This window comes from Chelonia mydas, chromosome 4 (assembly GCF_015237465.2).
Source record: "Chelonia mydas isolate rCheMyd1 chromosome 4, rCheMyd1.pri.v2, whole genome shotgun sequence".
NCBI classification, from domain to species: Eukaryota; Metazoa; Chordata; order Testudines; family Cheloniidae; genus Chelonia; species Chelonia mydas.
Window position 1 is genome coordinate 130,922,312 of NC_057852.1, and position 72,089 is coordinate 130,994,400.

At 41.6% G+C, this 72,089-nt stretch overlaps 1 long non-coding RNA gene across 2 annotated transcripts; it reads left to right on the top strand.

The window, feature by feature from the left end:
- Positions 1-8,708: 8,708 nt before the first annotated feature.
- LOC122465652 lies at positions 8,709-33,765 on the top strand. 2 transcript variants are annotated; one of them, XR_006290646.1, is made up of 6 exons: positions 8,709-8,839; positions 12,191-12,471; positions 18,515-18,750; positions 19,277-19,416; positions 32,098-32,264; positions 33,315-33,765. It is a non-coding gene; the product is annotated as an uncharacterized LOC122465652 (long non-coding RNA). The 2 variants fall into 2 exon arrangements; XR_006290645.1 differs by having other exon boundaries at positions 18,515-19,416.
- The last annotated feature ends 38,324 nt before the right edge of the window (positions 33,766-72,089 follow it).

A 72,089-nucleotide genomic window follows, 5' to 3' on the forward strand; every position in this document is an offset into this window, starting at 1 on the left:
AAGTAATACGTCCCCAGGGCTCTGAGGATTGCTGTGGGGCTTGAGACACTGCTGAGCTTCAGAGTGGGACAGATCTCTCTGTCCTGTTCTCCAGTAAGATAAAGTAACATTTTTATTTTCCCGCTGCTGTTCCCCTCCTGCATGGCCAGGTCTGTGGACAGCTCCAATTCCTCCTTCCATTGGGTCCATCACTGGGCTGGATTTGTGTCTGCACAATCCAGGGCTCTGGGCAGCTATAGAGTCCCATGTCTCACACTGCCAGTGGCTGCACTTCAGAGCACTCACAGCTCAAACGATACAACCATCTTTCCTGAGCAAAGAGTGAATGCAGGGTAAACTGAACAAGTGGAACTTTATGAAACCCTATGCACTGCTCTGTCCATGGGGCTGTGTTGTTTCCCACCCAACTGCCTGCAAACCCAGTTCCACAGGTGTCCCCTCAATAACAGTCCCTCCGGGGAACATTGACCCTCTGGTTCCAGTTCCACTGATCATGACACAGGAAGGAGGCTTACCTGGAGTAGGATTCAAAGGTAGGACCGAAACTGACACGGTTTAGCCACAGCACTGAATAGAATCCTCAGTCAGTTTGAGGACAGCTCTTGGGAACACCATTTGGGTCCAATAAATGAGACGTATCAAAGAACCTTGAAGGTTAATGGTCCAGGATGAACCCTCCCATCGCTTGTATCCCTCTAGCAGCTAAACTTAAACCGGTGTAGCCATTTGCACCGCTGGCCCATAGAGCGGGTTCAAAAATGTGTTTTTATAACTTTTTGCAAACAAATTTTGAAGCAGTCTTTTTTTATGTTGAAATCTTTTATGGAATTTTTCCACTTGTCACTGGCTAGACAAACATTGACTAAAATACAAATTAATTTTTCAACCAACTCTACTTGTGGGACTAAAGCATCACCACAGGCAACAGAGGTTCCTTACTGAAGGCAGAATACGCTTTGTCATTCCTCTTTTGAGGAGACAGTATCTGATTTATTTATGTATTTATTTTGCTTCTGTCCATTGTCTACCCACTTGGAGCACACACCAGCCTCCACTAACCCGGAGGACGTGACAATAAGAACAACCCTCTTAGTAGATCCACTATTCATCAGCGATGCCCTTACTTATCCATCATTTCAAATGGCTGCAAACAATAGAGCTGGACCTCTGGGAGAACTAAGACCACACAAGCTTTGCTTATCACCAGGATGCCTTGGTGAAATTACACCTTTGTCATGTATATTTTGGAGTTATATTATTCCCTAAGTCTGTGTCCCATGCTCAGTTCTGATGGGCTTGACATAGGTATTCAGTGTGAAAACTATAGTTCTCTCCTCCCCCATCAGGATTCATTTTCTTCTTTTTACCCTGGGCACATCTGAACTTGTTCTTATTGACTCAGCCCCAAAGCATAGGCTAAATAAGACTAAGAGTATGGTCTCACTGAGGTTATACAGTTAGGTTGTTCCTGCTCTCCGGAAAACCAGTAATTAGTCAGAAGCAGAAATAAAAGAAAACAATGAGCCAGGTCCTCGGCTGGTATAAATCAATGTAACTTCACTGAAGACAAAAGAACTATGGAGATTTAGACCCACTGAGGATTTGGCTCTGAACTGCATCAGCACTGATTAGGTCAGAAAAAGTAACCTCCATGTATCTCCCACCGTGAATGTACTGATTTATTAAGAAAAGACCTGGAGTAGCAAAATGCCCTCCCAAGCTCTTATCAGTTACAAAAGGTGAGGTGTTGAGTACACATAAATCTGGTCCTTCTTATGTATACAGTAATATTCCTTTTGCTCTGCTACTCCTGGAGATGAAAAGGCAAGGATGGATTGTGCCTGCTTTATATAAACCAATAACAGAGCAAGAAAGGTATGCAGGAAACCTGAAAACAGGATAGTGAATCAGCTTCAAATGGTCAGACTCTATATATCAGCCACGTCCCTGAATCAGGAATAAGAGATTGTAACCAATGAAGGGGGTGGTCTTGGACTATGGAACATTGAGTGGCAGGTGTGGGATTGTTGCAGGTCACCAAACAACCCAGTATAGTAGCACAAATTTTCAGAGGGTAAAGACCACAGAGGCAAACTAGCTACCTACTCTTAGTGGGAAACATACTGTTTACAATATATGTATATCTAAGAGGTCTGTTTTCACTTGGTGATCTTATCTACCCTGGACTATTTTCAGAGGTAACTGTATTACAGCAACTCTGTGATCTAATGATAATGTTTACCAGCAATATAGTTTGTCTATTTATACGGCATACTGAACACTTTAAGTTTTCGAAGTTCAGCAAAACATTAAAGGCTAGATTGGAGCAGTTATGCCCTACCCTGCCTAAGGGGTGGTATGTAGCCACAACAGAAGGATTTTGCCTCAGCCAGGCATAATGTCTCTCCATGTGGATCTTTGCCCAGGAGGGGTGTGCAATCTGCTCCATTTGTAGCCGCCTTTTTGATAATTGCAACATTTTGTACCCTCTGGTCCTCTGATTTTAATGAGAAGTGTGGCATACTTTTGCAAGCAGCTCCGCCACTTCATTTTTTTTAGATCCTTTGGAACTCCCAGATGTACACCATCTGGTCCTGGTGACTTGTTGTTTAACTTATCAATTTGTTCTACCACTATCTCCTTTGACACTCAGTTCCTGACTGCATCTCATTTCTGTTTCCTAAAAAAGAGTTGCGTTGATGTAAGTATCTCCCTTACACACGCTGTGGTTTGCTGATGCAAAGAAATAATTTCTCTTCTTTGCTATCTCCTTATTGGCCTCGATATATTCCTTTACAACCTGTATATTCAGCAGGCCCACTAGTTCTCTCACAGACTTCCTGCTTCTGACAGATTCATGAATGTCAGGGTCAGAGAGGACCAATGACAATATAGTTTGATTTCTTGCATAACAGAGACCAGAGACTTTCACAAGTGATTCCTAAATCTACTCCCACAACTTGAGGTTAAACTCGAGCACGTTTATTTAAAAGGCATCTTAAAAAGACTGTAAGTTTTAAAATTTAGCACATCCCTTAGTAATCTGTTCCAATACTTAATTACCCTTTGTTCCGGTTTGAACTTGGCTGATTTCAACTTCTAGCCATTGGATCTTCTTATGCCTCTGTCTGCTAGATTGAAGACTAATATACTTACATTTTTCTTTTTGTTTCTGTATATCTTTGGCTAAAATGTCAGTTAACTAAAATCTTTGGCTAAGATTCAGGGCCAGTGCAGAATAAGGAGGGAAGTGGGAAACTGATGGATTCAAAGTAATAATTCTGTGTCACTTCTGTCCTTACTATAAGTGTTAGTTCTTTCTGTCCGTATCCCAGGTGACTGCTAGTGAGTGAGACATACTTGCACGCATTGACTGAGCCGGGGTTATGGCTTGCTGGTCTTGTTTTATTAAATCTGCAGTGAAGGGCAGACATTGGGTATTGAATGTCGAATTCCTAGGCATATTGGTGGAAAAAGGTGGTTCCCCCTGAGAACAGGATTTACGTGCTGAAAATATATTACAGGAAGCAATGTTTTGTGAGAGATTGCTGTCAGCCCTGCTTGCTCCCTGGACAGAAGCAACCCACTAGATTGAATCCAGATGGAAGTTCAACAGTGGGGGCAAGAAAACATCTGCCACCTTCGGGATGCAGCAGGTCAGCTTATCTCGGATGAAATGCCAATCTGCTGTGCAAGGCCGAATGGAGAAATAACCTCCCATTGAACAATGGAGGGCTGTACAGGTGAGGAAAGAAAGCAGAGCTCCTATGAATATAGTACAGAACCTGATTCTGAAGAGCCACTCCCTCTATCTAGATAGCCTCAGGAACTAGGGCTGGAATAACTCCACAGCAAGGAACCCTTAAAACATTGCACTTGCCTGAGGAATGGGGGGAATGGGCAGTGGTGGTGTTAGGCATGTGCAGCCCATGCAATCTGGGAGGGCCTCGAGGCAGCAAAGGGGTCCCTTAACATGGTGGCTAAGTCACTTGTCCTTGGTGACAAAGTGAAATGCAAACCCCACCCAGCGTGATGATGCAGGGGAGCAAACTCTGCCCAGCATGGTCGGAGGGCAACACAGATAGGGGCCCCAAAACTGAGCTTCGCAGGGCACCACCATGGGACAAACACTATCCCTGTGAATGGGGGTTAATCTTCTCCCTGATGAATGGTCTGTTACTTCAGATTTGGAATCCCCTAATTGGTGATATGTGGATGGGGACGTCACTGTTCTCCCCAGTTTTGGGGGAAGGGATAGGACTCTTTCCTTTCTCCGTGATCCTGGGTCAAAGCACACTGAAGTAAATGGGAGCTTTTCCACTGACTTCAATGGGCTTTGGATCGGGTCTTATGTGAACTGCACATCAGAGCTGTTAGCCAGAGATAGATGTTCCTTTCACCTTTGTGCCTATAAAAGCCCCTTTAGTCCCACTACCTACAGACACTGGGTATGGGGTAGGATATAGTCAGGGCTGTAGCTGAATGCCACAACCTAGCCCTGAATCGTCCATTACCACCCACAAACATACATTGGGCATAACAGCTAGGGGTATATTTCCCCCTACTATAGGCTGGGCTGGTAGAGAAAATGTGTTGGTGGAGGACTGGGAGCCAGTAGCTGAGGGGAAGACTGAGATTGGTTGGGGAACTGGTGCAGGAGACTGGGGCTAGCAATGGTTTGGCAAGGAGATTAGAACTGGGCATTTGGGGACTCTGGAGAGTTTGGACTGGGGTTGCTGAACAAGGACATTGAGACCGAAGTGAGAAGCATGAGACTTGGAGACTGGGATTAGCTCAGTGAGGAGAACAGGACTGGGATGAGGAGTCAACGGTGAATGAGAGACCAGTCAGAGACAAGGACAGGATGGAGCTGATGGGGCAGAAGGGGTCAAGCTTTGAGGAATAGGCAGAAGATTCTGTGCCCACTAGACACCGTCTCCTTCAGAGCCTGGAATGGAACCCAAGGTTCCTAACTCTCACCATTCCTCTGCAGCCAGCAAATATCTGTGAAACCTCCTTTTCCCCTCCAGTGCTTGTCCTTATTGAGGATGGCAACCTACTACTGCTCTCAGTTACTGCAAATAGTAGAGGTCTAGGAGATGGATCTAAAGGTTCCAAGATTGCTGATGACCCATCTGGGTGGCAATATGATGTCACATGACAGAATTTTTGTTTTTCAGTTTACTTTTTTTTAAAAGCTAGAAACTTACATTTACCTCCCCAAGTTAGTGGTACATTATTAAGGTTGAAAAGTTAAGCACTAAAAAGTTAAGCAACAACTAGGATTCAGGTTGACTGTGCAAATTAAGGCCAAATGAAAGTTGCACAGTCATATGCTAATTTATGAGTGCTTGACTTTTGCAACCTGAATAATGTTCTTTTGTGCGTTTGTGCACAACTCCCATTGATAATAAATAAGAATCACTCTTCTGTATTATGGAGATAATAGGCCCTTTCACTAGTGGTTATATATTGTAACTGATTTTATGTTTTGTTTTGTTTTTTTTTTATTGTCATTTTTCTTCACAGCTATTGCAATAGCAAATTGTTCTGTCATTAGGTTCTCCTTAGTAATCTACTATGCTTTTATTAAAAGGGAAAAGTAGCTATGCCCCAAGAGTCTAAAGAGATTTTTTTCATGCAGTTAACTAATTTCTGCTTTATTTGAAAATTGTTCTTTCATTATTAACACTGCCTCTCCCACCTAAAATCATTTGTGTAATGTCTATTGCCATCTCCGTATTCCCAGCTATAGAATGGGTCTGTTGACTTGTCAGATTTAATAAGCAAAAAGCAGCAAAGTCATTCAAATCTGTCAAAAATGTGTGTGTGTTAACATTCAATTTAGCCCAGGAAAGGGAGGAATGGAGTGTGAAGAATATGGCTGAATAGACTAATTCAATTTTAATGGAACTTCAGTTCTGTTTACTGGCTTTCTGTTTGTCAAATGGTTTATTTCTTTTGTTGTTTCAACGATTTTTCAAAAAGAAAAGGAGTACTTGTGGCACCTTAGAGACTAACCAATTTATTTGAGCATAAGCTTTCGTGAGCTACAGCTCACATCACTGCATCCGATGAAGTGAGCTGTAGCTCACGAAAGCTTATGCTCAAATAAATTGGTTAGTCTCTAAGGTGCCACAAGTACTCCTTTTCTTTTTGCAAATACAGACTAACACGGCTGTTACTCTGAAAGATTTTTCAAAGTCCTTAACAAAACACTGATCATCTGCCATGCTACCCAAAGCAAGCTGACCACCACTCACCAAGGAAATGAAACCCAGTCATACACAGGGTTAGGAATTCATTAGTGAGGACAAATGTGAGGTGGAATGGTAAATTCATCCTTTATTTTTATTTATTTGTATGACTATAGTTCTTAGCAGCCCTCCTCAGGAGATAGGTCAAACACAGAACAAAGAGAGCCCTCCCCCAAGGCCTTACAATCTAAGGAGAAGACAAGATGCAACAGATGGATACAGACAGAAGGAAGGGTGTACAAGGGAAAAATGAGACATGACAGGCAGTGATCTAAGCACATAAGCAGTAGCAGCTAAAGGCTTCAGCAGAACTCAGGGTCCCATTGCACTAGTTGTTGTACATTTGCATAGTAGAGAGAATACCTGCCCTGAGATAGGGAACCGAGCACAGAGAGAGTAAGTGAACTTCCTGCCCAAGATCCTACTGGCTACGTCCGTGGCAGAATTGGGAACTGAAGTCAGATCCTCTGAGTCCCAATCCAGTGTCTTACTCATACTTCATACTCCAGCAGAAATAGATGTCAGGGAGAGCAAAGAGTGAACACTGCTAGCTCTGTGCTAAAGCATAATTATACTGTATCTCTGATTCTCTGCCTTTTCATTAGAGATGAGTTCATCTCATTTCAACCTTATATGGTCCTTATCACCACAGTATCTGAGCACCTCACAATCTTATCCTGACCAGACCCCTGTGAGATAGGGCAGTGCTATTATCCCCATTTTACAGAGGGGAAACTGAGGCACGGAGCAGTCAAGAGACCTGCACAAGGTCACAAATGAGGTCTGTAACAAAGCAGGGACTTGAGCCCCTCATCTCTTAGGCTAGATCCCAACCACTGGCCCATCATTCTTCTCCTGTCCTGGTATCCTCACTCCACACATAGAAACCTCCGTATCGAAACTTTCTATACCTCACCCTGTTTATTTATTAAAGATTATGTTAATACCAGAGGAGATGGCATTTAAGTATGATGTAATTTCAGAATTTCAGTTCTGTGTTAGATTTTGGTGCTAGAGTTTCTGTGGTGTGGGTGTTAACCCTGGTATTTCATTGTAGATTACCCATTTTATGAGCCAGACAGTGGAGGGGTGGAAGGAGCTATCTGGGTGCTGTAAAATGAACAAACTGGCTGTAACTCTTTTTTTATACTTAGTATGGCATAAAGTAGATGTGTTTTATAGATTAAACTACAAATAGGTACTTCTGCCATGACCGGGGTATTCTGTGTTTGTAATTAATTACCTATGTACTAGACAACGAATATTCATAGATACTGCTGGTGTGTTTAGAGTTAATAAAATCTCTCACTAAAATGTTCTGGGCAGTTGACTTAACTCTTTCATCACTGGTCAGCTTCTGCTGCTGAAATGTATCTCATGTTATCATGTCCCTGAAACTGGATTCAGAAGTGTATCAGGTGCCTTCTATCTGGGAGTACTGGGAATGTTCAGCAGCAATTGATTATCATGAAATTCATTGAAATAACATGAATGCACTGATTACTCTGAAACTCAGGGGTTTTAGCAGGTCTTAGAGGGTTGTTCACCTTCTGCTAAAGAAGACAATTCTTTGAATTGGGAGAGCGGCATGGAAGATGCACCAGAAGATGCCAGAAGAAGGATCTGAGCCAGAAGATAACAGGTGGGGAGTGAGAGAATGTGAGAATGCATCTCTATCACAGATTTTGTTAGGAGAAGGGAGATTGTATGTAGACAGAAGGTCATGGGGCTTCACAGAGGCTTCCAGTAATTTCATATATTTTGGACAAGCTTTGGCTAAGTATCTGCATACTTAGCAGTGAAATTCGTCTAGGCTTGTGCTCATAAGTTCCTTAGGTGTTTTTGAAAATCTTCCCATCTTCATTTGTTTTCCCTTTTGGTTGCAACTAGTGGGATTAGTACAGAATAAATGGCTATGCTAGCCCAATGGCTAAATGCTGATTTAAAGGACTCTATAAGTACTATGGTGTGAATACTTGGAATGGAATAGGAATTGTTGGTGGTAAAAGAGGGTTTGACTAGTCTGCTGAATGGTGAGAACAGTCTGACTGACCAACAGTCTCTCAAGGGAGTCATGGAAAAACCCAGACCTGAAGTCATTTAAAATTAGACAGGACAAAGCATTAGAAAGCATATCTTAAGGCACAAATCTGCATTGGCAAGGAGATAAACTAGCATGGTTCTGAGGTTGCTTCATAGTGTGTAGACCTTATTATAACAATTAGGCTGTCTAAAGAGCCACCTTCTTCCCCCCCTCCCCCCCCATTAACCACTGTGAACAACCTCCCTTCCCTTTGCCATTATATAACAGCTGTGACACCTACAGAAACTGTTTAGCTAGAAAAGCAGATTTAGGGGAGTACACCCCTTGCCAAATAAGCTGCTTTACACACTGTGTGTGTAACTCACTCCTTTCTGGTTGCATCTGTGCCAGATAGGGCTAATGGTTGGGTTGCCCTTTTAAAGGATTAGTTTCCCAGCATGCCTTGTGGGGACTGGCCCTTTAAATATGGTAGAGGCAAGCCCTAGCAGGCCTAAAGTAGTGGTTTTGGAACAGTTTGCTGCTTGTTGTCTTCTACCTGGTAAGTGTTTTTTAATTCCTCTGTATTTTTTTCACTGCTGATTCCTGAGAAGATGGTATATTGGCAGATCAAGCAGAGGCCAGCTAGCCATCCTTCAAGTGCAAAGAGTTAGTTCCTAGGGATGAAAGTCACTGCAGAAGAGGCAAGGAGGAAGCAGATTTACACACACACACGCCCCACCATTTTCTCCATACCAGCAATCAGAGTTGTCTGAATAGGATGAGGGGACAGAGAGACCCCACTTCTAAGACAATCCAGTGTCTCCCGGTGTCCTTCAGAAGTTCTCAGAGCTACAGCAGAGTGGTACTGCACTGTTCTCTACACAGTGTTGTGCCTGCATGGCCAAAAGAAGACAGGGACACAGCATAGAAGTGGGACCATGGGGAACTTATTTGCCCAGGACCTCTGATTGCCTTAATCTGGCCACACCACCAGAGCTGCTTGGAAAAGGCACTGAATCAGTGCCTTGCCCTGGGAGCTCTTGCCCCCTTTTGGGGCTGCACCAATTTGTTCCTACCCTGCAGAGTGAAATTCATAAGCTGCTTGTTTCTGCTGAGTTGATTTACTGCTCCTGTGGGTCCCCTGCAGCCTGGGTTAGAAGCAGGGAGGGAATCCAGCCCAAAGAGTTCATTGTAGTAAAACTTGAATGAGAGTAGTACTTTGCACATTGATAGCACCTTCTACTGCAAAATACCAGTGTGCTTCATAACATTAATGAATTAAGTCCCATAATACCATTGTGAGGGTATTATCCCAATTTTACAGAAGGAGAAACTGAGGTATGGGGAACCTAGACTTAACTTCAGTCCCAAAATGAATCGGTGGCAGAGATGAAAATAGTAACATCTCCAACAAACCATGTTGCTATGCTATTGTGTGTATGCAAAGTTTACATACATCATTTACCAGTTTTGAATGCACAATGGCTGCTACATACACACATCCTGCAGGTGTAATTAGGGGACCAGGTTTCAAAATGTGGCCCACACAGACTAGAAAAGTAAAGACTTACCTGAATGCATTTAAACATTTGGTTATAGAACTCCTATTGATTTCAGTGGGCATGTAGGTGCCTACATACCTTTACAAATCTGGCCCTATTAGTACCTTAGGGCTTGTCTGGATTGCATTGTTCGCTCAAAGTATGAGTTTTGCCCCTAACTGCACTCCTGTCCACATATAAAAATTGATAGCAGGAGTTAAGTGGGGCTGTAAACTCAAGCAGGCGGACACATTGGGGATACAAGTTTAAGTGCTACTGGAGCTAGGAATGCAGTAGCTCCAGGTACAATAGCTCATCCGCTGCTAATCACTCTACCTTCTCACCAGCTTTAGCAGCAGGGGACCTTAGGCTGGATGGCAGGTGTGATAAACGAAGGTGGGCAGGGGTGGGGGGAAGCTCCCTTTTATGGACAGCCAGCCAGTAGCTATAAAATTTCTTTTAGTAGCTCTTCTCTGCTCTACCTATGAAGGTTTAACGCACCTACAGGTAAAAGGAAAGGAGTAGACACCTGCCCAAAAGATCCAATGGGAGGGTTAGAACTTTTTAAAATTGGGGGGGAAAAACTTCCCTTTGTCTGTGTGTTGTGTTCGCCGGGAAAGAGGGGAACAGGGAGTAGTTATGCTATGGGAAGCTTTAAGCCAGATATGGTCATAAATCATTAGCTCATACCTAGAACTACTTATCTGGAACTCCCAAATGTGTAAGTAGAGCAGGAATGTTTAGAAAGACTCAAGTAGGTTTATTTCTGTTTATTTCTTGGCTTGTGGACTCCTCTGTGCTAACTCCAAATGCTTTTTTGGTTTGCTTGTAACCTTTAAGCTGGACCTCAAGAAGGTTATTCTTCATGTTTAAATTTTGTAAGTGGGTTTTTTTAAATCTAGCAAAAGCCTAAATTCCAGATGTTTTTTTTTAAATAAAATTTACCTTAAAAAAAAAAAACACCTTTACCTGTGAAGGTTTAACAAGCCCACAGGTAAAAGAAAAGGAGAGAACAGCTACTAAGTGGAATTTTATAGCTAGCTGGCTGGCTGGGTGTCCATAAAAAGGAGCTCCTCCCGCCCTTCATTTATCACAGCAGGAAATGAGAGTAGCCCCAAAATGCATGTGTTAGGAAGAGGCTATCTTCCCCTACTCTCCCATCTTGTTTTTGTGCTTAGCTGTTGGTTGAGCATAGGGGGAGGAGGCTAGCTGATTGGTTGATGGGTCCCCCCACGTAACCTCTTTAAACTAAGCCTCGGCTTTTCAAAAACCTCTGCTCCCCCACTTATCTAGCCAACCTTCCCTTCCCTTACTTGTAGATTGGGAGCTGTACCCCTTATGGTGCTCAGGATCTGATTATTGGCCTGATTTTGGGGTTCAGGAAGGAATTTTTCCCATTGTGCCCAACTGGCATGTTGTCCAGGGGCTTTTTCCATTTGCCCTGCAGCCTCCCAGTGACACCAATGGGGTAGAAATGACAGGATTTGAGGATGATACAATTCTGTTAATATTACTGCCTTGTTGCAACTTGTTGCTGATGTCCCAGGCTCGTAAAGATCAAAGGGCCAGCTCCCAGAGGTTAATAAGACCTGGGACTTCACAGCTGTACCTTACGCTCATGGGAGGGGCATGGGGAAGGAGCCTGAAGTCTCACAGATTGTGTCCCCCTCACAACCTTGTGGCTTCTGTCACTCTACCCTGCTGTACCCAGGATGGTTGGGAGAGGTTTTGCAACTGAGCTGAGTCTGTGGAGTGGACTGGGAAAGATCTACCCTGAGTTACTGTTTGGTTTGTGGTTAAAGCCCCGGAACCCCTATTGGAACCAATGAAATGCTTGGTGTGTGAGAGCAGGAAGTGGGCAGCATAGTGTCCCTCACCAGGGTATAATTAATAAAGTTGCAGCCTTCTGCTTAAACTCATGCCATGTGTCTGTTGTTCATGGTGCCTGCTTGTCCTGGTCAATGCACTGCTAATCCGATCCCTGTATAGCTCAAGCGTTGTTTTGTCATGTGGTCCCTCTCCCTCAAGCAAGGCTAGTGGAGTAACTTGACTGTACTCAGTGGAGCTAGTCTCACACCCTTAACACAGAACAGAGAATACTGTTGATTCTGGGAATGGAAACCTTTGGCTTTAGGGGCTTCTTGCAGACAGAGACCTCCTCACTGCCCAGCTATAGACAAGTCTCCCCTTGTATCAGCAGCATATACACATTCTGCAGTCTGTAGCCCCTGCAATTGCTTGCACCCCTACCCTATTCCCATTTTTCTGATTGTCGTTTTTATATCCCCATTAACAAATATATACAATAATATTCAGAATTATTACTAACTATAAGCAACATGGATCTATTTCTGGAATCTCTATTCTAGAGACCTCATGCTAACACAGCAGTGAAGACAGCCCTCTGTTCAACAAGTAGATCCATGCCGGCAGACGCTTGTACTTGTGCACAGCCCCATTGACTTGCGTGATGTTCCTCCTGAGCACAAGCCATTGCCTGCTTGCATCCATTTTCAGGAAGCGGTCCTTAAGACTGACACAGGAATAGCGTCTAGACATCTAGAAGAAAGCATTGTGAATGAAGATGCCACTTACCGTTTCTGAAGGTTGCAGGAGGTGGGCCAATGCTCTTAAGGAAGGCGAAGTGCAGGTAGCTTGGGGAGGACAAATCACAATGAGATGGTGGAGGCACCATCAGTGCAGATATTCAAGAATAAATTGGATGTGATAATGTAGGACTGATGTAGTGAAGTCCTGCAAATTACTTGGATAAGACTGCGTGACCCAAATGATTTCCTGCTATTTTGTATTTCAGTGATTATGGGGAATGTTTAGGGGGCAGAGAGACTGTTTTGGTTATAGAATTTGACATGGTCACTTGAAATGAAACATTGAATTAGCATGATTTTTAACTGAAGCCTGAAACAATGCCAGGCCATTATGTCCAACATATTGAAACATTTTTCAGTAACACACATTAAATTAATTTCTTGTGATTGTTTCCTATTTTTACTGTCCTTTTGGCTCCTAGTCATGGTTTTCAATTTTTTCCTGCTAATTGAAATCTTTTCTAGTTTGGAAATTAACCTCTCCAATTGAATTTAATGCGACTCCGAAATTGTCATTCAGTTCAGTGCAAAAGTCATTTATAATTTACATTAGATAGAATAGGTTCAAAGAGGTTAGCAGTAATAGGTTTGGAACTTGATATGTCATACTAAATCTTTTTTCCTGCTGTGACTACTTCTAACAATTTGCCCCTTGAGCTTCTGTGTTTAGGGAAGGTTCACATTGGTGCTAGGTCATGTAACATACTCAGTAATCATAACACTGTTGTATTGTGTTATCTTTATTAGGTCATTGGAAAGCCACTTTCTACCAACAAATGAAGCATTAAGACTCAGACCATGGCATGCTGGGGGAAGTTACTTTAGTCAAATATTCACTTCTGATTTTAGCATTCTAAATGTAAAACATAATCTTTTTTAAAAAGTTGGATTCCTATTTAAGTTTTAGTCCCATCTTTATTCATTTGCTTTCAATATCTCTTTGAAAAGTTGCAAGAAATAACTAGTTCATGTGAGGGTTGCAAAATTGAATTTGGAAAAAAATAAAAGGAAAGAAAATTAACCTTTTTTAAAAAAATTCAAATTTCTGCTTTCTCGCTGAGATTGGACATAAGAAAACCCACAAGTTCCATATTAAAATCTATTCTGAGGTTTCATTACCAGCCCAATTTTTCAGACTCAAAAGATGACAATGACCTTTAGCATATGAACACTTTTAAAAATTCTGGTAATACTTTATATCAATTTCTCGTTTCCAGTAGGGACCAAAGCTGAAAGTGGCAAATACCATGTCTAAAGCAGTTCTTGTAATATTTCTAGCTATCACTGGAAGACGTCACATATCTCCTGAGAGAACCTGTTTTTCTGAAACTTCCAGGAGGTTTTACAAAGATGGGATACTCACATGTGTTGAACAATCATCCAGACTTAGAGAACTGAACTGTACTCTGAAACTTTTGTGGTTTTCCCCTATTACTAATCATTACTTTCTATTTCATTTTATGGCTATAAAAATAATTGAACCTCAAAATAGAGACAAATAGACAATATGTTCAAAAAGAAAAGGAGGACTTGTGGCACCTTAGAGACCAACACATTTATTTGAGCATAAGCTTTCGTGAGCTACAGCTCACTTCATCGGATGCATGCAGTAGAAAATACAGTGTATATAAATCTCCCCACTGTATTTTCCACTGAATGCATCCGATGAAGTGAGCTGTAGCTCACGAAAGTTTATGCTCAAATAAATGTGTTAGTCTCTAAGGTGCCACAAGTCCTCCTTTTCTTTTTGCAGATACAGACTAACAGGGCTGCTACTCTGAGACAATATCTTGTATTTGTAGAAACACAGGAAACCTACAAACTCACAAGATCTCAGGAGGGCAGTGAAGAAAATGCTCAGTCATCCAAGCTGCTAGTAAAGTAATTGTAGAGACACAGCACATCTTTCTCCAGTTGACCTCCTGGATGAGGAAGGGGCACTCTATTCATTAAAATGTGTTTCTTAGTCTACTTAATTCAAACTGATGTCAGTATGTGGACTACAAATACGTAACCCTCACAATTTTGTCACCGCCACCCACTGCTTTATGCCTGGGGGCAACATTAGAAACAATCTAGAGGATAAAAGTTGCAATGGGACCTCTGGTTCCTGCAGCGGCTGCTTGAATTTTATGGCCAATCTGGAGCCTAATGTTTTAAACCAATTTAATAGGCAGGTAACTTTGCATGGGCTGTACATAAATGGCTTCCTTATTGCTAAAAGTGATGTGCAGCAGGCTGCTGAGTTAATCAATAAATAGCTCTCCAAGATCACCTTAAGACAGAGGATAAAGGGCTCCCTTCTATGGATGTCAAAGTTTTATGAAGCGGTAGTAGCACATTTCCAAACCCTTGGCTGGGAAAGGACAATGTTTCAGGGTGGTCTATGTTGTTCAGCTCTTCACAGTCCACGTCCACCTGAAAAGTTGCAATAATTTAAGCTGTCATTCCTGTTACCGATTAATAAGAAAATACCCTGTTCTCAACGGTGGCAGTTGGGCATGTAGCCTTATTGGGGGTCAGTGAACCGGCCACTTTTGGGAGTGTGTATTACATGGGTTCTTCTGTGCCTGAGTTTTCAGCAGCTCCCAACTAGGGGATGTAGATCTACGGCTCAATCTGTAGAGACTCCTCCTTTTAGCTGTGGAGTCCAGGGCTCAGTCACCCGGTGATGACCAAGATGATGGCAGTTACATATGCGTAATGCTAATTGGAGCTCTGAGGACCCTAATAGGAACCTGGCACTGCACCGCCTGGGGAAAAGAGTGCATCATCTGTTGATGCTTATGCTACTGGTTTCCTGTCCCTCTAGAGAAGCGGAGGCCAGCAATTGCACTAGCCTTGCCGAGGAAATAAGGACTTCCATTGTGCTTGATCTTTTGTGCAGACCTAGTCAAGGAGACAGGGTCTTTGTGTACTGCACAAGGGGCTGGAAGTGTCAAGCCCCATGTTTGCAGCTCTGGAGGAGATCTCCTCTAAATTGGGAATTGGCAAACCCGAAAAGCTTGAATGTGGGTTCAGCCTGAATAAACATTCAAATCTTTGAAGTTCTAAGTCCAGATATTCAGAACAGTGAACACTTTGGGTTTGATTGTCCAACACTTACCCGCATCGGTGAGCACTTACTCAAGTCTAGAGAAATGCCCTGGAAATCCCAATCAGGATAGGCTTCCTCCCTTGTCTTGTAAATATTGCAAGAAGAGCCATTCTAATGGTACTGGGGCATTCTGTTTCCAGTCCCAGCTGGAACCCAGAAGAGAGAACCTATCCAAATATTTTAGAACTTTGCACAGTCAATTTAGATTTAATTCTCGCAATTTTGATTTGTCTTTGGGGAAAACAAAGTTCCTGGTTTTTTGTTTTTGTTTTTTTTTTTCTCCAAATCAATTCATGCATCCCTACTCCAAACTAGTAACAGGTCTGAATTAAACCCCACATCAAAACACTGCTGAACTCAGACCTAGATTTTCCACATGCCTTTGTAGCAGTCAAACCTCAATTTTGATGCAAAAAGGGTTAATGACATTTATTTTTATAACATTAGATCATTACAAATTTCTGTGCTTTTCCTGAGTATTAAGCTAATCCTACAGTTATAGTATTCAATTGTGCCTGGAGAATATAACAAGAAATATTTATATTTTTGGTTGCTTATGTTATGCTATCTCAGGCTAATTCCAAGAAGTTTTCTGCTTTCTGTTACACAAGGACAAACCAAGTGGCAGGGAAAATAACTCTCTGTGGCCATAAAACCATGTTTACCACACGTAAATGTTTATGCAATCTCTAAAATGCAGCTTTTATAACTCCTACTTAGTTTTAATTCTATACTCTTTTCTTTATGCCGTGTTTCAAATGATGTATTGACTATTGCAATTTGTGCTTTATACAACATATTTAATAGATATTTTACATGGCAGCTGTAAATGCTATAAAGGGCAGGTCATAAAGCCAAGGATCATTTTGGACAAAAGGCAAAAGAGCATCTTCTCAAAGTACAGGACTCCTCACCTTGTACAAGACACCAGTCTGTTACTGACTTGATCTTTCTCCCAAGAAAACAAATTTGTACCAGATTTATGTTTTAAAAAAAAGGACTGGTTGTATAAAAGTATGTCAGGATGGTCTGAATTCCAGACATTACAAATAAGAATGTAGGGATGTGTTATCAGACCTATAAAAATAAGTTATAAAACTGGACTTTTTCTCCGCTCAGCCTCCTCCCCCAGAGGGGAAAAAAAGTGAGTTTAAACCTTCAGAAATTCCAAAGCTGACTGTGAATAGTTAAGAAGGAATCTCACAAAACTGGGTGCCTGGTCAACAAAAGGGCGGATGAAATTCAGTGTTGATAAACGCAAAGTAATGCACCTTGGAAAACATAATCCCAACTATACATACAAAATGATGGGGTCTAAATTAGCTGTTACCACTCAAGAAAGAGATCTTGGAGTCATTGTGGAAAGTTCTCTGAAAACAAAGGCTCAATGTGCAGCAGTGGTTAAGAAAGCTAATGGAATATTAGGAGCCATTAGGAAAGGGCTAGATAATAAGACAGTAATTATTGTAATGCCACAATATAAATCCATTGAACACCCCGACTTTGAATACTGCATGAAGTTCCGGTCATGCCATCTCAAAAAAGATATATTAGAATTGGAAAATGTACAGGGAAGGGCAACAAAAATGAATAGGGGGATGGGACAGCTTCTGTAGGAGGAGCGATTAAAAAGACTAGGGCTGTTCATCTTGGAAGAGAGATGACAATGGGAGGATAGGATAGAAATCTATAAAAGCATGACTGGTAGGGAAAAAGTGAATAAGGAAGTGATATTTACTCTTTCACATAACACAAGAACCAGGGTTTTACCCAATAAAATTAATAGGCAGCAGGTTTCAAGCCAACATCAGGAAGTAGTTCTTTACAGAATGCATTCAACCTGCAGAACTTGTTGCCAAGGGATGTTGAGAGACCAAACGTATAACTGGGTTAAAAATAGAATTAGATACATTAATAAAGGATAGGTCCAACAGTGGCTACTAGCCAAGATGGTCAGGGACTCAACCCTATGCTATCGGTGTCTCTAAGCCTCTGATTGCCAGAAGCCGGGACTGGACAACAGGGGAAGGATCACTGAAAAATTGCCCCATTCTGTTCATTCTCTCTGAAGCATCTGGCACCAGCCACTGTCAGAAGACAGGATAGTGTGCTAGATGGACCACTGGCTGACCCAATATGGCCACTCTTATGTTTACAAGATTTTTATTGAAAGATAACTTTACAGTGCTCAGTTGTAAAAGACTTCATTCTTCAAACTCTAAGAAAGCATTGATTGTTTACCTCATTGTAGCGTAGATGTCTCCTACATCAACGGAAGGGAGTTTTTGTTCAATGTTGGTAATCCACATTTCAGAGGCACTCGGTAGGTCAATGGAAGAATTCTTCCATTGACCTTGATGCATCTACAGTGTGGGCTAGGTTGACCTAACTATATCTCACAGGGTGTAAAATTTTCCCCAGCCCTGAGTGATGTGGCTAGGTTGACCTAATTTTCAGATGTAGGCAAGTTGTCAGCTAGCACTGAAGTGGCTTCTGAGTAAGCTCTTTCCCCAATGACATCCTCTCCCTGGCTTACAGATGGCCTGTGATACTGATGCAAGAAAAAAAGAGGGCTAGAGTGCTGGTGGCTGAACTCTCGTGCCAAAATTGGACAGATTACATCATAAAGATTTTTTTTTTTTAGATCAGTGTGGCTGGGTGAGCAGCAAATAGGAGGTCTGTAGTCACAACTAAGCCACAGTCAGTGAACTTGTAGTGTGTGGTGGACAACCTGGCTAATCCTGGCTGCCTTCACTCAGGTGTTATCGGCCCCTTTTTACTGTGTGTGTCCATTTAAGCCAGGCATAACCTAATGGCACAGTTACACATAATCTTACAATTTCTTTTTCCAGCAAGCTTTTAGTCTTGAAAGAAAATGTTTTGGTGGTGTTGGTTTTGTGTAGGTGTTTCTTTGAGGAAATTGTAGCAAGCAGCAGTGGAGTTTGTTCTGTCTTAATCTCTCTAACTAAAGTCTTTTTTTCTTTCAGGCAGAGCTGCTCCCTGGGAACGGGGCACCGGCAGTTGGGCTGAGTTCCCTGAAAGAGGGGTTTTCTTGTGTGCCATTTGTGAACCACTTCTGTTCCAGAACTGGTATATATAGTGTGAACTAAGCCGGTTGCATGAAGAATATACCCAGATTCTACATCACTGATTTCAGCCCCAACCGCAAGTCTTCATCATCTGCTACCATTAGGCTCAGGGGTGATAGTAATTGATTTCTCAGGTTTGTAGTTTTGGGTTATTGCGAGATCCCTTGATGCTGACACACTCATAGGAGAGTAGTCACCAGAATTGGTTTGTGGGTTTCTGTTTTTGTTTTTCATTTACATCTGAAGAGGAAGTTGTTCCCCTTTTTTTTTTTTTTCAGATCCAACTTTGTTACTTTACTGCAATGCACGTCTCATGGATTAAAAGTCCCCCGTAGTCTTTCGTGTCCCAAGTCCAATTTCAAAATGAAAATGTTACAATTTGGTATATGTAATGTGGAGGGGATTGAACGCTACAGTGCAGTGATCTGAAGATGAAGCCACTACAGGCATGACACTTAACAAGGTGTTAATTGGGTGTCAGATGAACAGCACAGAGAGCTGTGAACTGGGAATTTCAGGAATGATCAGTTCAAGTGTAACCCTCTGTAAGCTGAACTTTATTTATTTGAGCTGAAGTCTGTCACAGTGCTGTTGAATTGGTTATATTCAAGGCCTCATTGTTACGTTCTGTACTTCTAAATGTTGAAAATGTACCAACAGGGAAAATACTCAGTGGACCAAGATTTCAATCCAGAAGTATCAAGGGCTTCATCCAATATCCGTTAAAGTCAAAGAAGAGGTGCCCATAGATTTCAGTGGGAATTGGTTTAGGTTCTTAAGGCCTGACTTTTCCCCCAGAGGTACTGAGCACAAATTAATGTGACTCTGTTGGCAGCCATGAAAACACAGCAATATATAATTGCTGTGAAGGGAGGGATAGCTGCGGGAGGGATATCTCAGGTGTTTGAACATTGGCCTGCTAAACGCAAGGTTGTGAGTTCAATCCTTGAGGGGGCCATTTAGGGATCTGGGGCAAAAATTGGGGATTGGTCCTGCTTGCCAGCAGATCAAGGGACATGATTGTTCCCCTCTATTCGGCATTGGTGAGGCCTCATCTGGAGTACTGTGTCCCGTTTTGGGTCCCACGCTACAAGAAGGATGTGAAAAAATTGGAAAGCACCCAGCAGAGGGCAACAAAAATGAATAGGGGACTGGAGCATATGACTTATGAGGAGAGGCTGAGGGAACTGGGATTGTTTAGTCTGCAGAAGAGAAGAATGAGGGGGGATTTGAGAGCTGCTTTCAACTACCTGAAAGGGGGTTCCACAGAGGATGGATCTAAACTGTTCTCAGTGGTAGCAGATGAGAGAACAAGGAGTAATGGTCTCAAGTTGCAGTGGGGGAGGTTTAGGTTGGATATTAGGAAAAACTTTTTCACTAGGAGGGTGGTGAAGCACTGGAATGCGTTTCCTAGGGAGGTGGTGGAATCTCCTTCCTTTGAGGTTTTTAAGATCAGGCTTGACAAAGCCCTGGCTGGGATGATTTTGTTGGGGATTGCTCTTGCTTTGAGCAGAGGGTGGACTAGATGACCTCCTGAGGTCCCTTCCAACTTTGATATTCAATGATAATATATACCCAGGGTGCTACTATGGGCCTGATTCTCACATCACCATGATTTCTGCAGTTGATCAGTTCTGCTTCTCTCCTGTAGATGGCAGTAGAACACACATACCCCAACCAGTTCATTAAAGATAGACTGTGGTAATGTAGCTTTGGCTCTTTAATCTTGAACAAGTCCCCACAATCATGTTCTGTCCCAACTTCTGTGTAGTGGCTACAAACTGATTTGTCTCTGAGCAGCAGAAAATCTGGGCAAAACACTAGATAGCAGCCAAATGCTACCCTATTTTTTCTTGCATGTTAAAACTTCCACTCTTACACACACACACACACACACACACACCCAAATCTTGTGCAAACACACATTATATATAATACAATTAAAAGATTTGGATTTGTGTGTGTCTGTGTGATATATGTATCATTTTGAGTCTCTGGCTTACCATGCCTTGTAATAGCTAGAGGGTGGGCAGAGAAGAGACAGGGTGTGTGTAAATGTGATACAAAACAAAGCTATGATCTTATAAGTTACTGAACCTCTCCATCAAGGCACAATGTCCCTTCAACTTTCAAGCCCTCAGTGAACTTGATGGGAGTTGAGGAAGCACCACACCTCTCCCAGGAGCCACCGGATGGTCTTTGTTCCCAACACTGTGTCATTAAAATGAGAATTACACGTGAAAAGGGAGAGGAATCTCAAATTGAGAAGATGTTGCCAAAAATGAGAAGCTACATAATCCAGTGTATTGGGACTCAGGAGCTGTGGGCTCTGTTTCCAGTTCTGCTACAGATTTGCTGTGTGACTTCTTTGTGCCATTTTCCCCTGTCACCCTTCATCTGTCTTGTCTTTTTAGCTAGCGTTTCAAGGCAGCGATTGTTTCTGTACTGTGTGTGTGTGTGTGACTGATTTCAAACCACAGATAATAAATAACAAAACTGCCAATGAAATCTTGGGACCTTCTTCTCAGAAGAAACACTTATTTCAAAGCTCTCTGCTTTTCAGAACGCTGCCTGGGATGTCTTCCATCTGTCTTGGCAGGTCTGAGTAGAAAATGATCAGTTCTGCATTAGCATCAGTCCTTGGATGTTTGTTTATGGAAAAGAATTAATGTACCATGCACCTTGCAATTAGTTTTTACACTGTTATTAACTGGTTTCTATAATATGTTTTCAAATACAATGTAAATGTGGATCTCCATTAATAATGCTGCTCCTCACGTTAGAAATGGCAGTCTCTCGTACTAAATATTCTATCACTGGTAACAGGCTATATCTGGCAGAATTTAGGGGAAAATTGGGTAGTTTCGAGTCTGGGTATGCTACAAACATTCAAGGTACTTTATTGTTCACTGAACTGGGTGGATCAGACTGAACCTAATACAGACCTCTTGGAGACCCTTAATTGTTGTGACCACAACTCAGTGCTTTTCTATGTTGTCGCAAGGTCCTTGATTCACTTTTTTGTCTGACAGTTGTTGACAACCACTTGCTTCTATAAAGCTACTAACATATTGTTAAAATACCGAAGCAAGTAAACACTCAAGTTCATTTTGGGGTGATATTTTGTGCCCAGTCCTACACCAGCTGATACAGTGAGAGCTACTAGGTTCTCTTTTGTATTAATTTCCAGTTATTACAATGGCTGCTAAAATCAGGCCATTTACTTCGGTGGCTAACTACAGATTTAGGCACCTAAATTTTGCCATTAAACTCTGCCTCTGTTTTCCCTATATGTATGATGTGGATAATGCTAAACTACCTCAGAAACGTGTTCTGAGGACTAATTGGTTAACATTTACAACTGTGCTCCAGAAGTAAAAGACCTAAATTCTATGTTCTTCATAGTTAAAACAAGAGCTCCAGCAACAATAAGGGCTTGTCTACACTGTCACTTTACAGCTGTGACAAAGTTCCTCCTCTACCTTGGTGGGTCTTGCACTTATTGGCGGATTTGCTCGCCTTGGAGATTCACAGCAGCCCTCAGTTTGGCCATTTTCTTGAACCCACAGTCCAGGTCAAAGCCTCTTGTGTCTGATCAGGAGTTGGGAGGTTTGGGGAGAACCTGGGCCCGCCCTCTACTCCGGGTTCCAGCCCAGGGCCCTGTGGAATGCAGCAGTCTAGAGTGCCTCCTGGAACGGCTGTGCGACATCTACAACTCCCTGGGCTACTTCCCCATGGCCTCCTCCCACCACCTTCTTTATCCTCACCATAGGACCTTCTTCCTGGTGTCTGATGATGCTTGTACTCCTCAGTTCTCCAGCAGTACGCCTTCTCACTCTCCGCTCCTAGTGCCTCTTGCTCCCAGCTCCTCACACGCGCACCACAAACTGAAGTGAGCTCCTTTTTAAACCCAGGTGCCCTGATTAGCCTGCCTTAATTGATTCTAGCAGCTTCTTGATTGGCTGCAGGTGTTCTAATCAGCCTGTCTGCCTTAATTGTTTCCACAAAGTTACTGATTGTTCTGGAACCTTCCCTGTTACCTTACCCAGGAAAAAGGGACCTACTTAACCTGGGGCTAATATATCTGCCTTCTTTCACTCTCCTGTAGCCATCTGGCCTGACAGCGTTATGATCTGAACACATCTGGCCATGAGCAAAACTCCCCAACCCCAAGAGAACACTGGGCAGTGTCATTTGCCTCCATTTCTCACCTTCTGGTGTGAAAATCCAGCAAAGAAATGTCCCTTTAACACACCACTCCCTTCTCCCTCTGCCTCACCCCACTCACCGCTTCTAGCAAAGATCCAGAGTTCAGAGATGCGTTCACCTGAGTTCACCTCCCTCCCGCGGGGGAAGCAGACATAAAGCAATGCCTTGGCTGCTGCTCGCAGTTGCCGCTGTTCACTCTGTCACTGCCTGCTGCCACCGTTGCACTGTTGTTCACTCCACTGCTGTAATTTATTGTGCTCTGTTACCGATGGCCTTGCACCATCACCTTCTGCTGCCACCTGCCTCCCTATTGTGACCTCTGCAAGTCGGTCTCTTGAAGTTCCACCCAGCTCTGTGATTTCAGCTCTCAGTGGGGGAACTTCACTTCTAATGCAGGCTGGGCATAAACATGGTCCTACAGCAGATCTAAGCAACACTTAGACATGATTAGCAGTGATCACTTAACAAAAGAAACTCAATGGAGCCTAATTTGCTCTATCTTTAAAGGGTGGACGGGGCAGGTCAAATGGTGCTTAGAACTCTTAGGCAGAGCCTACACCTACAGGCAAGGACACCTGTCCCCACCCCCTCTCACTTTCCACTGGGTTCTGGCACCCAAACCCCAAACTTAGTTAGTTCAATTCAGCTGAGGGTCACCCCCTCAGTCAGGACAGGCTAAGTACAGTTCTGCTGCTCTTTACTCATACAATAAGGATAACAACATTTCATTATCCCTGCATTCAAATTTTAAATTTTTGATTAAAGCTAATGTTAAAATTATCTAATACTCAGGTTAAAGAAAGAGTTTCTGTACATCTGGGTATAATGCTTAAATTATCCAAAAGTACAAAATTTGGTTTAAAAAAATCATAGAATACATATAATGCATAATCTGCAACATCCAAAATTAAGGTTAATAAATTTAACAATTCAGTTTGAATATTAGCATCCAAATATTCAGCTACACCACTCATAAAAAAAGTTATACTAAGTGTAGCTTGTGGAAAGCAGACATAGCAATGAGTGTAGCTTGTCCCTCAGTAATTGAGAATTTAGGATAGATTGTCCCTCAGTAAATACAATCCAGCAAAAAAAAAATTCAGTCACTTTCCTGGCTTTGCTTCTCAGTGGCACTCTAGCTCATTCCTCCAGTCACTCAGAACCGAACGCCAGCCAAAATGGATCATTCGGGCAACACAGCTCTGTCTGTTGGATACATAGGCAGAGTAGGTATGTCCATGAAAATACAGTCGGGGCCTGAACCCTTTTCACCCCACTCATCACTAGCTGTCAGCGGAGAGCAGTTTAAGGCCTTGCTTATATAATAATAATAATCACAGTATTTATCGTTAGTTGTGTGTCCAGGTTTACCATTGTTTATCTTTGAAATACTGATTTTACTGCTCTGTAGATGGAATGGTATATGCTGCAGAAATGAATCAAATGACTTTATATTGAACTCAGCTGTATAATATGATGTGCCATTTGGATTTTTCCTCCTGCATTTTGTCTGTTTTTTTTTAAAAAACAAGAATCCGGCACGTCAGGCACTTTTGTTTCTCAATATAGAGCATGAGCAGCTGGAGTTTCTTCCTGTAGCAAATCAGCCTTTTGATAGTTTGTTAGCCAGGTTTAACCTCACTTGTGCTAATCTAAATTGATCACTGCTCATTTTGCTTTTGTTATTTTGCCACTGCTTTCTACAGGTATTTGAAAAGGTCCACCCTCTTTTTCCAGATTACTATTGTTTGCTCACCATATGTTGCTGTCAGTGGGGTGGCAATTGGGGTGAACTTTTCCATAAGCTATAATTAATAGCTAGTGCTGTGACTTGTAGAGCACGGAGAGTTTTGACAAATGGTTTATTTGGTGAGAAATGATGGTTTGGCCAACCCACATCTATTCACAAATTTGTGATAATTTTCAGCCCCGTGCTTGGAGCACTCACCTGGGATGTGGTAGACCCAGGTTCATATCCCTCTCTGCCTAATATGGAGATGGGATTTGCAATTGGGTTCCCCCACATCCTTCAAGAGAGCACTCTAACCAATGGACGATGGGATATTCCGGCACGGGACTCTTTCAGTCTCTTATGTTGAAGCTGTTCAACTGTGGATAAATAATTAAACAGTCATGAGAGACATAGATGCTGACTCCGTGGGAAAATAGCAGCCAAGCTCCCCTCACCCCGCCCCCGCCCCACCTCCTCTTCCCCTGAGCGTGCCGCGTCCCCGCTCCTCTGCCTACTTCCCAGCGCTTCCTGCCCAGCCGCTGCCAAACAGCTCCAAGAGGGAGTGGGAGGAGCAGCAATGTGGGACGCTCAGGGGAGGAGGCAGGGACAAGGCGGGGCCGGGGTGGGGATTTGGGGAAGGAGTTGGAATGGAGGCAGGGCGGGGTGGGGCCTCATGGATGGGGTGGAGAGGGGATAGGGCAGGGGACAGAAGAGGGGGTCAAGCACCCACAGGAAAGAGGGGAAGTCGGTGCCTTTGATGAGAGCAGAGACTTGAGCTTGGTGCTCCTACAACCTATGTTGTGTGTGTGCCCCAGTGCCCCTGTGTGTGCCCCAGTCCCCAGGCTACAAACAATGTGTCACCCAGTCTTACCAGTTGATACTCATGGCAACATTTTTCTATTTATTTTTTCTTCTTTATTGCTGCCAGAACACCACACTTTTGATACACCACTGTCCTTACTATACCAGATTCAAAATGTCTGTTCCCAGTACCTGTCTATCTACTGCTATTCCCTGTAGAGGGAAGTAACCTGTGCACTCAATTCACTCTACTGGTGTCACCCCATGACTATTCACTGTCATTTACAGTGACACTTCTACTACCTTCAGCCCCTGCCAGACCCCAAACAAAATATTTCAGGTCAAACAACACTTTGTCTTTGACTCAAATCAGATTTTTTTTCCAATTCACTGAGTATTTTTGCTATTTTCAGATACGTTTCAACCCAAACTGATTATTTTCCTCAACTTGCAGTGAACTGAAAACTTGAAGAGCTCTGTGTAAGCTCGAAAGCTCGTCTCTCTCGCCAACAGAAGTTGGTCCAATAAAAGATGTCACCTCGTCTCTCTAATATCCTGGGACCCACATCGATACAACAAAGCTGCGTACAGTGAACTGAAAGTCAGTTTTATGTGCGGCTCTAGTGGCTAGTTGTAATAATTCCCTTTGGGTTAGCTGAGAATACACCTCTAGAAATAAAGGGTATTGTATATTAAAAATATAAACAACCCTGATCTTAGATTCTCCTTCTGTTGGTCAAAGCCAGCACACCTTAATTATTATTTGTATTACAATAACACCTAGTGTGTCCCTTTTTATCAGGCTCTGTAAATACACGATGAGAGAGTCCCTGTCCTGAAGAGCTTACAGTGTGAACAGACAAGACAAAGGGGACAAAGCAGTAAAGCACACATGAATTTCCCAGGGTTACACAGCCATTGGATGACTGTAGCGGGAGCAGAACCCATGTCTCCTGACTCCTTGCATACCTTCCATTGCAAGGAAGAGAAGATAATGAGTGCATCTGTCATCAGAGCTAGTTCCAAAAGAACAGGCCATAAAACTGCACTTATCAAGGTATATTTAAATAGTTAGCCAGTAGTTAGGTTATATTTAAGTAGTTAGCTTAAGGTGCCAATGGATGGCATTGAAGAATAATTTTGAAAGGTCTTTGTTCTGTTCTGCATTGGAACAGAAAGAAATGTTAAAGCCTTGAGATGTTTGGTGAAACACAATCCTTGTTTTCCAGCCAGCCCTATTAAAAATGTCCTTGTATTTTAAAATAGCAAGCATTTTCCTGCTTACAGACCACTGACAAAAAAACAAGTTAACCTAGGGATAAAAGTAATAAAATAGCTTTACTAACTTTTGGCAATAGATCTCTCTGTTTTATGCTATTATACTCTTATATTAGCTGTGGTATGTGCAGCATATTGTCTTATTAAGGTAACAAATCTGCACTCCATCTGACTTAATTGCACTTTTCTTTTTATGATATAGCCATGCACAAGTTGAGAAATGTTGTTCTAATCCAATCAATCATCAGACAATTGTTATCTGTCTGTACATGTCGTGGAAGGTCAGCTTGCAAGGGAACTAAATAATGAATCCAGACTAATTGTTATGCAGGTAGCAAAGTAATGCATGTATTTTATATGCCATTCAGTGAGACAGCACTTTTATTTATCCCAGCTCACGTTTCTATTAGATTTATTCATGAAGGATTTGAATCCAGTAATGTGCTTAACAAATCTGAATGGAGCTGTTTATTTTATAAACATGTGTAAGAAATATGTTACCTGCCATTAGCAATAAAGGCTTGAAATGAATCTGTGTTTTAATACGTTTTTAGTGAGTAAATAAATACTTAGATTTGTAACATAATGCACATTTTTCTTGGAAGGTATTTTGTCAGAGTTTGGCCTTGATTTTCACGTATATCAAGGCAGTATTGCCAACTCCAAGCATTCAAAATTCAAGAGCCAGTTTCTACAAAACCATGAAATTGGTTTAAAAATCATGTGATTTAAAAATATTAAATGTTAATTTTATCAGCCTTCTGGTGTTGGAGTGTTTAGTGTTCATGTCTTCCAGCTTTTCTCCGCAAACAGAAGGGCTAGAAACTTACTTTTTTGAAAATGAAAACAGGGATTCTCAGGTAAGCACCTGATTCCAGCAGCTGGGGCTTTAAGAAAAATGCCAAATATTCAAAGAACTCATGAGAGTTGGCAATACTATTAAGGCCCCGTTTGGCTGCTTTTGGAGTGGGAGGTCCCTTTATGTTGCTAAAACAGTGTGAAAGAGCCTTTTTATAACTAAGCAACAAGCCCTGGAACCATGTGTGATAACCCCTCTCTTGACCAGCTCACTGGGGATGGAACCGGAGACCTCCAGAGCTACAAGTATAAGCACCTATAGCTTGAGCTGCAGAACCCAGTAGGAAGGGACTGAAACAAATAGCTTCTGCACATTGGCACACACGGGGACCTGAAACACATACGCACCAGTGGATTACACAGGCATGGGTTCAAATTCCTGCTTTCACCTTTGTGAGATGGATACAATGAATACTAAATAGAATAATAGAATCATAGAATATCAGGGTTGGCAGGGACCTCACGAGGTCATCTAGTCCAACCCCCTGCTCAAAGCAGGACCAATCCCCAATCAAATCATCCCAGCCAAGGCTTTGTCAAGCCTGACCTTAAAAACTTCCAAGGAAGGAGATTCTACCACCTCCCTAGGTAACGCATTCCAGTGTTTCACCACCCTCTTAGTGAAAAAGTTTTTCCTAATATCCAACCTAAACCTCCCCCACTGCAACTTGAGACCATTACTCCTTGTCCTGTCCTCTTCTACCACTGAGAACAGTCTAGAACCATCCTCTCTGGAACCACCTCTCAGGTAGTTGAAAGCAGCTCTCAAATCCCCCCTCATTCTTCTCTTCCGCAGACTAAACAATCCCAGTTCCCTCAGCCTCTCCTCATAAGTCATGTGTTCCAGACCCCTAATCATTTTTGTTGCCCTTCGCTGGACTCTCTCCAATTTATCCACGTCCTTCTTGTAGTGTGGGGCCCAAAACTGGACACAGTACTCCAGATGAGGCCTCACCAATGTCGAATAGAGGGGAACGATCACGTCCCTCGATCTGCTCGCTATGTAAATACTTTACTGAATTTGGATCTTTCAGATGAGACTATACAAAGAGAGGTCCGGTGTGTTGGGCGTAATCATTAAAAATCACCAGGCATTTTTATTTAGGGCTGGGGTTGTGCCCTAGTGTCATTCCCCCAAAACATCTTCCCCTACTGCTGTGTAGAATTCTATATACTGGCTGGCTGCTATCCCCATAGAAGCTATCCTGTGGGTCTGTAGATAGGACTGTCTCCTGCACCACTTATTGGGGTGAATGATCTTTACTCATGCAAGTAGTCAAGCTATGAGTCAAACTTCTCTAATCTCTTGTCAGTCATTTGCCCTGCACTTGTACCACAAAGCCTGTAGCTAATTTTCCTTTGATATGATTAATTGCTTTTGCTGGCAGAATTGATTGACATTAAAAGTATTTTAACGGATTATTCACGAAAACCACAAACAACTTTCACTGCCCACCACATCTTCATTGTGTCCCTTCATTTAACTGATTAGGCTATTAGGTGATAGTTGCTGTGCGGTGCATTTGTGTGCTGTTTGTAGAACATATTTATGCCTTGTTACCTACTTTATTATTACGAAGCTTTCTGAGTTCACGTAATATTTCTATGGCTTGCAGTATGAAGCAATGTGCTGGTGAAAGGGAAGTTCAGTGTATGAATGGGTCGGGAATGGTTTTTATTTTCTTTTGCATTACATTTGTTGCTTGTATTGTTTGTTATTTGTATTGCAGTAGCCCAGTCAAGGACCAGGGCCTATATGTGTTAGGCACAGTACAAACACAGAACACAAAGGTGGTCCCTGCACCAAAGACCTTACAATATCATGCAACCATTGATTAGAGAGGTGTGTGATACTCTGTGCTGTCAATGCACCTTTGAATTAATACTTTTTTGTGTGTAGAGACCTGTGGCAGGTGGGGCTGCTGTGTAGCACCTCGTGGAACTGAGCATGGTAATTGTAGGTGTAATTGTGACAGACCCCAGTCAGCAGTGGCTGGGATCCAACTTTTGACCTCTGGAGCTTAATCCATGAGTTAAAAGACACATTTCTCTTAGCCAAGCGTATAGCAGGCTCATAATCTCTCGATGCCACAGCAACAAGCCTGGGTTACATACTTGTCCTAGCTGAGGAAGTGTGCTCCAAGCTTCAGAAACTTCCCAGCTGATATCCTGGATGAGCCCCCACTTGTACTGCTGACAGACGTTGGTTGTTGATGGCCGGAATCAAGCCGGGGACCTCTGGTGCTTAATGCATAAGCCTCTACTGCATGAGTTAAGAGACCTATCTCACTTAGCCAAGACGGCACTGGGGAGTATGTTGGTATAACTGCATCGCTCAGGCGTGTAGATTTTCCATACTCCCGTTGATCGAAATATGTTGCTCAGAAGTCTGTGGTGCAGATCAAGCCTTACACTTTATACTGTAGCAGTGTAAAGGGCCTTAAGGTAAGTGAGATTCAGGCCCTGACATATCTGAAGAAAGCTAATGAGTGTGGTTCCCCGCTTGAGCAGTGCAAAAGCATCACTTTTTTTTTTTTTTCCAAAAAGCAGTTGTCACCATTTTGTTCCAAAATATTCTGTCCCACAGGATTTGTGTGTGCGCTCAAAGTTTCTGCAAAGTAAAAATGTTTTTGCTCCAGACTAATTTGATCCAAAGTAAATTTTGGTTTTGAAATTTTTGAAGTACGATTGCTCAAAAAAAAAAAGTCACGACTCTTTTGCTCATTTAGAACATTTTGGAAAATTCAAAATGAAATCGGAATATAACTCGATTCTGTGCCTAGCTAAATCTATTCATTTTAAATAACATCCTACATTCTGCACACATCCAACATGGGTCCCAGTCATGCAATTGTGGATCTGGGTGGACCATAGTGAGACTCTGCCCGGGTACAGGGATCAGATCATCAGGATCAAATTGCAGAATCAGGACCACGATTTGTTGTGTTTATATTCTGAGTCTAAATGGAGACAAAGCTTACCCATTAAAACAGGAACATCTGAAGGACCAGGGAATTCCAAGGGACTGCCAACTAAATTATCCACAATCAAAAAGACACGGGATAAAGGAAATGGACAGCCTCCCTTCCTGTCTTCTTTTGAAGTCCCGTTTGTTGTGTTTTCATGCGTGCCCAGTTGCTTGATGTGTCATCCTTCGACAGGGGTGATCTTGCCATCTCCATTGGTGGTTCACTTGGCTTCCTAGCAGGTGTTGATGTGCTTGCCTCAAGCAAAACGAGTGGGTTGAGAGCCAGAGCTCTAAGATATATGGCTGATTCTCTGAGGTGCTGTTAATTGCCAGGCTGGCTGCTGAGATTCCATTCCTTCTGAACCTGAGTTTGGGAAGCAGCAGACTCAAAAGCAGCAGGCTTTAGATAAACAGGGAAATGTTTGGCTAAATGCTTTTGGTTTTGGACTTTCCCCCTACCCCTTCCCATTATACACCCTTTTGCTGTTCTAGCATGGAATGGGAGCAGGAGTGCTGAAATCACTGACCTTCTCGTATTATTTCTGAGTCATCCAGAAGCAGAAAGCACCAGAAGTCATATAGGAACTGGACTGAAGTCAGTTTACTCCTCCTGGTCATGCTTTTGCTTCTTCAGTTGCCCTGTTCTTGGGTTCCCCATGTATGCCTCTAGATTCATGTGGTTCAAGTAATATTCCCCTCTCAGGGGTCTGGTTTATTACAAAAGAACACAGTGCATCCTCAGGCTCAGCATTTCCCTCCCAAAACTATCTGTTTTCCCAGCTGAAGCTTCTACTCTGGCTCCGTGCAGGTATCTCCCACCAGGCCTTCTATTTGGGTGGAGCAGAGAAACCCTTTATTATGGCTCTCTCTCCCCGCACCATCTCACCATCACTGGGCTGATGTCATGTGGCACTATGTCACCTGACTCAGATGCAAGCGTTCTTGTTGCAGACACAAAGGAATTGCCATTCAGGATTAAATCATTCCACTATCCAGTCTCTGAGCGGTGTCAGTACAACTAGTAAGAGGGAGGTGCAAGAAGTCCTGAAGCAAGCAGCTATAGAATAACCTACCCTCAGAGGAAGTTTCTCAGATGCCATTAGAGTTGATTTATGACCCAAAGCGTGAGGATTTATTCTTTGCAAAACTCCTGCCTTTTTTTTAATACTTATACCACTGTATATTCTTGTTATCCCTTTAAATGTCTAGTTGTTTGTTTTTAAATCTTTTTAAACTTTTGGCCTGAACAATATATTGTGGCAGCGAGTTCCAAAAACTAACAAAGTGTTTATGTAAAAAAAGATATCTGTTATCAGTTTTAAATTGTATGAGAAAACTTATAGGTTAAAGAGTTTGCATTTGAGCTGAGCCTGGCATGAGATCATGTATCTCTGTGGATTGCTGCCCGTCTCTAGTTTGTACAGACATAGATTCATGGATTTCACGGCCGGAAGGGACCACTGAGATAATCTAGTCTGACCTCCTGTAGAACACAGGTCAGACAACTATTGATTTAAAAATGGGCAGAGATGAAGAATCCACCACAACCCTTGGTAAATTTTTCCAATGGTTAGTTATGCTCACCGCTGTAAATGTATGTCTTATTTCCTCTCTGAATTTGTCTTCAATTTCCAGCCATTGGATCATGCCATACATTGCTCATGTGATCTTCCTGGATGCTTATCTAATGTGAACCATCTAGCATTTCCCAGTTCATTCATCACCAAGGAAAGTACTCCAAAAAAGTGGGATGGGCAAAGACAAAGGAAAAAAATATGAGATTAACTAATGGAGAAAAAGAGGTATGAAAACATTTGACCATTTATATTTGCTATAAAATGGTAAGAGCAATCAGGAGAAGCATCATGTTCTGTCTGTCCACACCTGCCCCGTTCTTTGGGGTGTCACAATTTGATAATATTCTTACCTCTGGGTCACCTTACTTAACATGCTAACCACCCACTAAAGAAAATAAAAGAAGCAGTAAGTTTCTTTAATACATTAACTTTTGTATACAACTACAGGAGGAAGTGATGGGAGGCACCAGATCCCATCTTGTTACATTATGAGGCATAATGCCACCTTGAGTATGGCCTCTTTTCAGATCTTAGACATATGGTGTGTGTTTCCCAAGAGAAATGTCTCCTCCTTCCCAGAGCCATGGTCAGCTGTATGACAAGTTCCCTTTCAAGATTTTCAGACTGCGAAGGGGGAAGTTTGGTAATATTGATACTGGTATTGACTTAAGATGCTTACCCCCACTCCCCCCGGATAAACATAAATTCATTGGGGATATACAAGATGTGGTACCCGTTGTCACAGATCAAGAACATTAGTTTAAATCCATTTCAAGCAGGTCTTAGAATGAAATAACATAATCTGGAAATAAACCTTTATCTCACTTTATCTCTTCTACTAGCTTTGTTTATCCCGTCTCCTGGAAACTTTATTAGTTTGATTCCCTGGATAACTGTTGTCTGAGGTTTTTAAGACTTAACCCCTAAATGCTGAGTAGGGCTGGTTTAGCCAGTTCTTCATTGCACTACGTCCCACCCAGCAGCCAGAAGACAGTACCTTGTAGAGACAAAAGAGAGGAGGATGTTTACATCATCACTCTATAATATGTGATGACAATATGACGGTGAATTACAATGATGCTATGTTACCTTAAACACAAGATGATGACATGGCATGCTTATTTGGTTGCTCCGTCATATTATGCTCTGGCTTTCCATCTGTGAAAGACTGAGAACAACTCTGGAAGGCATCTCTCTCTAGATGAATGTACAAAGGATTAGGTGTCAGTAACTCACACTTTAAGAATGCTGATTTCTATTTCTGTTCTGTTCTAGATTGGTTCTTATACTGCTCTCATCATTGTCGTATCTGAGAACCTTCCTGTAATGCATTAAAGGATGTGACAAACATCTGCCCCCTGGTATATGTTCTCTTATCTTCTCCTTCTTGGAAGAAAAGTGTGGGAAAGTGGAGTGTCTTGTTTTGGTAGGCAGTTTTTAAGTTTAAATATACATGTTGCCATGTGTTCTAGAGAGGACAAGATTAAAGAAATGCACCTGGTGCATATTGAACTGTGATTATTAGCAGCAAGGTACCAAAGTTTCCATAATTGCATGCATGACTCACTTTATTCTACACAGAATACTGAACTGGTATGGGGAAAGTTCATGTATTTCTAATTCCTGCACACCAAACTTACCTCTTTGCTGTTCATGTATATGTGTTTTGTACAGTCCATTCATTGATACCGCCTTACTAATTGGATTAGTTTAATCGTTGCCAATATCACCCTCATTATTTTGCTCCTCTCTTCCATAGTCATGGAGCTGTAGCTGATTTTAATTATCAATTTTTTCTTGTCAGTTAGTATATTAATGATTAACTGTTTCTCCTTCAGGAAGTAATTCCCTAGCACTTGTGCTGAGGTTGTGCAGATATTTCACATATACTTTTGCCTGTCTTCTGCAATTAAACCATCTTTAAAAATAAAAGTGATTTTTTTTTTCTAAATCACCCTTATTATAAAAATTCCTGCTTAAGGGGGAAGAACTGGATATCATTCATTTCCTTTTCCCCCCGTGAAGACACAGAAAAAATAAATACGTGGTTTTAGCTAATGCCTCTGTGAGGGTCGGTATGACACCTTTAATGAGTGATCTTCTTAGGTCAAATCTACTTCTAAAACCCTCTGAAGGTGCTAGCTACTGTTGCTATAAAACCCTATGGTTATCTCTGCTTGGCAATAGTGACCTTAGGCCTTCAACAGCCCCTAATAACTTTCAGGTGACTAGTGAAAAAGGTAAGATTGTAAAGTTCAGCTTTGAGGAATGATTTCCCTCCAAGGAATAAGGGGGTGTGTCTGGGCTTTTGAATCCCAGTCGCACAGTGCTTTCCTCTCTGGAGCACTGACTCACAGTGTAGACTTGAATACCTTGGTCAGTTTTGTTTTGTGGTGTTTACTTCCTATATGGCTGGTATGAAAAAATCAAATACAAAAAATCAAAAGCTTGTATTAATGCTTCATTATCTAGACCAATATTATTGCATCTGGAAAGATATCTTGCTGTTCGTAAATCTAAAACCAGAAAATGGGAACCACTAAAAGGAATGGCTTTAAATTCTACCTTCTAATAAATCTGGTGCAAAAAAAATCACCGTATCATAATCCACCTAGAAGCATGCAAGTTTCAGGAGAGGAAGAGAATTTTCTGTACTTCATGAGGCTTAGGCAACAGTGGCTAAAGGAAAACAGCATATATGCATTTCCTTCAGGATAGGATTAAATAGTATCCAGTACATGATGTGGATTTAGGGTCAGTTTTGGGGTTTTTTAACCTTATTTATGCAAGCAGATTTGACTAGGTGCAATGGAACTGCTTATGTGAGTGAAACAAGCCCGATTTGACCTGTAGACTGTCTGTATAGGTCTTTATATCACATTTCTCCCCATGGTGTGTGAATGCCCTTAGCTAGTAAAGGCAAATTATGGAAATGGCCGTTCTCTATTTCTATCTCCGAATATGTCAAATCTCTTCAATTATAGGTGACATGTTCCAAATCCATTAAGCAAATAGCTGTGGAATTAAAATGGGCACTTGGCAATGTAATATTTTGAGATTTGCCCCAGCTTTTTGGAATTGGAGCCAGCGATTATTTTCTCTACCTGTTTTTCCAAGTCATAGTGCTCTTTTAAAAAAAGAAAAGGAGTACTTGTGGCACCTTAGAGACTAACCGATTTATTTGAGCATAAGCTTTCATGAGCTACAGCTCACTTCATCGGATGCATACTGTGGAAAGTATAGATCTTTTTATACACACAAAGCATGAAAAAATGGGTGTTTACCACTACAAAAGGTTTTCTCTCCCCCCACCCCACTCTCCTGCTGGTAATAGCTTATCTAAAGTGATCACTCTCCTTACAATGTGTATGATAATCAAGTTGGGCCATTTCCAGCACAAATCCAGGTTTTCTTCCCCTCCCCACCCCACCCCCCACACAAACCCACTCTCCTGTTGGTAATAGCTTATCTAAAGTGACCACTCTCCTTACAATGTGTATGATAATCAAGGTGGGCCATTTCCAGTACAAATCCAGGGTTTAACAAGAACGTCTTGGGGGGGAGGGTAGGAAAAAACAAGGGGAAATAGGTTACCTTGCATAATGACTTAGCCACTCCCAGTCTCTATTCAAGCCTAAGTTAATTGTACCCAATTTGCAAATGAATTCCAATTCAACACTCTCTCGCTGGAGTCTGGTTTTGAAGTTTTTTTGTTGTAATATAGCAACTTTCATGTCTGTAATCACGTGACCAGAGAAATTGAAGTGTTCTCCGACTGGTTTATGAATGTTATAATTCTTGACGTCTGATTTGTGTCCATTTATTCTTTCACGTAGAGACTGTCCAGTTTGACCAATGTACATGGCAGAGGGGCATTGCTGGCACATGATGGCATATATCACACTGGTGGATGTTCAGGTGAACGAGCCTCTGATAGTGTGGCTGATGTTATTAGGCCCTGTGATGGTGTCCCCTGAATAGATATGTGGGCACAGTTGGCAACGGGCTTTGTTGCAAGGATAGGTTCCTGGGTTAGTGGTTCTGTTGTGTGGTATGTGGTTGCTGGTGAGTATTTGCTTCAGGTTGGGGGGCTGTCTGTAGGCAAGGACTGGCCTGTCTCCCAAGATTTGTGAGAGTGTTGGGTCATCCTTCAGGATAGGTTGTAGATCCTTAATAATGCGTTGGAGGGGTTTTAGTTGGGGGCTGAAGGTGACGGCTAGTGGCGTTGAATAGAGACTTGAATAGAGACTTAGGCTTGAATAGAGACTGGGAGTGGCTAAGTCATTATGCAAGGTAACCTATTTCCCCTTGTTTTTTCCTACCCTCCCCCGCCCCCCCCCCCCCCCCCGACGTTCTTGTTAAACCCTGGATTTGTGCTGGAAATGGCCCACCTTGATTATCATACACATTGTAAGGAGAGTGATCTCTTTAGATAAGCTATTACCAACAGGAGAGTGGGTTTGTGGGGGGGGGGGGGGGGGGGGGGGGGGGGGAGGGGGAGAAAACCTGGATTTGTGCTGGAAATGTCCCAACTTGATTATCATACACATTGTAAGGAGAGTGATCACTTTAGATAAGCTATTACCAGCAGGAGAGTGGGGTCGGGGGAGAGAAAACCTTTTGTAGTGGTAAACACCCATTTTCTCATGCTTTGTATGTATAAAAAGATCTTCTATACTTTCCACAGTATGCATCCGATGAAGTGAGCTGTAGCTCACGAAAGCCTATGCTCAAATAAATTGGTTAGTCTCTAAGGTGCCACAAGTCCTCCTTTTCTTTTTGCGAATACAGACTAACACGGCTGCTACTCTGAAACCTGTCATTATGCAAGGCACTGCATTTAGCCGTATGGAGTGGAAATCTATCAACTGCATGAAAAAAATTGTACAGATACAGACAGACATCATCTTCTTTTCCAAATGCAAACAGATGGACATCGTACCAAAAGGACTGAAGGTAAAAAATCCATTACAATCTACATACCACACAGACTATGCTGACATCTTGTGCCACACACTCTCAAAGGAACTGCGGAACCACCTGATCAACATCCTCTACAGCAAACAGGGAAAGATAAAGAATGAGCTCTCAAAAATGGATACTCTCATAAAAAACCAACCTTTCACACAAACTTCCTCGTGGCTGGACTTTACTAAAACTAGATAAGCCATTTACAACACACACTTTGCTTCTCTACAAAAGAAAAAGGACACTAAACTTTCTAAACTACTACATGCCACAAGGGGCCACAGCAATGGTTCCCTCAACGCACCCAGCAATATTGTTAACCTATCCAACTATACTCTTAGCCCAGCAGAAGCAGCTGTTCTATCTCGGGGCCTCTCCTTCTGCCCCTCCACCCCCACGAACATGATACAGTTCTGTGGTGACCTAGAATCCTATTTTCGACGTCTCCGACTCAAGGAATATTTCCAACACACCTCTGAACAACATACTAATCCACAGAGACCTCCCTACCAACACTACAAAAAGAAGGATTCTAGGTGGACTGCTCCTGAAGGTCGAGACAGCAGACTGGACTTCTACATAGAGTGCTTCCGCCGACGTGCACGGGCTGAAATTGTGGAAAAGCAGCATCACTTACCCCACAACCTCAGCCGTGCGGAACACAATGCCATCCACAGCCTCAGAAACAACTCTGACATAATCAAAAAGGCTGACAAAGGAGGTGCTGTTGTCATCATGAATAGGTCGGAATATGAACAAGAGGCTGCTCAGCAGCTCTCCAATACCACTTTCTACAAGCCATTACCCTCTGATCCCACTGAGAGTTACCAAAAGAAACTACAGCATTTGCTCAAGAAACTCCCTGAAAAAGCACAAGATCAAATCTGCACAGACACACCCCTGGAACCCCGACCTGGGATATTCTATCTACTACCCAAGATCCATAAACCTGGAAATCCTGGGCGCCCCATCATCTCAGGCATTGGCACCCTGACAGCAGGGTTGTCTGGCTATGTAGACTCCCTCCCCAGGCCCTACGCTACCAGCACTCCCAGCTACCTTCGAGATACCACTGACTTCCTGAGGAAACTACAATCCATCGGTGATCTTCCTGATAACACCATCCTGGCCACTATGGATGTAGAAGCCCTCTACACCAACATTCCACACAAAGATGGACTACAAGCCGTCAAGAACACTATCCCCGATAATGTCATGGCTAACCTGGTGGCTGAACTTTGTGACTTTGTCCTTACCCATAACTATTTTACATTTGGGGACAATGTATATCTTCAAATCAGCAGCACTGCTATGGGTACCCGCATAGCCCCACAGTATGCCAACATTTTTATGGCTGACTTAGAACAACGCTTCCTCAGCTCTCGTCCCCTAATGCCCCTACTCTACTTGCGCTATATTGATGATATCTTCATCATCTGGACCCATGGAAAAGAGGCCCTTGAGGAATTCCACCATGATTTCAACAATTTCCATCCCACCATCAACATCAGCCTGGTCCAGTCCACACAAGAGATCCACTTCCTGGACATTACAGTGCTAATAAACAATGGTCACATAAACACCACCCTATACCGGAAACCTACTGACCGCTATTCCTACCTACATGCCTCCAGCTTTCACCCTGACCACACCACACGATCCATTGTCTACAGCCAAGCTCTGCGATACAACCGCATTTGCTCCAACCCCTCAGACAGAGACAAACACCTACAAGATCTCTATCAAGCATTCTTATAACTACAATACCCACCTGCGGAAGTGAAGAAACAGATTGATAGAGCCAGAAGAGTTCCCAGAAGTCACCTACTACAGGACAGGCCTAACAAAGAAAATAACAGAACGCCACTAGCCGTCACCTTCAGCCCCCAACTAAAACCCCTCCAACGCATTATTAAGGATCTACAACCTATCCTGAAGGATGACCCAAACACTCTCACAAATCTTGGGAGACAGGCCAGTCCTTGCCTACAGACAGCCCCCCAACCTGAAGCAAATACTCACCAGCAACCACATACCACACAACAGAACCACTAACCCAGGAACCTATCCTTGCAACAAAGCCCGTTGCCAACTGTGCCCACATATCTATTCAGGGGACACCATCACAGGGCCTAATAACATCAGCCACACTATCAGAGGCTCATTCACCTGCATATCTACCAATGTGATATATGCCATCATGTGCCAGCAATGCCCCTCTGCCATGTACATTGGTCAAACTGGACAGTCTCTACGTAAAAGAATAAATGGACACAAATCAGATGTCAAGAATTATAACATTCATAAACCAGTCGGAGAACACTTCAATCTCTCTGGTCACGTGATTACAGACATGAAAGTTGCTATATTACAACAAAAAAACTTCAAATCCAGACTCCAGCGAGAAACTGCTGAATTGGAATTCATTTGCAAATTGGGTACAATTAACTTAGGCTTGAATAGAGACTGGGAGTGGCTAAGTCATTATGCAAGGTAGCCTATTTCCCCTTGTTTTTTTCTACCCTCCCCCCCCCCCCCCCCCCCCGACGTTCTTGTTAAACCCTGGATTTGTGCTGGAAATGGCCCACCTTGATTATCATACACATTGTAAGGAGAGTGATCTCTTTAGATAAGCTATTACCAACAGGAGAGTGGGTTTGTGGGGGGGGGGGGGGAGGGGGAGAAAACCTGGATTTGTGCTGGAAATGTCCCAACTTGATTATCATACATATTGTAAGGAGAGTGATCACTTTAGATAAGCTATTACCAGCAGGAGAGTGGGGTGGGGGGAGAGAAAACCTTTTGTAGTGATAAACACCCATTTTCTCATTCTTTGTATGTATAAAAAGATCTTCTATACTTTCCACAGTATGCATCCGATGAAGTGAGCTGTAGCTCACGAAAGCTTATGCTCAAATAAATTGGTTAGTCTCTAAGGTGCCACAAGTCCTCCTTTTCTTTTTGCGAATACAGACTAACACGGCTGTTACTCTGAAACCTGTCATAGTGCTCTTTGGAACTGCTTTTTGTGTTGGTTTCCTTTTTAATTTTAGACTCATTGAAACTTTACTCAGTAGAAGGGGGAACAAAACTCTACAATTCCAAGATGCACTGCCTGTGTTACTACGGCAATGTCTGTAACCACGCTGCATGGTATAGGACAAACAAGATTATACTGCTGGGTACTAGAAAGTGATAGAAACACACAGTCCCCCCCTTCCCCCCCCCCCACCTCATAAAAAACTGTTTTATCTTGAGGTTATCTTAACCAATAAATGTTTTAAGTTACATGAAAGCCTTTCACCATCATTTTATGGATTCTTCTCTCTTAACAAGAAGAAATTGATTTTATGCTAGCTGCTAACAATTTGCTGTGGTTAATATGCTTGTATTTGTAATGAATACCTTGAGTCCTGGTTTTTTCCCCTTTTTTTGGCTTCTACTTTATTTATTTATTGGCAGTGGAGGGAGTTTACCTTTAGTGATCAGTTTTTAAATATGAAAGCATGGCAGTGAAATGCTATTTTTTAACATATTCAACAGCTGTACACCTAAAAGGAATGGGAGAACACCAGTGAGAAATCTTTGCCTTTTTAAAACCTAACGACTGTATGTCTAGGCACTGCCATTAAACCTGAATCCAGTAGATTCCCAATAGATCTGTAAATGTCTATATAAGTTCTGCAAACTGAAATACATAGCTCTACAGTTAAGGGAACATCATTGTTAATGACACCCTTTAGTGCAGTTATCATTTCCTTCCAAGAGTTATTGGACTCCCCGCATTCCCATGCCATATGGATATATATCTTCTCTTCATTATGAAATTCCAATATGAACATCACCTCCCTCTTCTCTCTCGCCCCCCTCCCCCCACCCCAGCCTTTGATCTGGGGATGTTAGTGGTCCTGTTAGAATTAGAACTTGTGTGGAAGGCAAATGTGGCATGAAGAGTTAGCTGGCTCCTGAATGGGTTAACTCTGCATTTATATCTGTTTTCTGTTCAATTTAGATCATTAAGTCTTTTAATTTTTCATTATCCAAATTACTCTAGCAGGCTAACAATGGAATGCTTCATTTCCTAACATGATTTTAGTACTTAATGTATTTTTGTTGATCCTTGACTTATAAGATATCATTCGATACACAAGCATCAGCTGGCTTAAAAAAGAAATGGACTCAAAAAATACAGGGCTACTCAACTCCTCGCAGTTGTCACTGTGCTGCATATCATGGCCATTAAAAACTTCTCAGCAACAGAAAATGGATCCTGTAGCTCCATACCTCCTATCTCTCCCAGTTGAGCTAAAGGAATATCTCTCTGTTAGCTGATTGGTTTATGGCCCTTGACACATAGTTCACAATTCTAATTCCATTCAGTAGAGGACAGTATTATATATCTCTATCAGTTTAGCTAAAACATTTTATGCTGTTGCTGATACTAGAACAAAGACTGTAGACCATACTTACAGGAAGGGGGGTTCTATCCTCACAGGCAGTGACTCTAAAAATGAAATGGAGGCCATGGTGGATAATGAACTAAAATGAGCTCACAGTGTGATGCTGTGTCCAAAGAGCTCATGTGATCCTGGGATGCATAAACAAGAGAATCTAAAATAGCAGTAGAAAGGTGATGTTATCTCTCTATTTGGCACAGGTGTGGCTGCTACTGGAATACTATGTCTAGTTCTAATGCCAAACATTCTAGAAGGAAGTTGATAAATTGGAGAGGGTTCAGAGAAGAGCCATAAGAATGATTAAAGGATTAGAAAATGTGCCTTACAGTGATAGACTCAAAGAACTCAATCTTGTTTAACAAAGAGCAAGTTAGAGGGTCATTAGATTATAGTCTATAAATTCCTAGATGGGGAACAAATATTTAATAATGGGCTTTTCAATCTAGCAGACAAGGGTATAGCAAAATGCAATGGCTGAAAGTTGAAGCTAGATAAATTCAGACTGATTTTTTATAACATTGAGAGTAATTAACCATGGGAACAATTTACCAAGGGTTGTGGTGGGTTACCCATCCCTGACAATTTGTAAATCAAAATTGGATTTTTTTCTCTAAAATAAATGCTCTATGAATTATTATGGAGAAATTCTATGGCCTGTGTTATAAAGGTCAGACTAGATTATCACAATTGTTTCTCCTCCCCTTGGAATCTAGGAATCTATGAAAAAAATTCTAATAGTCAGAAATGGCACAAACAGATTGAGGGCTTGTGTTCTTCCATCTAAACCTGACTGTTCCAATACAATAGCAAGGGAGTACATTTTTCATGCCTCTTCATGTTGTGGATTTTTCATATCAGAAGACTTACTCTGAAGTGTTGCTTCTTCTGTCTTTATTTATGCTGAGTTTGACAGCATTTTAGACCAGCTGCAACCTGGTGCACATTTTAGCATCTAAAACAAGTGGCCTTATTCTGAAAGGTTCTGAGCACCCATAGGTCTCATTGAGGCTGATGGAAACAGTGAGTGCTGCGCCCACTTCAAAATCAAGCCCTGTATGTAGCTGCTTGACTCAATGACTCACATCTGGAAATTTTGCTTTGTGTTTTTCTCCTCTCCTTTCCCCTCCGCTAGCCAAGGCAATCTCAGCTACGTGGTAGCTGGCTTTTATGTGGGTGCACAGAGGTTAGGAGGTACAAACAACCACATTGCATCACCTGCATAAGGGTCAGCCACAATTGCAGTCCCCACACTTGGGATACCACAGGTACTGCGTACTATAGGCACCCCAAGTGAGTAATGAAGCAAGTTCATGGTCCCGCTCCCAACTCTGTATTGACCTGCAGCTCTGACCAGGAGAGAAGGCTGCACTATCCTAAAGGATCGTGCCGATTTTGTAACACTTCTGAACGAGCAGCTCACAGAATGACCGTGCCACGCTGAGATGGAATTCTTTCCTGAGCTCCAGCTGGAGTGATCTGGCTCTATGATGCTCCTAGTCCAGGCTACGATCTAACCCCATTCCTGCCTGACACTCTTCTGTCCTTTTGTATTCAGCCCCACCTATCTGCAGAACAGTTTCTACTTGTGTGCCTATAACATGCTTTCCTTGCTGCAGATGTTGCATTTCATCTACATTTCCTTGCTGCTTTCACTTTTTTTTGTAACAACCAGTTGTGTGTGAATGCATGCCACTGCCCTCTTCTGGATGGTGTCAGAACTGCTCAACTGTGTGTCATGGGCTCTCTACCACTACTGGAGATTCTCCTTTAGCTTATGTGCTGATAGCTTATGCCTTTGAAGGAGGAAGATTTGGGTTGTCACCATTAAGTTTTGAATGTCCATGGGGTGCAGCATTGTGACAACCATAAAGTCCTAGGTGGCCATAGTAAATACCTTTCTGCTCTCCTTTTGGGTCCCCTGCAGCCTTTATTCTGCTTTACTCTGTTCTAATAGGTTTTCACAGGTCCCATCCATAAGTCATTGCAGGAAGGACACAGTGATTGAAAATATGATAAATTACTTTTCATGATATGATTTAGCTTCCCAAATGTTCTTCATCCCCCCAGCATTTTCCCTTCACTGGCTCCATATGCTCACTCTCTGTCATCACCACCTGGATCTAAATGCATTTGGCTCTAGACTCCAAGGCATGTCCACTTACAATCACTGTTTTCTGGGCTGTGCATTTTTTAAATACTGTCTTCATTTTCACCCTTTTTTGTCAGTTCTGCTTTTGACTTCCAGTCTGCCATTCCTTAGTGGGCTCTGTCCTCGCTCTTGTCTGCTGCTTCAGATATGGGAATGAAGTCATTAACAAACCCTGACGTGATTTAGAAATACCATTTTTGCATGAATAACTTTTTCAAATCTAGCCTTCCAAAGCCTTCGTTACAGATGACCAATGATGGATTCTAGGAAGAGGACAATATCAATCTGTCTCCTGTTATGTAGCTCGTTTTATTGACGCACAACTGTTCAGAATCCACATATGGCAAAAGGTCCATGAAGGTGCTTCATAACCCCAATAAAGGAGCTCATTTTTTTTGCTAGTTTATGGGGCTATGAGAAGAAGCTTAGATACCAGAAGGTATTCTGATCTTCTTCAGCTTTCTCACAGGTCTGCTGTTTCCTACACTATACTTCCAAAGAGGTCTGCCAGAGAACCCCTACCATGTAAAGTATTTCAGTTTCTTTGGAGACCTACTCCCTCCTATCTGTGGGATCAGAATACTCCCTCCTTAAATCTTCAGGGGAGATTCCCCTCCCCCAGTGTGGATTTCTATTTCCGAAAGGCACGTCTTGGTGCTCTCAGAACAAAGCTTGGCACACACTGACTCCCAAATGCCACACAGGTTCCAATACTGTTGTGAGCAACAAATCCTTTCATTCTTCAAAGGAGATAAATTCAGTGCAACACCTTTTTGGGGGTATTACTATTTATTAATTGAATTGCAGTGGTGCCTAGAGACCCCCAATTGCTAGTAAGACACACTCCCTTTCCCCAAAATCTTACAGATTAAATAGACAAAGGGGGTGGGAGGAAAGGAAGTATAATCTCAATTTTACAGATGGGGAATTGAGACACACAGACTTGAAGTGATGTGACTAAGGTCACACAGGAGATTTCCCAAGAACTGATTTCCCAGTGCCTGAAGCATAAGACCAGTCTTCCCATTTCTTGTTGCTTACCTCACGATTTACCTATTTCCTTACATAATCCTAGGGTGGGCTTATTTTTATGCAGATAGCTCAATCAAAAGCAAACAACCACAAAATAATTGACAGTTAACTGGAGCATTTTAGAAGGAGAAACTGATTCTAGTGAAATGTGGATAAAAAGAACCTGGGTCTGGTGCTGAGAGGAGAGACAACTTCATCGTCCCATTGAAGATCCCACTGTCAATGGAAATTTCTTAAAGTGGAATCCCAAGTGAAATGTCTACACTTATTTTTTATTTTATTTTATTATACTTTCAGGTATTTCTGATCATCTGGGTATTTTTCCTTCCTCACTTTCCTACCTACCCAGTGAGACTGTGTTGAATGTGCTCAAGGAAGGAAAGGCCAAAAAAACCTCCAAGCAATGTAATTTGTAGGAGTGGAAGTGAAGAGGGGGAGGAGATGAAGAAGAAAATGAATTTGAAACAGATTGAGGAATACAAGTCTTGTTTGCTATACAGAACATTGATTTCAGAAGACTCGGGACAGCTGCCCAGTGAACAGTAGATCCCAGCACTTGTCCTTGTCATTCTTCCTTGGAAACTGTTATCTGATTATAGGAGATAAGGGGAACAAGAAGAGTTTTACATTTTACTTTAGGCAGGTGGAGTTGAATAGCTGACTACAAAGCAAGGCCTTAGAGCAATGGACCTGAGCCACAAAACTCTGTCTCTTACTGCGGGGTCTCATGATAGACATGGGTCTTGATCATAATGATTATGAAGGAAATTTTTTACTGAAGATGCTAAACACAGAGAGAACCCTGTAGTTTCTCCCTTGTTCTTTCCCTCCCAGATGATGGATTCTCCACCAGAAGGTCATAAGCAGGTCTAGAGAGTTCAAACCATCTTCCTTTCTTTATGGCTAAATGGATGGAAATTTTATATTTCTAAATTCTCTTTTGGAGTAACTTTGGGGTCACAATAAGAAAATGGTTGAGCATTACTGTCCTAGGCTAATCAAGAGCAACTTTTTCTGCTTTACATCACTCTACTAGGTCTCACCGAAGCCTAGTCTGAACTAAAGCGTCATGGAATTATACTACTATTCTACACTTTCCTACAGATCAGGTATGTTTGCATCCATTTTTTTTTGTTTGGGTCCATCTCTAGTACAGCACCAACTATAAAGAAAACAAGAAGATATATACAGAGGTCATCTAGTTCTAGTAATGTAGCAGTATTCATTTTCCTACAAGCTGGCAGTCTTGCTTGGAAACACACAATGGGAGAGAGAGGGGCCGAATTCAGCTTTGAAAGCCAATGAGAGCACACATCTGCGGTAGGCATTAGGCTATAAGAGTAGCCAAACAAGGGTTAGGCCTGGAGTTTCATTTCCCTTCTTTTGGTGAGCCTCTGAACTCTTGTTTGTGCAGAGGGGAGGCAAAGAGTTAATCAGAATAACTGTGGCATGCCAGAGATTCCAAAGCCTATACACAAGGCAAATCCAAGCTTCCTAACCTTTCAGATCAGGCCCTCACCATTTTTTCTCAAGCAAGTGTCCATCTAATCTTGCCCCTGAGGGCTGGCTGAGTTAATCCGATTGATTCAGCTGAGTGACTAGTGTCACTGACTCCTTCCCTGCTCTCATGCACCATTGAAACCAGTTGAGAGTGTGCTGGGCAAGGTAGCATGTTGTCACTCTGAAAGAAGCACAGTTTGCTGTTGATTTTTCAAGCTTGTTATGGGAGAAGTTTCCCAGAAGTGGGATACAAATGGAAAAAGGACTCCACAGCTTTGCAGGAAACAGAACGGCAAGTAGACAGGACATATATTTCAACAACCAGTTCAAGGTTATCTCCCACAAGTTCTTCTTCAGGTCTAATCTTAAGTGCCCCCAAGTGGTAGGATTTCTGCGCAGTCTAATATACCACACAATTAACACAGTAAGTGAGGAGCAGAATGCAAGTGAATGATCCCTTTCATTAAAGGTGCTTGCTAAAGCACTTTGAAGGTGAGAAACATTCCAAAGCACTTTTCTATTGGGGACAGCAGTTGTGTTATGAAGAAATAGCCAACTGGGGGGGAGCTTTTCTTGACCTGCTGCTCACAAACAGGGAAGAATTAGTGGGGGAAGCAAAAGTGGACGGGAATCTGGAAGGCAGTGACCATGAATTGGTTGAGTTCAGGATCCTGACACAGGGAAGAAAGGTAAGCCGCAGGATACGGACCCTGGACTTCAGTAAAGCAGACTTCGACTCCCTCAGGGAACGGATGGGTAGGATCCCCTGGGGGACTAACATGAAGGGGAAAGGAGTCCAGGAGAGCTGGCTGTATTTCAAGGAATCCCTGTTGAGGTTACAGGGACAAACCATCCCGATGAGTCGAAAGAATAGTAAATATGGCAGGCGACCAGCTTGTCTTAACGGTGAAATCCTAGAGGATCTTAAACATAAAAAAGAAGCTTACAAGAAGTGGAAGGTTGGACATATGACCAGGGAAGAGTATAAAAATATTGCTCGGTCATGTAGGAATGAAATCAGGAGGGCCAAATCCCACCTGGAGTTGCAGCTAGCAAGAGATGTCAAGAGTAACAAGAAGGGTTTCTTCAGGTATGTTGGCAACAAGAAGAAAGCCAAGGAAAGTGTGGGCCCCTTACTGAATGAGGGAGGCAACCTAGTGACAGAGGATGTGGAAAAAACTAATGCGCTCAATGCTTTTTTTGCCTCTGTCTTCACTAACAAGGACAGCTCCCAGACTGCTGCGCTGGGCATCACAACATGGGGAGTAGATGGCCAGCCCTCTGTGGAGAAAGAGGTGGTTAGGGACTATTTAGAAAAGCTGAACATGCACAAATCCATGGGGCCGGACGAGTTGCATCCGAGAGTGCTAAAGGAATTGGCGGCTGTGATTGCAGAGCCATTGGCCATTATCTTTGAAAACTCGTGGCGAACGGGGGAAGTCCCAGATGACTGGAAAAAGGCTAATGTAGTGCCAATCTTTAAAAAAGGGAAGAAGGAGGATACTGGGAACTACAGGCCAGTCAGCCTCACCTCAGTCCCCGGAAAAATCATGGAGCAGGTCCTCAAAGAATCAATCCTGAAGCACTTACATGAGAGGAAAGTAATCAGGAACAGTCAGCATGGATTCACCAAGGGTAGGTCATGCCTGACTAATCTAATCGCCTTCTATGATGAGATTACTGATTCTGTGGATGAAGGGAAAGCAGTGGATGTATTGTTTCTTGACTTTAGCAAAGCTTTTGACACGGTCTCCCACAGTATTCTTGTCAGCAAGTTAAAGAAGTATGGGCTGGATGAATGCACTATAAGATGGGTAGAAAGTTGGCTAGATTGTCGGGCTCAACGGGTAGTGATCAATGGCTCCATGTCTAGTTGGCAGCCGGTGTCAAGTGGAGTGCCCCAGGGGTCGGTCCTGGGGCCAGTTTTGTTCAATATCTTCATAAATGATCTGGAGGATGGTGTGGATTGCACTCTCAGCAAATTTGCGGATGATACTAAACTGGGAGGAGTGGTAGATATGCTGGAGGGCAGGGATAGGATACAGAGGGACCTAGACAAATTGGAGGATTGGGCCAAAAGAAACCTGATGAGGTTCAATAAGGATAAGTGCAGGGTCCTGCACTTAGGACGGAAGAACCGAATGCACAGCTACAGACTAGGGACCGAATGGCTAGGCAGCAGTTCTGCGGAAAAGGACCTGGGGTGACAGTGGACGAGAAGCTGGATATGAGTCAACAGTGTGCCCTTGTTGCCAAGAAGGCCAATGGCATTTTGGGATGTATAAGTAGGGGCATAGCGAGCAGATCGAGGGACGTGATCGTTCCTCTCTATTTGACATTGGTGAGGCCTCATCTGGAGTACTGTGTCCAGTTTTGGGCCCCACACTACAAGAAGGATGTGGATAAATTGGAGAGAGTCTAGCGAAGGGCAACAAAAATGATTAGGGGACTGGAACACATGAGTTATGAGGAGAGGCTGAGGGAACTGGGATTGTTTAGTCAGCAGAAGAGAAGAATGAGGGGGGATTTGATAGCTGCTTTCAACAGCCTGAGAGGTGGTTCCAGAGAGGGTGGTTCTAGACTATTCTCAGTGGTAGAAGAGGACAGGACAAGGAGTAATGGTCTCAAGTTGCAGTGGGGGAGGTTTAGGTTGGATATTAGGAAAACCTTTTTCACTAGGAGGGTGGTGAAACACTGGAATGCGTTACCTAGGGAGGTGGTAGAATCTCCTTCCTTAGAAGTTTTTAAGGTCAGGCTTGACAAAGCCCTGGCTGGGATGATTTAATTGGGGATTGGTCCTGCTTTGTGCAGAGGGTTGGACTAGATGACCTCCTGAGGTCCCTTCCAACCCTGATATTCTATGATTCTATGAAATGATCAGTCACCACTGTGACCACTTCAGTTGTTTCCTTCCACCCTTTTCTCCATACCTTGTGTGTCCATCTTTTAGATCATGGGGATGTCACCACTGTAAATAAAAGATGTGTTCTTAACTGTGGTTAGCTACCTCAGGTTAAAATAGCAGTGAAGACACAGCAACATGGCTTTTAAATTAGGTTAATTGCTTGAGTTCAACCCTAGACCACCCTGCAGAATGGAATTTGAGCTGCTAGCCTAAAATAAAAACTGAGTTGCCATGTCATCACTGTTATTTCAACCTGCGTTCAGAACACACCTAGATCTGCAGTGTAGACATACCCTATGACTTCTTAAAAGCAGGGACAGCATCAGTCTTTGCATTTCTGCAGTTCTTCGCACTTTGTGGAGGCTGCTGAAAACAAAGCAATACATAAAACAATGATAATAAATAGAGCTGGATCAACAATTCATTTTGAGCAATTCCTTAGTTCCTTTTTTCCTGTTTGAAGAGAGGAACAGTGCTTCAGCCCTCAAAGATGGGTGCCAGGCCTTGAACTGGGGTGAATGTGAATTCTCTCCATTAGACCTGCAGATCCAGGTGTCAGGTTTGTGCAGTCCCCAGGATTCCATGTAGAGAAGTAGCTCATGACACATCTTGATTCTCCTTACTTGACACCCTTCTTTAGTAACAAAATCTTTCCTTCAGTCACTCTGTCTAATAATGGAGCTTACTCATGTTATAAAATGTCAGATGCTTATGACAAGGATGATATCCCATTGGTTCTTGAGGAGGAATCAAGTGTATTAATCACTGGAGAGCGTGCTGATATTCCTTTAATTAAAGCACATAGGCAAAGAGCCAAGTGATTAGAAAAAACTGGTTCGCTGATTTCTGAGGAGGATTTGGGGCCCCAGATTCCCAAGAAGGTCAGTGATTGAGCGAGACTGTGTGGAGTTTTGTTTAAGGAGCCCTAAAGTAGGGGACTACAGGAGCAGGGCACTAGAAAGACACACCTGACCATGAGGGAGCACTCAGGAAATGATGTCCATGCTACAGTATTAAAGCATCCTGAGGGCCAAACTAAGCTTGGGATCCATTGTAGTGGGCATTATACAGACACACAGTATGAGACTGTAGCTGTCCCAAAAAGATTATCATCAAAGTAGAAAAAAACTATCAAAGTAGAGTGACAAAAAGGAAGTATTGATGTTCCCATTTTACAGATGGGCAAGTGAGTCAGAGAGAGATTAAATAATTTGCCCAAGATCATGCAGGAAATCCTTGGCAGAGCCAGGAATTAACCCAGATCTCAGGTCTCTAACTGAAGGCCTTCACAGCAGCACCATCCTTCCTTTGGCCAAAAAAGGCCTCAAAACTAGAGTTGAGCAGGAAATTATTTTCCCATGCCATGAGAATTTTTGAGATTTTGCAAAAGTGCTTTCATCCCAAATCAGGACAAAAGTCGAAATTTCTGTGAACAGCAAACCAAAACAAAATTTGGTTTGGGGTTAATTAAAGCATTTGGTTTTGATAATTTCAAAACTTTTGGTTTTGGTTGACCTTTTTCTTTGATTTTTTTACCATTTTCTACTATACATTAGGTTACGTTTTGAAATAGTCATTTTAAACGAAACCCCCCAAAACTTTTCAATTTTGAAAATGTCAAAATAGAATGTGTTGAAGCTTTTAACATTTGGTAGATTCATCAAAACTAATCCTTTCCCGCAAATAGTTTTGGTTTTGATGAACTGGTATTTTCTGTTGAAAAAAACATTTTGTCAAAAAATTCCTGATCAGTTGTGCTCAGAACATCTTAAATAATAGGTTTCTATGCAATAGAAACTTATCTCCTTGCCTTAGCTTTCAGAGTCCTCTGACACATTTCAGGACCCTCATGGTTTATGTATAGGCTTGGCAGAATTCAATTTTTATGCGTTCACAACTCAGATGGATAATATAGATGTTTATTTTTAAGCATTCCTTTTTTATTTTATCTATTTACATTTTCACAGGTGCGTGAAATTATGGGAGGGTTAGACAAGAGGGGTGAAAAATAATTATTAAATGATTGTATATTTCAACATGTGATTCTGACAGTTTGTGCTTTAATAGTTATAAAGCTTTAACTTTTTCAGTCTCAACATCTACTAAGTAAATATCCTGAAGTCAAGCTCTAATAAGTTTTCAAGCAGCATTTTTTTTACTTTGCCTGGCTCTAAATTTCTATTATTATCCATGGAAATATTTTTTGGTCGGTGTGTGTGTGTGTTTATGGCGAAATTAACATCTACAGTCACACACCAATAAAAATCTAATCCTTTCAAGTCTATTTATGTATTCTCAAACAAATCAAAGAAACCCTTTACTCCTCTTTCCCACCATCAGGGGTGCAAGAGATTTATATTTATTGTTTAATTGTCCTGGATAAGTTCAGATACCATGGTGATGGACACCTATTTCAGACAGGCTGATAATAATGAATTTCATTTTGGAATATAACAAATTAGCATATCACATACAGCTTATCTCTCTATCCTAGGTATTTATATAGTTTTCATCACTGCAATATCTGAGCACCTAAACTAAAGCTTCTCTTTATTAATCAAATTCCAGTTAGATTAACCTGGTTATTCAGTCTGAAAAAAGCTACAGGATTCAAATTGAGCCCCACTAATAAGGTGGCAAGTGAATGCAAACATATTATTCTTCATAGCAAAGAATTATAATAAAATATAAATCAATAAGGAGCTAAATCAAAACTGTTTTTGTGTTTGTTAGATTATTCAGTAGAAAAGCCAACAAAATTAGGCTCTTATTGATATGATAATCAGTAAATACCAACATATTGCTTTCCAGATCACAAAATTTTAATATAACATATCAGTAGACAAGTAAGTCAAAGCTGCTTTTTATATCAATCAAATTCCAATTAAATGAGAGCAGATTATTCAGGAAGAAAGCTGACAAAATTAATCCCCTATTGATGTATTTGTAAGTGAATGCAGATATGTTACATTCCAGATCAGAGTTCCAAGCCAAAAAAAATGTATATACAATAAATTAATATTCTGACATGTGCCAGAGATGCTGGCTTGCATTTTACATGAGTCCTAAGTACTGGCGTCTTTTATGAGCCCTTATGGAAAATAAGGAGAAGATTTTCAGAAAGGCAGTCTTCCTAAGCTTCCCTGTGCTCTCAGTTTTGTATCTGCAGTTGAATTGTTGGCACTCGAGCCTCTACATTCTCTTCCTGATGGTGGGCTCAAATCAGGTGGTAAGAGATGCTCATGCTCAGAGTTGCTCCCACTGTTCTGCCCAAATCTGCCACTCTTGGTAGTAACCTGGCATCATTGGGACTGCTTGCAGAGCAAGATACTTCTCATGGTGCTCAGCAGGGTATGGGCCACAAAAATGGCAGGGAGGAACTGGAAAGCTAGAACACGCAAAGGAAGTAGAAAGGCGAGAAAGAGAGGCTTTTTTCTCAATGGACTTTTCAGGCAGTGCTTAGCTCACCCTTCCCATTTTCTCCTTCACGTCTGTCCATATGAAATAGCTACTGAGATGCAGAAGCTGGGGTTTAAGGTTCTCCGCAATATGTGATAGAGTGAAGTCCTGCTCTCTGAGTGAGGCCCGAGGCTTTCTTGCCATGCAAGCAAAGCTGTTCTACCTGATGTACATCCAGACCCCATCGGTAACCATTTGTTCTGCTGCAGTCACTGCTAAAAGGGTCAGCTGAATGCTCTCCCCTAGACACTCACTCCCATTAGCTTGGATGGTAGCTGTTTGTCACAGGGATATTGAAGGGCTTTGTTATTGGAGGAGAGCAAAGATTCAGTTTTCTTTGCCGACGTGAACAGACACAGTGGGTGAATTACAGAAGATAGATTCACTCCCTTTAAGAGGTCTGTTGTAGAAGTTGGAGAGCAGTCTATTAGCTAGAGCTGGCTGACTAGTGGGAACATACATTTGCAAATTTTTCCGCAATGTTTTGGCACAATTAAGTGGTTTTGTTTGCTTGCGTGGGAACAGTGTATAGGCAGCAACTAACCTAACAATTATTTTAGTGCCATCCAGAGAGAAGAGATTTTAGTGGTGTTACGGTCATCCTCTAAAAACAACTGCATCACAGCTGACATTAAGCTTTTTTTATTCATGCTTTAACTCTTATATGTTACAGATCAGATCAATGGAATTTCTAATGCTATCTGGCATGACACCATTCAGTGACTTCCAATAATAAAATATTTGCTAAATTTGACTTGTGATTTGATCCAGACATATTTGTATCCTTTTCGGGTCACTTTTTGTGAACATTCACATAGCTTTTTAATGGGGGGGCCACAAATATTAGGGGATAAGCTTGGTTCATGTGAATAAGGGCATTGGCATGCGATGACGCTTATTTGCTGCAGAAGGGATCACTTGATCTCTTATGATATGTGACAGCTTCCCTCTTGGCCCGCACATGGGGATTGAACCAGGGAGCTCCTGAGCTAAAAAGTCATGAGTTACAGTTTCAGCTAAAGCTCTCTAGCTGAAGCAGATGCCTATCTAGAGGTGGTTGAAAAAAAATTGATGGAAAAGTTTTTCATTGAAAAATGCAGTTTAGTCTAAATCAAATTGTTTTGTGGGTTCGTGGATTTCGATGACATTTGACAGAGAAAAGTCTAAACAAATCATTTTGACTTTCGCATTTTGTTTAGATTATGTCAGGTTTTATTTTTTGTTATAATACCATTTTAATGTTTTGTTATTTATATGTTCTGTGTAATATTTTAATGTAATATAAAAGTTGAAACTGAAAGAATCAAAGCAATACAGTCAAAATGACACAGCAACACCATCAAAGCAACATGTCTTAGAATTTTCTTTCCATGAGAAACTTTGAAATGGGGGGGGAGTTATTCCAATTTAGAATTAAAATAAATTTTGAAATGGTGGAATTTCCTGCAGAACAGAAATTTTGTTTTCTGACCAGCTGTACTCATAGCCTTTATGGATCAGGATCAGAGAGGAACCTGCGACACATACTCACCAGTGGCTTACAAATACACGTGTTCATTTGGTGGGGAGGAATTGGTGGCAATGAAAAGTGGAGTGTTTTTAAAAGAATCAATAGCCAATAAATTTGGCTTACATCTTTTTCTATCTGTCAGGAAAAAGGGAATGCAGCTCATTTAATTGTGAACTCAAAATTCAGGAAATACCTAACAGTGCTACAGCCTAATGATACCTGGTCAGATTTGTGGTCAGATTTTTCAAACACACAGCACCCACAATCAGGGCCAGACTGGGAGCTCAGCTCTCAAATAGACACCAAAAGAAATGGCTAGATTTTCAATGGAATTTAGCACACTGTGTGTGATCCTTTTTTAAAAATCTGGTGATAAGTGTCATGGTGGAAGGTGCAGACTAGAGTACTGAACCTCTGTGAAAGTCTATCCTGTATTTAGGTGACTAAATGGGAAGTGATTTGTGGCCCTTGGTTTATAATATGTATTTCTATTCTCCCTTCTAAGGGCAACCAAAGAACCTCTAGATGCTGCGTTGTCCTATAGTTTTCATTCCTTCTGTTTGATATCTTTAGAATACAGGCAATAAGACACTCGTGTAAATAGTGGAACAAAATTAGAGCTTTAATGCAAATTTATATTAAAGATTAAAAAGTTCCCCAATTAAATCTCCCTCATTTTCCCCATAGAAGTGTTTCTGCTTGTATTTAAATTTCAGTTGGGCTGACCAGCAGTAATAAGTAAGGTCTAAGAAGATGGATGTCAGCAGTGCATGACAGTATTGACAACTAATGTACAAAAACATACAGTTTAATGGATTATAGAATCTTGCTGCATACAGCTTTCAGCAGGAGAATACTTCAGAATTAGTTCTGTAGGTTCTTTGCTTTGAGAATGTGAATTTTGTATTCGCTTTAAATTTGAATACTCCTAAAATATTAAATCATAATTTTTGAATATTTAAAAACAGGATTTTTTTTGCAAAGTCTGCAGATGAAAAAACACAGAAGTATTCATATAGGGCCAGCTCCAACTCCAATTAAAGTTAAGGGAAAAGCTACAGTTGACTTTCATAAAAGTTGCATCGTGCTTGTAGTTAACAATCTTAGTTGACTACAGTGGGATCTCTGTGGATGCATGGGAGGGCTGGCCACAGAGATGCAGCTCAGGAGAATTCTTCACTCATTTGCACACACGTACATCCTGGCTCTGCTGTTTGTCTATGCAGGTTCAGTCTACGGAGGGATTTTGTGGTGAGCAGAGGGAGTGGGAGGGTTGAAATCAATGAGTCCATGATCACAGTCCTCTTAAACAGTTGGTGTTTATTAAAGAAAGTATCTACAACTACAGACACAAACATGTACTACTATAATTCAGGCATCCAAAGAATCTTTGGTATATTCCTCAATACAATTAGCCAATAATTATAATTTTTATTAATTCTCATCTTCCTTTTGCTCATACACCATTCATGGGTCCAGTATAAACAGGGAGAAGATATCTGACACTGGAGAACTCTTTAATCTAGCAGGTCATAACTTGATCCAATGGCTGGAAAGTAAGGTCAGAAAAACGCAAACTGGGAATAAGACACACATTCTTAAGGGGTTTGTTTATAATAGTTAATAGTAATTAATTACAGCAGTTTACTAAGTGATATAGCAAATTCTCCATCACTAAGGGCATTTCAGTCAAGGCTGGTTGTCTTCCTAAAAGATATATTTGAGTTGCACGACAAGTAGTTGTACTTGATGCAAGAATTACTGGGTGAGGTTCTGCAGCCTGCCTTCTGCAGGAGGTTAGAACAGATGGTCCTTGTGACAGATGTGAGACCTTGTAATTTTGGTGAGTGGGGCTTTCTATGGAGGATCAAAATGGGTTAGAGAGACTATTATAATATCATTATCCATCCACTGCACATCATTCCATTGGTTTCATGGTTCCAAATGCTTCTTCCCTGTCTATGGACAGCGCTTTTTATTTTTGACATACAATGTCCAGCATAATTAAATTAGTTGTAGCATCTCCTTTTAGGTGTGGACTGATAAACTGAAACCAAACAGCTGGTCTTGTACTGCCAGATGGGAATTCTGCCCTTAATAAAAGTATTTAATGCATATACAAACAGTCCTGGTTACTATGCACATGGCCATCTGTTAGGATGATATTTGCCCACTCACATATGTGTTAGATCACTACCCTAGGCAATAGGTGCAAGGTAAATGATGGATTAAGATGGACAGCTAGCATGGCACTGAAATTGCCATTGATTACAGAGGAGATTCCTCTTCTGTGCTACTGCTGAAGCAGTGGCCTCACATTCCACCTTAGAAATGATTACAGCTGTTGTCACTTCTTTGCCAAAAGAATGAATACCCCACTGTACAAAAATAAGTGGGGTGAGAAGTATTCCTCTTTAAAGGCAAGTAGTTATGAGGTTGTTTCACAATTTGTTGGAGAGTTATCTCTTCTGGATTGACATTACTCTTAGGTTATTCATTGTTATTATTAATCAGCTGTAATTGCTCTGAAAATTTATAGGGTACTTTATAAGCATAGTTTAAACAGATTTGCTGACAGAGTGAGACAAGATCATTAGTTTCAGTGAGAAAAGATGTGCAGGGATTATCGGGGAGGAGGACAAAGTAGTAAGGATTCCTGAAGGAAATGGGTTTTTAAAGAAGGAAAATGTGCAGGTAGATGGGGGTGATGTTATATTAGCTGCCTCAAGGGTAAAGTTTGTCCCTGAGGAAACAGCTTTCTCAGGGGACAGTCCTTGATTATGGAATGAACTTCCCCAGGAACAAAGGGCTCAAAGACTTTAAGGTCAGAAGGGGCCATCATGATCATCCACTCTGCACATTGCAGGCCTCAGAACCTCACCCGTCCACTCCTGTAATAGACCCCTAACCTCTGGCTGTTACGGAATTCCTCACATCATGTTGTATTTTATCCCAATTACCATTTATCTCTATGTTAACTACTTCTCTTTCAAAATTTGTTCCCAGACCTTCCATAAAATTGAGTTCCAACTAACAGGACCATCACAAGCCACTACAACTTCCACTCGAAATGCAAGGCACATTGCTTCAACCTACCTCCTTTGATATAAATACAGAGCAGTGTTCCTGTGGCAAGAAATGGGGGTAAAGCCCTTCCCAAAGAAAAACCTCAACATCACACACAGTTTTCTCCCAGGAGAGAGGATGAGTGAGAGGAGAAACCACATGTCACGAATGTTAGTTATGTCACAAAATGCCACTACTGGAAGGCATTCAGACAATATGGTTTTGAGGGTGATATTAGAGTTTATATAGAATAGAATATATAATTAACTAGTGTAGTTCCATGTAGCTCCAGTTTATTTCAATGGAGCTCTTTTACACCAGCCGAAGAACTGGTCACCTTGGCAACAATGTGGCAACCAGCGTAACAGCACCAGTAATATCCTCTTAAAAGTTTAGGTGAAGAAGAATATTGTATCCAATTAAAGTGACAGAGTAAGGTAGGCAGACTGTAATTACCTACATCGGAATTTATTAAGTTCACCGGCTCAGACACTCATACTTCGGGAACAAGCAAAACAATAAAAATACTGTGGGGTCTTTAACGGCAATAAGTAGTCAGGGCCTTAGTTTTAACATTCCAATTAAAAGACTGAAGCTCCATCAGGACAGTGAACTGAAGAGCCCTTGGTTCAATTCCGACAGAGTGAGGAATGCCAGCTACAGAATGAATGACATTGGCTGCAGCAGCCTGTGGTTTTTTTTTTTTTTTTCCTTCATTGGTAGTCTCCTATGCAAACAGTTATCAGGCTGAGGGTTGTTTGACTTGGGGTATCTAAGACGATCAAAATCTAAGTTGATAGCTGGCTCGCAGTTCTCTAATTTAAATGCCATCTAATGTTTGAAAAGGCCACGGATAGTGAAATGGGCACTAGGTTTTCTGTCTCCTCTTGCTTTCCTGAGTGGTGCATTGTTGGGTCAGTGTCCTTTGTGCACAGTAAGAATTCCATATAACTGAATATCCCTGTCATGAAAATTACCCTAGAGACACACTGCAAACCAGGCTGAGCACAGCTCTGTTATTAATTCTGTATTAATTATTTTAGTCCCCTAATTTAGGTTGTTACCATCACAACAGCACTTTCAATTACTGGTATAAATTACAAATTGTCATTCTCAGCAACTAAGCTTGTGATATCAACACACAGTCTTATATTTAAAATCAAATACATTATAATCACCTCATTTCAGTTAAAATGTTTGTTTCCCATTAATCTTTGTTGCGGAGGTAATTTGTAATGTAATGTCAGATTTAAATAAAGAAACTTTTCGATTAATTCTAATTGATACACAAAACATAATATTTCCTAGACACTCTCTCATTCAGGAAATAAATATGAAGAACAGAGTTGTGAAATATAATAAAGTAGTACTGTACTGATTTAAAACAAGTGTATCTTCAGGCCTTTAGCATTTCAAGAAATAGTGAAACATGCTCTAAGGGTCATTTTCAATAGGCAAACATCTCTCTTAATGGACATTTTAAAACTCTCAAATTTTCAAATATGATTTTGTTTGCACACTGAAGATGAACTTCCATGAGGCAATCAATCTTACCAGGTCCCTTCAGTGGATATATAGATGCATTGTTCTGTCCAGAAATTTACCAGTTATAAATAGTGCTGATGGAAGACCAAGAATTCAGTTTCATTAAAAATTGAGGTTTCAGCCTTTATTTTCTTCAGGCATCCGAATAAAACTTAGACTTTTTAAAATTTGTAATGAAAAACTACAAGGGACAGAGTATGCACATAGGACCCCAGTTATTAGGCATGCACCAGGAATGTGAGAAACACAGGTTCAAGTCCCTGCTCTCCTTGTCTTAGAACAGGGACTTAAACCTGAATTTCCTACATCCCAATTGAATGCCTTAACTACTTGGCTCTTTGGAGTCTCTCTCTTGTTTTGACCAGAAATTCCATACTGGACCTGAAAAACCTGATAAAGTGGTTTCTTGAAAAATTCCCAACAAGCCAACTAGCAGTTTTGCCACTGATTTCAATATCTGGAGGAATGAGGTCAAGACATTGTAACAATGAGGTTTTCATTCTTTTTTCCCATATCCACCCTGTAAGTGGAACTCTCATTTAGCTTGCAAACATGGCAGTAGGTTGCATACATTACACCAAACATTCACATAGGTCTCGATCTTATGGCCACTGAAGTCCATGAAGTATTTGCAGTTACTTCAACAAGGATTTAATCAAAGGACTGGTTGATGGGGCTGATGATAAGTTTTATGAGTTCCATGCTTAGAATACATACAGATTTGGGTTCTTAAAACCAATAGCAAGGTTTCCCATGATTGTTTTGCTTTGTTATATTTAAACATTCTTCAACAGCATTTATATCTCAAATATTACAGAAATGTGCTATTGTATGAGAGGTAGAAAATGAAATTGACTGGAAACTGACTAAAAACTTTTAAAAATGCAAACAACCTAAGGTGATGTCATTAATCACAGGTCAGAAAATTAGTGAGTGCAGGGGTTAAGTACATGATTTTGAACCTGACAGAGTCCCTTTGAACCAGCAGTTTCTTAGAATGAGATTGTGCTTTTGTGGATGTAAGCGCATGCTTAATGTTAAGCACATGCTTAAGTGTTATACTGAATCAGGGCCCAAGTATGTCAAAATTACTCATTGTTTGATGTAAGAAAATATGTTAATATTAGATTTCAATCAAAAGCTAAGAGATGAAAATCTGTTTAATTAAAGTAAACCGTATGACCAATGAGTTCTGCTAAAAATGTAAAACACAAAATTTTATATTCCATAGAGAAATAGATCAAAGAAATCTACCACTCAGTTTTGTCATTATTCCATTAATACCACCATGAATATTAGTAAGATCTGAGTTTAAGGAAGACAAACAGTAGTGGATTAATATTTAAATACTGGATTTATAAGGTTCATTGTACATATTAGAGCAATTGTATTTTTAACACCCTGGCTAATTCTGTCTGAATGGAATTACTTCTTAGGAAATTGTAGTCACAATAAACTATAACTCCAAAAACCCTTAATAATTTATCTTTGATTATTGCTGTTGGGTTTTTTTTTAATTGTTTCATAGATTCATAGATATTAAGGTCAGAAGGGACCATTATGATCATCTAGTCTGACCTCCTGCACAACGCAGGCCACAGAATTTCACCCACCCGCTCCTGCGAAAAACCTCTCACCTATGTCTGAGCTATTAAAGTCCTCAAATTGTGGTTTAAAGACTTCAAGGAGCAGAGAATCCTCCAGCAAGTGACCCGTGCCCCATGCTACAGAGGAAGGCGAAAAACCTCCAGGGCCTCTTCCAATCTGCCCTGGAAGAAAATTCCTTCCCGACCCCAAATATGGCGATCAGCTAAACCCTGAGCATATGGGCAAGATTCACCAGCCAGATACTACAGAAGATTCTTTCCTGGGTAACTCAGATCCCACCCCATCTAACATCCCATCAGAGGCCATTAGGCCTATTTACCATGAATATTTAATTACCAAAACCATGTTATCCCATAATACCATCTCCTCCATAAACTTACCGAGTTTAATCTTAAAGCCAGATAGATCTTTTGCCCCCACTGCTTCCCTTGGAAGGCTATTCCAAAACTTCACTACTCTGATGGTTAGAAACCTTCATCTAATTTCAAGTCTAAACTTCCCGGTGGCCAGTTTATATCCATTTGTTCTTGTGTCCACATTGGTACTGAGCTTAAATAATTCCTCTCCCTCTCCGGTATTTATCCCTCTGTTATATTTATAGAGACAATCATATCTCCCCTCAACCTTCTTTTAGTTAGGCTAAACAAGCCAAGCTCCTTGAGTCTCCTTTCATAAGACAAGTTTTCCATTCCTCGGATCATTCTAGTAGCCCTTCTCTGTACCTGTTCCAGTTTGAATTCATCCTTCTTAAACATGGGAGACCAGAACTGCACACAGTATTCCAGGTGAGGTCTCACCAGTGCCTTGTATAACGGTACTAAAACCTCCTTATCCCTACTGGAAATACCTCTCCTGATGCATCCCAAGACTGCATTAGCTTTTTTCATAGCCATATCACATTGGCGGCTCATAGTCATCCTATGATCAACCAATACTCCAAGGTCCTTCTCCTCCTCCGTTACTTCTAATTGATGTGTCCCCGGCTTATAACTAAAATTATTGTTATTAATCCCTAAATTCATAACTTTACACTTCTCACTATTAAATTTCATCCTATTACTGTTACTCCAGTTTACAAGGTCATCCAGATCCTCCTGTATGATATCCCTGTCCTTCTCTAAATTGGCAATACTTCCCAGCTTTGTATCATCCTCAAACTTTATTAGCACACTCCCACTTTTTGTGCCGAGGTCAGTAATAAAAAGATTAAATAAGATTGGTCCCAAAACTGATCCTTGAGGAACTCCCCTTGTAACCTCCCTCCAGCCTGACAGTTCACCTTTCAGTAGGACCCGTTGTAGTCTCCCCTTTAACCTATTCCTTATCCACCTTTCAATCTTCATATTGATCCCCATCTTTTCCAATTTAACTAATAATTCTCCATGTGGCACGGTATCAAACGCTTTACTGAAATCTAGGTAAATTAGATCCACTGCGTTTCCTTTGTCTAAAAAATCTGTTACTTTCTCAAAGAAGGAGCTCAGGTTGGTTTGGCACGATCTACCTTTTGTAAAACCATGTTGTATTTTGTCCCATTTACCATTGACTTCAATGTCCTTAACTACTTTCTCCTTCACATTTTTTTCCAAGACCTTGCACACTACAGATGTCAAACTAACAGCCCTATAGTTACCTGGATCACTTTTTTTCTCTTTCTTAAAAATAGGAACTATGTTAGCAATTCTCCAATCGTATGGTACAACCCTGAGTTTACAGATTCATTAAAAATTCTTGCTAATGAGCTTGCAATTTCAGGTGCCAATTCTTTAATATTCTTGGATGAAGATTATCTGCCCCCCGCCCCGATTTAGGCCCATTAAGCTGTTTGAGTTTCGCTTCTACCTCAGATATGGTAATATCTACCTCCAGATCCTCATTCCCATTTGTCATGCTACCATTATCCCTAAGATCCTCTTTAGCCTTATTAAAGACTGAGGCAAAGTATTTGTTTAGATATTGGGCCATGCCTAGATTATCCTTGAGCTCCACTCCATCATCAGTGTTTAGCGGTCCCACTTCTTCTTTCTTTGTTTTCTTCTTATTTATATGGCGATAGAACCTTTTACTATTGGTTTTCGCTCTGTTTTGACTTACGCAACTTTAGTTAAAAAACATCTGATACTTACGCTTGGGGCTAAAAAGACTGATAATGGGCAAACTATTAAATGCCCAAAGCAAGGAGAGCTGAGCATTAAAACAGGTGTTTTATTAAAACTACCATATGTTTAGAACTGAATTTTGCCCAGCATTCCTATAAATTTGTTTGGGTAATAAAAAGTAAACTGTCATTCGTCTATAACAACTTCCCATGTATAGATAACAGAGAGCTGGGAAGGAGGGGTTTACAGTTAAAAGATAAGCACTGAAAATGAAGCATGCTGTCTGTTATTTTGGCTTTCCCTCTTTATTGCTTCAGTCTAAACAGAAGAGTAATGTATTACCAGAAGGTTGGCCAGGTTGGAACATTTCTGAGGTGGTTATACAACTTCAGCACTTTGGTGCTCGAGGGTTTTTGTGGGGAAAAGAAAAAAAAAAAGACTGGCAAGGTTTAATATGATGCACTTGTAGAATCCAAATGCTGCAGTCATTCATTAGAACTCCTGGCTCCCATGACTCTACCGGCTTAACGGGACAAATATTAAAGGTCTTGTGAAGGGATGTACAAAGCAACAGCGGGTTAAGGGGCTGCAGACCTGCAACTCGCAGCTCCACAGAGAAGCGCTGAAGGAAGGGAGGATCGCTCCCTACAACAACTGCCCAAAAGGTCCCTCCCTGAGGGAAGGGAGGACCCGCTTTGGATACACCCTGAGTGGGAGGCATTCCCCCACCTCATAGGGACTCGTTGATTTGTGTTCATTTCCCTGGTTTTGTTTCTGGACTACCCCCGAATGGGAGAGACTCAGAAGAAACATGGTTGGAGGGCCAAGGCAGAAGAGAAGGCCTCTTTCACTCCAATACGGGGAGAGTCACCATGCCACACCTGGCCATGAAGAGGCACCATGTGGTGAGGTGACCCCCTTCATGCTTTCCTGTACTGATTGTGAACTGTGGAGAATAGAGGGACGGCAGGAAGTGGCCCAACGAGGGTAACCTGAAGGTACTTCTGGGTGTCAGACCCTTTTGTCACCTTCACAGGGGTTGAAGTCTGGTGGAGTGTGAGGGCCTGGGCTCTCCTACCAAAATCCCCTCTGCTGGTCGAAGGACCGAAGCCCTGACCACTAAGAAATGCTCCCCACGAGCAAAGATCATCACAGGTCTAAGTTACTTGAAATGTACAGGCCAGACTTTTGGGGGGATTTTTTTTTAAAATAGATTAAACCCCTGATACGGTTCCCGTTAAGATCAAAACTCCCATTGACTTCAGTGCAGGCTCAAGCCCTTTCTCTAGTGGTCAAACTCAGCATCAACAGGCTTTGCAGGCAATTTCCAATGCACTTAGTGGGGACAAAAACAACAAGGAGTCCTTGTGGCAGTTCAGCAGGACAGTCACTTCACAGCTGCTACTCTAGTCTGAAGGCCACTGGAACCCCTGCAAATGTTTTGCACTGTCTTTGGAAGTGGGGTTTTGTAGTTGCAGATCTACTATCTACATGCCTGTATCACCCTCAGCCCATCCACCTGACTCCCTTCTTCATGATACAGGGGATGGAGCTCATCCAGAACACAGCTCCTTTGGCACAGGAGAAGCGGTCATCGTCTGAGTCCTCTCCATGCAGTGGAACCGCACAAGTTCTGTTACATTCAGGACCTTTCTCAGCAGCTAGTTGGGATGGAGAATTTGGCACTAAGAATCTTTGCATTTAAAATAAAAAAAATCCTTTGGTGAGGAATAGAGAGCTAATGGTAATTGATGGTAATAGACTTCCCACCGCTAGCTCAACTTTAACTTAGGTCAGTAGTCACCATATGTTATTACCATTTGATGGCTTCTCAGTAGCTTATCTGAAAAAATGTGATGGTCTGCAGTTGATTCCCAGTGGAGAGGTGTGCACAAAATCCACACCACTGGTGTCATTCAATGGCACTTTTATTGGTAATCTCATCTGATAGTCTATTCTGAGCAACCCTTTCATCAATAGGATTGAGGCACATTGATCAGTGTCAATTCCTTAGGATAGACAGGGCAACCTTTTCCTTCCCTGGCTCAAATCAGATATATTAAGAGATTTACTTACACATGTAAACTGCCAGTGAATCCATATTTACATATCAAGTGTACCTACTGTGATAAAGTTCCTCTTGTACCTTGGTGGGTCCTGTGCTTATTGGTGGATTTGCTCACCTCAGAGATTCATGGCAGCCCTCAGTTTGGCCATCTTCATGGCTCAAATCTGCTGTTCACTCAAATAACCTCATCACTGGCCAGCATGGGGAAAAAGAGAAGAACAACCCCCCACCGTCTCTGCTGATCCACCATGTAGCTCGGGGAACAGCCCAGAGACCTTTCCCTCTGGTGGAACCTCCTGTATTGCGTCCAGAGTTGGGAAGTTTGGAGGGAACCTGGGCCTACCCTCTACTCCGGGTTCCAGCCCAGAGCCCTGTGGATTGCAGCTGTCTGGAGTGCCTCCTGTAATAGCTGCATGACAGCTACAACTCCCTGGGCTACTTCCCCATGGCCTCCTCCCAACACCTTCTTTATCCTCACCACAGGACCTTCCTCCTGGTGTCTGATAACACTTGTCCTCTCACTCCCAGCTCCTTACGCACACCCCCTACTAACTGATGGGAGGTCATTTTTTAAACCAGGTGTCCTGATTAGCCTGCCTGCCATAATTGATTCTAGAAAGTTCTTAATTGGTTCCAGGTGTCTTGATTAGCTTGCCTGTCTTAATGGGTTTTAGCAGGTTCCTGATTGCTCTAGGGCAGCCCCTGCTCTGGTCACTCAGGGAACAGAAAACTATTCATCCAGTGGACAGTATATTTGCCCCCTACCAGTCTCCTGTACCCCACTGGTCTGGGTCTGTCACACTACCCATTTTCAAATGTCAGTAACCTTCTCTGACTTTTGGTGGAACAAACCATGTAGATGTCTACACAGGTGTTTGTGTTGTACCTGTTCTGTAAATAAACAAAAGACTTCAGCCTCAAGAGCTGTCAGTCTAGAACCTTTTGCCAGTACAAAATTAACTTTTTAAAAATGTAAAAATATATTGAAAAAAAGGGGGGGGAGTTTTCTTTCTCCCATACGGATATTGCATGAATACTCAGTGTGCCCTTATCTACTTAGGAGACCGATTTCTATTAGTGTAGCAATTCAGCACTCTTTTTATGGGACACCAACATGTCCTGGAGGTTGTTTAAAGATCAGTTAGATACAGTAAGATGAGACACTGATGAAATTGTGGCCACAACTTTAATTCAGTATTTGAAGAAGATACTGATCTCCCCTTCTAATCTGCTAGGAGCAGAAAATGAGGGTATGAGATGATGAATTGGTCATGAGTCCTCCCTTAGCTTGTGGGAATAGCAGAGTTACCTAATACATTTTCTATGTTTTTTTTAACAGCCTGAGGAAATATCATCTTTAACCTTATATTTTATTCCTGATGTAGCATGTACTCTCCAGCTCCCTTGACAGTAGAAATTATAGTTCTGGTAGATGTTGAACTCTCATGTACTCTTCCAGGTACACAACATAAATGTTACCAAGGGAAATCGAATTTTGGAATGTGTATATGGGAATGGGGAAGTGGGTGGATGCACGGTTCCTGAAAGCAGGTGCATGCCTCTTCTTTGCTAGGCCTAAATAGTTAGAGATGGGGTGTGGGGAAGCTCCATATATTTAACTAAAATCAAGGTGATCTGGGTCTTTGGGGCAGATTTTAGAAATGTGTGTGTAAGGAGCTTCTCCTCCCCTTCTCTCCCCCACCGCCCCCGCCATCTCTAAATTATTTAGGCCTGGCAAAAAAAGATGTCTGTGCGTGTATGAACTGTAGCTCTTGAAAACTTATGCTCAACTAAATTTGTTAGTCTCTAAGGTGCCACAAGTACTCCTTTTCTTTTTGCGGATACAGACTAACACGGCTGCTACTCTGAAACATGAAAATTATTTCAGTACCTGACAATTTATGCATAGCCATGAATTTGTTAATGGCTTATGAGAATATGCAGGGCACGCTTTGGGGTCCAAGTTTTAGTGTTGGTGATTTTTCATGCACATACACCATAATCTATTTTATTTTAGAGTGCAGCAAACAAATTGAGAACATTCTTCTGATGCCACTGAGAGAAACACAGTGATGGCCAGGGAATCTGGAATCAAAACATGCGGTGGTGTAAGGACACTCTGTCCCACAGACTATCCACACTGACAGCTTGACTAGGTGTTCTTGAACTGATGCATCAGCAAGTACTGCCCAAATGAGTTATTCGTGAATCGTAGGCCATTAACTGTCTGGAGCCGCTATCTCATCTGGAATCCGAGGGTAAGTGCTAATGTATTAATATATTGTGTGTACTATATTGCACCATGTGGGGGAGGGGGTGTTATATCACATGTGTAAAGATATAGTATCACAATTTTGAAAAAAAAAAGAAAAAAGATCAATAAGGTAACTAATATGAGGCAATCTTCCCTGTTTAATTTAAATAAGAATATAGGACTTGAGTCCAGTCCCTACTGTTGCAGGCAACTTTATCACATGAATCCATTCATAAATTTATGGAACAGTGCCTGTCAGGAGCCAAGATTGATCAGGAATTTCCTGTGGTTTCAATGGTTGTTTTGCCTTCTGCTTCCTGTATTTATTGTCCATTTCACACTTGGATGCCATGTGTCCAATGGCAGCGTCCTTGGCTTGCCATAATTTGTACAGCTCAAGCTCTGGTCTTACAATATCATTCAGATGAACACTTTGGCATATGCTTAGCATTTCCAGCCTTATGCTGTGCAATTAGAACTTGCTACACTTTGCACAGAATCCCATCATATGCAGCAATTTCATCCCAATAGTTCCAGTACATTTCATGTCTAGTAGTTCCTGGGCTTGTCTATTGGCTTTCTGCCTAGAACCTATGAGGCTCTTGTAAAGTTGGTTCATTTTGTGTCTCTTGTTTTAGCTTCTCCAAAATTGTCTTGGAAATGGTGTAGGACTTGAGTCACACTTACTTCAAATTGTTTTTCCCTCCAGCTCCCTTAAAACATGTATGCCATAGGTTTCTTACTGAGCTTGTACATCACATTTAACAGTTTTACAATATCACGATCACTTTCTGACATATAGGTGGTACCATGCGCATTGGTTAATATGGGTTCCAATGGTTTATGACCTGCTTCTACGTTGCCCTTAATGAACTTAATGAAAGCACATACAACCAAAAACCATTCCCAGCACTTGTTTTTCAGGGTGAGTGCTTTGTCAGTGTTTTTCCAAGAAATGCCATCTCCAGGAAGACAGCTTCAAACCCAGGTAAATTTGCATTATCTGAGATCTTAGGCTCCTTGATAAATCTCAAAATAGTGCAGTCCCCTGCACTCATGGCAGGACTAAGTATTATCCAGACCATCACTGACAGGTGTTTGTCTAACCTGCTCTTAAAGATCTCCAGTGATGGTGATTTCACAACCTCTCTACGCAATTTATTCCAGTGCTTAACCACCCTGACAGTTAGGAAGTTTTTCCTAATGTCCAACCTAAACCTCCTTTGCTGCAATTTAAGCCCATTGTTTCTTGTCATATCCTCAGGGGTTAAGAAGAACAATTTTTCTCCCTCCTCGTAACAACCTTTTATGTACTTGAAAACTCTTATCATGTGTGTTAGTATATAGGTCTGTTTGTTAGCCTGGGATAGAATTTAGGGTTTGACTTTTTGATACTCTTATACTAAAATGTGTAAACAAGGGACAAAGACACTGTGATGTTGCTTCTGCCTAGTCAGCTGGATTTGTTACCACAATGGGAACAGATAAAAGCAGTTAAAGTGTTACTCAAGAGCACATTTAAGATTGCCTCAAGCCCTATCTCAAGGCAAAGTCAAGCAACCAGTCAAGAGGGGCAAAGGAGCTTGCAGGGAGGAGGAGGTATAAAACATTAAAAGACCAAAGAAATGCCCTTCCCTGACCGCAGCACAACCTTACTCCTTATCCCTCTCATGGGGTACGGAAGGAGTGGGATGAAGACCCCAGACCCAAAATGGAACATGACCCTAACTTGTAAGGGGTGGGACTGCAAGTATATTTGGGCCTTCTAAGAAGGAGAAGGGGGGAATAGGGAATGGGAAATGAGAATAGGGAATGGGAACAGGGACATAGGCAAGGCTCTGCGGCGTCAGAGCTGGGAAGGTGGACATGGGGTAAATGCTTTGCTGTGTCAGAGCTGGGAACGGAATACTGGGGAACAAACTCTTCCGGCATGTAGAGCAATGAATATGCTTGTTTAGAACTAACCTCAATAAACATTGTGTTGCCTGTGCTTCAGACTTCTGGTCCTCTGCTTTCTGTCTCCGTGACAAGAACCAGAGGAGACGGTGAAGGGAAAGCACTCTAAGAGTGTTCCCTCTCAATCTTCTCTTCTTCACACTAAACAAACCCATTTTTTTTCAATCTTCCCTCAGAGGTCATGTTTTCTAGACCTTTAATAATTTTGGTTGCTCTTCTCTGGACTTTTTCCAATTTGTCTACATCTTTTCTGAAATGTGACACACATAACAGGACACAATCCTCTAGTTGAGGCCTGTCATAAATATAAAGGGAAGGGTAAACACCTTTAAATCCCTCCTGGCCAGAGGAAAAACCTTTTCACCTGTAAAGGGTTAAGAAGCTATGATAACCTCGCTGGCACCTGACCAAAATGACCAATGAGAAGACAAGATACTTTCAAAGCTGGGGGGCGGGGGGAGAAACAAAGGCTCTCTCTGTGTGTTGCTTTTGCTGGGAACAGAAAAGGAATGGAATCTTAGAACTTAGTAAGTAATCTAGCTAGAGATGCGTTAGATTCTGTTTTGTTTAAATGGCTGATAAAATAAGCTGTGCTGAATGGAATGTATATTCCTGTGTTTGTGTCTTTTTGAAACTTAAGGTTTTGCCTAGAGGGATTCTCTATGTTTTGAATCTGATTACCCTGTAAGGTATTTACCATCCTGATTTTACAGAGGTGATTCTTTTACTTTTTTTCTTCAATTAAAATTCTTCTTTTAAGAACCTGATTGCTTTTTCATTGTTCTTAAGATCCAAGGGTTTGGGTCTGTGTTCACTTATGCAAATTGGTGAGGATTTTTATCAAGCCTTCCCCAGGAAAGGGGGTGTAGGGTTTGGGGAAGATTTTGGGGGGAAAGACGTTTCCAGTTGGGCTCTTTCCTGGTTATATATTTGTTAGAGGCTTGGTGGTGGCAGCAATAAAGTCCAAGGGCAAAAGGTAAAATAGTTTGTACCTTGAGGAAGTTTTAACCTAAGCTGGTAAAAATAAGCTTAGGGGGTTTTTCATGCAGGTCCCCACATCTGTACCCTAGAGTTCAGAGTGGGGAAGGAATCTTGACAAGGCCTAATCAGTGTGGAGTAGAGGGGAAGAATTCTCATATTTTGCTTACAACAATCCTGCTAATACCTCCCAGAAAGATTTTTTGCAACAGTGTTACACTGTTGATTTATACTTAGCTTGGGATCACTATGACCCCTAGATCCCTTTCTGCTGTACTCCTTCTTAGGCAGTTATTTCCCATTTTATATGTATGTAAGTGATTGTTCCTTCCTAAGTGGAGTAATTTGCATTTGTCCTTATTGAATTTCATCCTGTTTACTTTGGACCATTTCTCCAGTTTGTCCAGATCATTTTGAATTATAATCCTATTCTTCGAAGCATTTGCAATCTCTCCGAGCTTGGTATTGTCTGAAAACTTCATAAGTGTACTCTCTTTGCCATTATCTAAATCACTCATGAAGGTATTGAACAGAACTAGACCCAGAACTGATCCCTGTGGGACCACACTTGATGCCCTTCCAGCTTGATTGTGAGCCATTGATCACTGTGCTCTGGGAATGGTTTTTCTACCAGTTATGCACCCACTTTATAGTAGCTCCATCAATCTAGGCTGTGTTTCCCCAGTTTGTTTATGAGAAGGTCATGCAAGAGTCTTACTAAAGTCAAGATATATCACATCTACCACTTCTCCCCCCCCCCCCCCCACTTATCCACAAGGCATGTTACCCAGTCAAAGAAAGCTATTAGGTTCATTTAAAATGATTTCTTCTTGAGAAATCTATTCTCACTGTTATTTAGCAACTTATTAACTTGTTGATGTTTGCAAATTGATTGCTTAATTATTTGCTCCATTGTCTTTCCAGGTACAGAAGTTAAGCTGACTGGTTTGCAATTCCCTGGGTTGTCCTTATTTCCCTTTGTATAGATTGGCACTATATTTTCCCTTTTCCAGTCCTCTGGACTCTCACCAGTCTTTCATGACTTTTCAAAGATAATTGCTAATGGCTAAGATGTCTCCTTAGTCTTCTTGAGTATTCTAGGATGTATTTCATCAGGTCCTGGTGACTTGAAGACATCTAACTTGTCTAATTAATTTTTAACTTGTTCTTTCTCTATTTTAGCTTCTGATCCTATGTCATTTTCACTGCTATTCAAAGTTAGATGTCCAATTACTACTAAACTTTTTGGTGAAAAGTCATTTAACACTTCTGCCATTTCCACATTTTCTGTTATTCTTCTCCCCACTTCCCGCATTGAGTAATGGGCCTACCATGTCCTTGGTCTTCCTCTTGCTTCTAATGTATTTGTAGATTTTTTTTTTACTCTGTCTCTAGCTATTTTAATTTCATTTTGTGCCTTGGCCTTTCTAATTTCATCCCTGCACACTTATGTTATTGTTTATATTCATCCTTTGTAATTTGACCTAGTTTCCACTTTTTGTAGGACTCTTTTTTGGGTATCAGATCTTTAAAGATCTCCTAGTGAAGCCAGGGTGGTCTCTTTTCATATTACTTATCTGTCCAACATAGTGGGATAGTTTGCTTTTGTGCCCTTAATAATGTCTCTATGAAAAACTGCCAACTCTTGAATGGTTTTCCCCGTTGCTTCCTATGGGATCTTACCTAACAATTACCTGAGTTTGCTGAAGTCTGTCTTCTTGAAATCCACTGTCTTTATTGTGCTGTTTTCTTTCCTACCATTCCTTAGAATCACGAACTCTATCAATTCATGATCACTTTCACCCAAGGTGCCTTCTGCTTTCAAATTCTCAACTAGTTCCTCCCTATTTGTCAAAATCAAATATAGAACAGCCTCTCCCTTAGTGACTTTTCCACCTTCAGAAATCAAAAATGGTCCCCAATGTATTCCAAAAACTTTTTGGATATCTGTTCCCTGCTGTGTTATTTTCTCAACAGGTGTTTGGGCAGTTGAAGTCCCCCATCACCACCAAGTCCTTTGCTTTGGATGATTTTGTTAGTTCTTCCTGGCAAGGTGATCTGTAGTAGACTCCTACCATGCCATCACCTTTAAAAAATAAAAACAAAAAAACAAAAAAAAAACAACCTTTTATCCTTACCCAGACCCTTTCAACAAGTCTGTCTCCTATTTCCATCTCAACCTCAGTCCAAGTGTATACATTTTTCATATATAAGGCAATACCTCCTCCCTTTTTCCCTCCCTGTCTCTCCAGAGCAAGCTGTACTCTTCTATACCAATATTCCAATTGTGTGTATTATCCCACCATATCTCTGTGATGCCAACTATATCATAGTTGTGTTTATTAATTAGCATGTTTAGGTTTTACTGCTTTTTCCCCTATACTTCTCACATTGGTATAGAGACATCTAAGAACTGATTTCATCACCTTTCTCCCCCCAACCCCATGTTCTCTCTTGTCTTTCCCTTATTCCTGCTACAATGGCCCATGCTCCCCC